This window comes from Pleurodeles waltl, chromosome 4_1 (genome assembly GCF_031143425.1).
Source record: "Pleurodeles waltl isolate 20211129_DDA chromosome 4_1, aPleWal1.hap1.20221129, whole genome shotgun sequence".
In the NCBI taxonomy this organism is placed as follows: domain Eukaryota; kingdom Metazoa; phylum Chordata; class Amphibia; order Caudata; family Salamandridae; genus Pleurodeles; species Pleurodeles waltl.
The window spans coordinates 1,003,592,054-1,003,664,142 of NC_090442.1; the positions used below are offsets into that span (position 1 = coordinate 1,003,592,054).

Consider the following 72,089-nt stretch of genomic DNA (forward strand, 5'->3'; position numbering starts at 1 on the left):
CGTCTCAGGGGATTAGGTCTCCCTGGGCCTAATTCTTCTTGTCCTGTTCCTCGTAACTCTGGTCCTAGCCCTCCCGGTGGTCCACCTTCTGGCACTTATTCTCATACTGCTCATCATCCTTCTATTGGATCTACTACTTCCTTCCCTAGAAACCCTCCACAAAGTCATTAGTCAGGTACAGCCTCCAACTCTGCGACTCAGAATCTTTTTTAGGCTTCCAGATTTCTTTTATTGAGACAACAGTGTCAAGGACAGAAATGAGGGCTGAGTAGAGGCATAACCTTGCCCAATAAATACACTGCATAGCATGTTAAAAATCAAAATTACCATTCCCAAGATACATTATGCAGGTGACTAATATACCAGTGTGGCTGAATGGCCACTCATGCCATGGGACCAATAAACATCTTTGCCGGTAACCAACTGTTGTGGGTGAATAGTATAAAAAAGGTGTGTTTATTCAGCACGCAGCTGAGTGACTCACCCAGATGCATTAGGTATCTGTCTCCTACATCCACTTCCCCATTCCACAGAAGCCTCATTACTGTGACTTACGCACTTTGGCCCTGATTTATACTTTTTTTGCACCGCATTACCGCCATTTATTGACGCAAAAGAGGCGCAAACTTACAAAATACAATTGTATTTTTTAAGTTTGTACCTCTTTTGCGTCAAAAAATGACGGTAATGCGGCACAAAAAAAGTATAAATCAGCGCCTTTACCTCCTGAAAAGTGCCCCAAAGCACTGTGCCCCCAAGCATTTGTTGTCTACTTCAAGCACCCCTCACTGTGCGGTCCAGATACAGTTTATCTGCTGCATTCTCTTTTTGTTGCTGCTTGTCGAATGCTGCTGTGTTGTCAAGTTTGAAATACTAAGCAAGCACAATGTGCCTTAAAATAGACCTAAAGCTAGCACAAGACCTTCTCTTCCAAAAAAGAGCCCAAGCCTAAAAAATCATCAAAAGGAGGATCATGAACATTATAAAAAACAATATATTTTCATACCTGAAGGGAACATTTAAGTAACTTACTTTAAAAACATACTAATTATTATTTGCAGGTTGTCATCTACTCAACAGCACAACATTTCTGTGTGCCATACCCTGAAACTCCTAAAACAGAAGTTTGATTCTGCATTTCTCATTTGAATAATAAAATAAGATAAATGTTTTTTTTAACTTTATTTATGCTTTTAATAGTTCACATGCAAATATGCAACTGCAAACATGTGCTGTACAGATTGACAAATATTACAAATTTATGAGTTATTAGTTTCAGCATTTGTTCCGGAATCCTCCATCTGTGCGTGACACCAAAGGACCAGCCACATGCACACAACTTAAGCTCTCTCGTCGTCTATCACACCATGTCACATGCCTCTGCCACCCCGGTTTCCCCGCCATCCAGATAACGCCTGTAGACATCCCAATGTTTCGCGGGTCTACTTGTTGGGGGGAGCAGTTCACTATATCTGTTTGTGTATTACAGTACACCATGTCTCTGTGAAGTCTTGCACTGCTGGGACCGGCCCTCTGTCCCATCGCATAGAGATACGTCTCTTGGCTAGTAGCAACCCAATTGGCAGCAACTTTCTGAATGTTTTCGGTAGCTGTGTATCCCATCCCAGGAACGCTATTATTGGTTCAAAGTCTAATCATAGTCCAACTATTGCTTCCAGTTCGTCAAACACTGCCCTCCAGAAGCGCTGCACCCCATCACAGGTCCAGGTCGTGTGCAGGAAGTCAGCCCGTTCCTCTCCGCATCTAGGACAACTCGTTGTAGCTCATAGTCCATATCTATAGAGTCTAAGGGGGGTGTAGTATAGCCTATTTAAATACTTAAAATGTAGGAGGCAATGCTTGCCGTTTAGAGAGATCGTGCGCGTTATGGAGCAGCAGTATCGCCACTGGTAATCAGTTATCTGTACCTCTAGTTTCCCTTGCCATTCCAGTGGCGCTTTCGCTAGCTCATGGGCACGTGACTTCTGTATATGCATATATAAACAGGAGACCAGTCTCCGAGGTTTGTTGTTCGATATCACCATAGAGAGAGCCCGTACATCTGGGGGCTCCCGCAGATCCTCACCTAATAGTGCAGCCATAGCATGTTGCACCCTGTGGTACTGATATTGAATTAGCGCTGTGGCCGTGGCGGCCCGGTTCTCTATCGAGTCCCATTATTCCATGTTGTCGTCAACGAATAGTTCTCCTATGGTACTGATGCCCAGGGTGTTCATAGCCTGTATCAGCTTTCAATCCCGCCAAGGTGCGAACCAGGTGCACCACTCCAACGGCACATGCAGAGAATACAGCAGGGCCAACCCTTGTTTATGCAGGAGTGTGTGCCAGGCGCGTGTAACCAAGTTCAAAGACGCAAACTCTCTATAGCGTCTGTTCAGAGTATGGAATATTTTACTGTGTAGCGGGATCTGGGAGGCTAGTTCTCATTCTAATTCTAGATATGGAGTTTCCCCAACTCCACTGAACCAGGCATGGGCCACCGCAGCATGCGCCACCATACTGTAGGTCTCCAAATCTGGAGCCCCTAGACCCCCCAGCTCGCACGGAAGAGTCAGAGTTCGCCAGCTCACTTGTGGTTGCTTACCTGCCCAGGCCAATCTAACAAGCAATACCCTGAGGGCAGTAAAATAGGTCTTTGGTACCATCATCAGGATATTCTGGAAAAGGAACAGAAACCAAGGAAACACAACATTTTTATGAGTGCTATACGGCCTATCAAGGACAACGGTGACCTCATCCATCGTTCTACATCACATGCCAGTTTCTGGAGTGCTGCGTCAAAATTATCGGCCACCACTATCTTAGGGTCTGTATGAATTTTAATACCCAAATATCCTACTGACTCTACTTCCCACATGAGATGCAATCCCATCTCCACCCGTGTCATCACCGCCGTTAAGGGCAACATAACAGATTTACTGCAGTTGATCTTGAGTCCAGAGAGCGCACCATATCTAGTGATCTCCCGGAGTGTTGGATCAATGTTGCACTGCGGGTCCTTAACATATAGTAACGTATCGTCTGCATAAGTCGATATCACAAGCGTATATTCTCTAAAGCAGAGACCACGGTGTCTGTGGTACTCGCTAAGGGTGCACACCAGGCGCTCTGCCACCAGCGCATATAACAAGGGGGAAAGCGGACACCCCTGTCTGGTGCCTCTAGTGATCTGAAAAGCCTACGTCACCGCTCTATTTATGCGGAGCCTAGCTGAAGGTTCCCCGTACAGTGTGGACAACAGGTGCAAAAAGACCACCCTAAGCCCGAACCTCAGCAATACGGCTTTCATGAAACACCACTCTACTGAATCGAACGCCTTCTCGGCGTCTAAAAAAATCACCACTGCTTTAAGCTTTGGGTTGATGTTCTGCATCGTAGCAAACAGCGTGTGGAGATTCATAGTCAGGCTACGGCCTGGAATGAACCCCGCCTGTTCTGGCTGGATCAACCATGGCAGCACCCTGGCCAGACAGTCTGCTAAAATCTTAGCATATATTTTAACATGTACGTTGAGTAGGGACAGCTGACGGTAGGATAAGCACTGCTCTGGGGGCTTCCCTGTCTTAAGCAATGTGATCAGCATTGTTTCCCGCATAGATGGGGGCATGAGCCCACCTTCTGCCATTTGCTCATAGACTTCTTTTAATTGTGGGAGCAACAAGTTTTTGTAGGTTTTGTGAAAACGTACAGTCAGCACATCAGGACCCGGGCCTTGTCCTCAGCCATTGCCCCCCAGCGCACTGTCCATCTCCTCTAGAGTCGCAAGGCTGTGTTGCAGTCTCTGTACTTCAACAGTCTCGCTATAATAGGCCACGGGGCGCTACCAGAGGCAGGTGGGTCGCTATGGATTGATGGGCCCTTTCCATGATGAAGAGATCAGAGAAGGTTGTCGATCTTTGTAGACTCCGCGACTCTCACTATACGCAGGTTGTTTCTCCTAGACCCGGCCTCCAAATCATCTACCTTGAGGCGCAAAAAGTTTAGGGCTACATGTATCAAAGTTCAGATTTCTGACTCGCATATTGCGAGTCAGAGAGACTCACAATTTGCGAGACGCAAATCTGAATGTAGTATAATGTCATTGACACTAATAGCGATTCTCAAGGGGGTCGCAAATGCACATCTCATGATTATTCATGAGGTAGGTTGCAATTTGCGACCCCCTCGTGAATGGCGGCCCTCACAGGGAAGGTGGCCTGCTGGAGACAGCAGACCACTATGTCTGTGACTACTTTTAAATAAAGCAGTTTTTTTTTTTTAAATACAGCCCGTTTTCCTTAAAGGAAAATTAGATGCATTTCAAAAACAAAAAATGAAACGTTTTCTTTTAATTTTTTCAGTGACATTCACAAAGGGGAGGAGTCCCATAGGGACCCCTTCCCGTTTGCGAATGGGCTAGTAACAGTGTGACACTGGTGCTAACTGCGATTGTTTTGCGACCGCATTTGCGGTCATAAAACAATCATACATGGGACTGCGAATCGCAATTAGGAAGGGAACACCCCTTCCTAATTGCGAGTCGCAATCCTGTTTTGTGATTCAGTAAAAAGTTTACCAAATCACAAAACTGGGTTTGTACATAGGGGAAGTGCATTTTGCACGTCGCAAACAGCCCGATTCGCTTTTTGAGACGAGCAAAAACCTTCGTACATGTGGCCCTTAGTTCCTTGTTCAGCTTTACATGATTGGTGGCAAGCTGTGTCTGTCCGTCCTCCACCTCTGACACCCTCCTCCCTGATTGATCAAGACGCTCTGCATGTTTATTTAGAAGTTCAGTCATTCTATCCATGTGATTTGAAAGGGAGTCTATCTTGCCGTCAATCTGGGTTAGGCTATGCTGCATTGCCACCAATATTTGACGCAAATCTTGTTCCTCCCCTGAGGGCACATCTGGTTCCTTCTCTGGCTCAAACTCTGCTCCTGCACCCGGAGGGCCACTCGACTTGCGGCGGTCAAACTGCAACTTTGCCTGGCTCTTGTCTGTTTTACCCATTTTTCGCACCCTGGAGGACATACGTCATGTACCAACCCGAGGTCGCCAGTGCACCTGACGCTCTCCCCTTGACCACCTCTGGATTGACTGCCGGTCGAGAATCGTGCCTCCCCGAGGCGAATAAGCGCACCCCGCGTCTCGTCAGATGGGCAGTGCCAATCGGAACACCTCAAGCCCAGAGCACATCCAAAACTACTGGGGGGTCCAGGAGGGCACCCGCACTCAGTGTCTAGGGCTCCAAGAGCGTCCAGCCCAAGTCCGCCCAGCGCAAGCGATTAGGACAGAGGGGGGCCCCTGTGTCAGTTTCAGACAACCAATGGACCAGTATCGGGGTCCGCAAGAGTGCCTCGCCTGTGCTCCCCAAGTGACACCTGAACAATTTGTGTGGGACACGTCGTCCCGGTCCCACCGTTTCGATCTTGGTCTAGCACCTCCGCAGCACACAGGCAGGATGGCCACGACAGGCCTGAAGGGCACCCACTCCACCACTGTCAGCGTGCCAGGCCCATCGCGTGGCACTGCTCCACTCCAGGGCTGCTCGCGCTCACCTGCACGTCTCCGCGCAGCCAGGCCTCACGGAACACCACGGGCTCCGCCGCGGTTCCTCCGCAACCTGGTTGCGTCCTCCCTTCACTGCGCCGCCTACACAATTTCCAGTGCACCAGGCCCCGCCACTCGGCACTGCACACAACCGGGCCCCTCCAACCGCCAGCCTCCTTTCCAGCAGCGTCTCTTCGCTGCTGGGCCTGCGAATGCCTCTGGGCCACGCAGCAGCCAGGCCGCCCGCCAGGCCCCGCCTCCCCATTTTCTCCACTACAGGGGTCCAGGGGCAGCAGAGTTCTCCGTCTCGTCTCCCAGCTCCCACTCAGGTCCAAGCTCACCCCGCTGCTCCAGAGTGCTATGGGCGGCTATAGCTGCGAGTTTCAAGTTTAAATCTGCAGTTGTTATGGAAGGATTATGGTCAACTTTTCAGGCGGCTGGCGGAGCTCCGCCACAGCGCGGCCATCTTGCGATCGGGCAAGCTCCACCCACCAAATAAGATAAATGTTTTCATTCAAAATTAGTTTTAGTGTTTTTCATCTATAAACAGTTTAACTTATTTCATGTGCTTACCTTTGTACAAACTATGGTAAACTTGCATATTTACTTACTTTCAAATGCTTCATACATGTTGCATCCCATTACAAGATGGCCATCACCAAACCATTGCCTGGAGTCTCTTTTTGTCTACATGGCTATCTAAATAAAGACTTCTTTCACACTATTTATCCGGATGCCTGTCAAACTGTACATCATCTCTAATTTATCCTGTGGGTGTCTGAACAGCAGATATTATGTACTATTTTGCCTACCTCAGATTAGGAACCAAAAGCATTATTACTGTGGAGTCTCCGCACATAAAAACATAGGACTGTCCTCTCTTTTTATGTGCGTAGGGTCTGCAGTTGTGAAGATACTAATAGTAAAATTCCTTTGTGACTAGCAAACAGTTGTTAACTTACACAAACTTGTAAGTGTATCTTTGTGAATCAGACCCCATTCTATTCATACAGAGCATAACTATTGGTGTTTTATACATTGAAAAGCTTCTATTGTTCATCTCTACCTGACTTTGCTAGTCTCTCCTTCCAGTGCACATTGCCCCCTCCAATTGTTCCTCTGTCTACACTATCTTCATAGTTTCATAATCTTCCCTTATCTGTGCCGTTCACTAAGGTTGAGGTGGGGAAATGAGAAGCCGCCCACCCTTCAGTTCTGCTCCTCCCTGCCGCCTACAAACTAGGCTGTCGACCAATCCCTCGCTGACAATTGTCTTCCGGAGCCGGGGTCACGTGACCTACACGAGTCACTGAGCAGCTATATAAGGCGAACTCACCAGAGCAAAAGCATCCTGAGCAGCAGAGGCAAAAGATTCAGTCTGAGCAGCAGAGCAAGGAATAGCAATGGATCCGGTGAGTGTGGGTGGGACAATGCAAGAGGTGAGTGTGAGTGGGACAATGGAAGAGGGGAGTGTGAGTGGGACAGAGGAAGTGGTGAGAAGAAATAGGTCAATAAAATAAAAGTGTTGAATCAGGACAGTAGAAGAGGGGAGCAGCATAATAAGAGTACGTTTTTCTCAGAGTTGTTGAAGTTCCAGAAGCAGGTAGACGTCATCCTGGCACTTTGAGAATTAAAGAAAATTTGAGCAAATATGACACCTATTTTTGGGCTTGTTCCGCCAGAGATGGAGGAGACCCCTGAAGGCAGGACATGGTAAGACTGGCCAGACTGAGCCATTGTTGCCAAAGGCGAGATGGGTGGATAGATGATGGAGAGAATGTATGGATTGGTGGATGGAGAGAAGGATGATGGATTGATACATGAATGGATTGAGAGAAGAATGGATATACTAGGTGAGTGTAGTGAAAGAAGGATGGATGAGACTGAGATGGGTTTAAAAGGATAATTGACCAAAATTAATTTTAGGTGTAAAAGGCACCATTTGACACTATTGTTTTACAATTTCCACAGCTTTCAGGGCGGGTAGCTTAATGGGGGTGGTTCTGGAAAGGATAAGATGGGTGTTAGGGGCAAAAGGAGGAACAATTCGAGAGGTGAGTGTTATGGACCGTGGTAGGACTCTGGTGAAATGACTGAAAGAAGTTTGCACAGGGAGAATGGAAGAAGGGAGTGCAAGAGAAGTGATAAGAGGGAAGTGGAGAGGCTGAATTTAAAGGGGTGTGAGGGACAGTGGAAGAGGTGGCTGAGGAATGGGACAATGAAAGAACGTGGAGACAATGGAAGATGAATTGTTAAAGAACAATGGGATAAGGGGAAACCCAAGAGTTAGAGGGAATGAGAAGGGCTGAAGTGAATATAGTGGAAAGGAGGAGAATAGATAGAAGAGAGAGCAAAGAGGGAGGTGGAGACAAATGAGTGATACTTGGAAAAATAAGTGTGAAGGAGAGAGGACGGGCAATTGAGGGGTGGACTCTGAGGGTATGCAGAAGGGACATCTTTCATAAAGACTGTATCGGTGTGACGCAGAGGGGGCAAACCAGGGTGGAGGTTAGATGACTGAGAAAAATGTGTACATACGTGAAGTGCATTAGAGGGTAATTCGCTGTTAATAACAACACTCGTCCTTCTTCCCTCTAGAGCACGTGCTGCACCAGGGAGAATGAGCTTTACCTGAGCGTGCACGCAGCATGCGTGCACTAATGAGGGGGGTTTTAAATCCTCGACGAGTAACAGGTGGTGTTCTGCAGAGTATGCCATCACTAGTGAGAGTGCTCCGCAGTCCTCCTCGACGCCCTGGTGCTCATAGGTGCACAGCAATGGTGCATCACTAAGGATACCCATAAACCCAGACTGTGAGACTAGTTATGCTCTTATGTGTTGATCATCCCGCTGCAGCTCGTGATTTCCACTAAGGAGGGTGCGCTGCACATCTGCGTGTGTCAGGGTGTGGAGCACGCGTGACAGAAATGATGAGGCTCACTGCTCAGGGTGTAGATCATGTGCTGCACTAGTGAGGGCGCCTTGCCCCTGGGTGTGTCGGGGCTACATGCGTGTCAGTAGTGACCAGGACTTTCAGTCCTCATTGCGGGTGTAGATCGTGTGTTGCACTAGTGAGGCGCTCTTTAATCTTCAGTGCGTGCAGAGCTTTAAGTGGGACGAAACACGGGGGCTCTCAAAGGTGTGCGTCCTATATAATTAAGGCAGTGGCTTAAAACTATGTAAACAAAATCTAATAATCAGTGCTTAACATTTTGTGCCGCCCAACTGGTAGTTTGCTACGTCTTTCTGACATTGCATCCATATATATAGTACAAAAACTGACATTACACCTAAAATAAGCCAGACCTATTGGCTTTGGCTGTTTGTTGCATAAGGTAAACAAGTACAACAATGGCTTTGTTGTATATAATATTGAAGATGCTTCAGTTCTGAAGTGATGGCACTGTGAAACAGCTGTAAGGAGTCTCTGTGAAGATACATCACAGACAGTTAAGGGTGGTACTGCTGCCTAGTTAAGATTTCTGTTCATCCCGAGGGTGAGGAAAATAATGGAGAGCCCGATAGGGATCCTTCTCAGCAGCTGCTTTTTAGAACTGCTGGTGCTGAGCACCGGCAGGACCTGGCCCACTTAAAGCCCTGAGTGTGTGATTGGTGACTTGCATGGTGGTGTGGAGAGCGTGGCTTCCTTCAGGGCAGAGGTATCCATCACCTGCGTGTGTGAAGGGGTGTGGAGCTAGAGGGGCACCAGTGAGGGACTCTTCAATGTTCTGTGTGTCGAGGCATTCCCCAGAGGTGCGGGTCACATCGTGTGACCCTGTCCTCGGTGTGTGACAGGTGCTGCTCGAGGTTGCAGTGCCTGTGCACCAGTAAGTACTTCTTCAGTACTAGGAGTGTGCCAGGGGGTCTCTGCCTGTGTGACTAGTTATCTACAGAGGGGTTCTTCAGCGGTGGGAGTGCAGGTTTTGTCCTGCTCGAGAGCAGCATGCCCTTCTCAGATTGTCACGTGTGAGGCACTGCAGGGGACCATCTCAGCTCTCATTGTGTGACAGCGACACTCAGATATGCCCTGCATTAGTGAGGGTGTTTCACTATCCTCAGCATGTGCATAGTGGTGCTCGGGGTTGCAAAGGATGTGCAGCGGATGCTCTTCAGTTATCAGAGTAAATGGCGGGATTACTGGGTACAGCACATGTGCCACACCTGGACGGTGTTCTTCGGTCATCTCTGGGTCCCCGGGGTCCCGGGAGTGCAGGTAATGTGCAGCATTGGTGAGAGGACTTCGTGTCATGTGGTGTTCAGTGCTGCAGAGTACTTCCTGCTCTAGTGAGGCTGTTTATCGATTCCCAGTGAATGATTGGTCGATCTAGGCAGGGGCGTAAAGCAGGCTCCTGCAGAGCCGCGGGGGCCCAACCCTTTAGGGTGAGCTCCAACCCTTCCGAGGAGCCCCACTGAGCACAAGGCCAATAAATATAAATGAGACATGGGCAGCTCAGGGGCCTCCATTACGGGAGAGGGTGTGCCACGGAGTTCTGAGGGTGCACCAAGGAGCTCTAAGGGTGCACTAAAGAGAGGGTGTACCAGGGAGTTCTAGGGGTGCCCTAAGAAGAGGGTGTGCTAGGGAATTCTAGGGGTGCCTTAAGGAGAGTGCTTTTCCATTGGCAGTACAGACATCCAGAGGAGTGCACAGATTATGCTACACTTTTGATGGTTCTCTGCAAAAGTTTAGGGGCTTATTTACAAGCTCTGTGCGCTACAGGGGCATTACTTTTTATGATGCTACGGCGGCGCATAGTGCAGGCTCATACCTACAAAGCCACCCAAAGCCACTTTGCGTGGCTTTTTATGACCTTGTTGATATGGCGTAAGGCAACGCAGCACAAGTCACTGCGTTGCCTTGCACTGCATCAGGGAGGCGTTGCAGGGGGATTTCCCATACAACACCAATGGGTTTTGGTGCATTCCTACATTTACAGGACATTGTAAACCTGGGAATGAGTCAACATCCTACGCATCTCCGAGGGAGGCACAATAAGGGTAAATATCTTTATTTCTCCTCGTTGTTTCCTCTTTCTATGTGTGCTGCATTCTGTGGCACACATAGAGGAAAAAGCTTCCATGGATTCTTTTTGTGCAGAAAGGTGTCCTTTTCGAAACAGAAACAATCTTGTCTATGACGCAGGCACCCTTGCATCATGAGGCAAGGTTGCCTGCGTTAGCACTAGGCAGCCCATTGTGCGCCAGCGCAGGGGGAGAGGACAGAAATGAGCCAAATCCTGTAGATACAACACATTTCTGCCCTTTCCCTGTGGCACAGGGCAGCGCGGCATGGTCTCTTGCTGCGCTGCCCTGCACCACAGAGCTTGTAAATAAGCCCCTTTGTGTTCTACAGTATGGGCCCGGTAGAACTTAGTGGTTCAAACAAAGTACAGCGCTAGTGAGCGTAAACCTTAGTTGGTGGCACAGGTGTTCAGGGATACAGATTATAGGTAGGGTGGTCTTCATACCGCAGTGTAGGATGGAGAGTGCACAGGGGTGAAGAGGAAGCACTGCACTAGTCTATAGTATTTAGGGGTCATCAGAAGGTGTTGAAGGCGCATGGACTATGCTCTATCAGCGATTATTCCTCAGTACTCACTGGATGACACATGCTCAGGGGTAATAGTCAGGGGTACAAACAATATTTTGCACAAGTGAAGGTGCTCATCAAACCTCAGTGCATGACCGCCGATCTAGGCAGTTTCAAATATTGGCTGCACTAGTGAAAGTGGTATTCAATCCTCAGTGTGTGCCACGTGGTCATGGGAACAAGTATACTGTGCACTACTGGGGGTGCTGTCCAAACCTCAGTGTATGGCAGTCAGTCGAGGCAGTGGTAATAGTGGCTGCACAAATAAAAGTGCTTTTCAGTCCTCAGTTTGACACATAGCTAAGGGGACAAAGTATATATTGCGCCAGCGAGGGTGCTCTCCAAACCTCAGTACAGAACAGTCAATCTGGGCAATGTAAATAATGGCTGCACTAGTGGAGGTGCTGATCCCCCTTCAGCCTGTGCCTGGGGGTGCACAGGGGAGGCGAGCACTTGCAATGCTCTTCATTCACTAGTACATTGTAGCAAGAGCTGAGAATCTGATGTACACATGAGTGGGACCATCAACCCTCTGTGTGTGGCAGTGTGCCGAGTGATGCAAATAATGTGAATCACTAGTGAACATGTGATTCAACCATCAGTGTGTGCAAGGGAGTCCACACGTGTGTACGCACTCTGCTGCTCTAGTAAGAGTGCTCTTCAATTCCTAGTGGGTACCAGAGCTCCCCAAGATGCAGAATGTCCTCCCCTACTGATTGTGACAGTGGTGCAGAGGGGTGAATCTAATATGCTGATTTAGTGAGTTTTAGAATGTGCTGGGAGGGTTCAAGGTTATAGAGAAAGTGCTGCACTAGTGTGCGATCTCTTCAGTCATCAGTGTGTGAAAGGGATGCAGGGAAAGTGCTGCACCAGTATGCTCTAGGGAGGGTTCTCTTCAGTTATCCGTTTGTAGTGGGGACCTCAGTTGTGCACATCATTTTGCTCTAGGGAAGGTCTCTTGAGTCCCCACTTAGGGGATCAGAGAATGTGTCGCCCCAATGACAGGGTGTTTGTTGCTATTATATTCAAGATTGTGGCCAAAATAACGGTTATATGTTGGAACCACGAGTGCTTCAAGCACCCATGGCTCAACAACGAGGTAGGAACAACGACCTCCTTCTTAACACTAATGCCTTTACCACAAATGTGTTTACAACGATTTTTTTGTTGTAAACACATTCCTGGTAAGGGCATTAGTGATCAGCATGCACGGTTCCAGCATGCTTCCCCCCAAACCCCCATCCACAAAAAATTACCACGACCCCCCCATCCCCACAACTACCCCCACACCCAAAATTACCACAACCCCAACCCCCTCCCCTAAAACCTAACCCACCCCTTAAACCTAAACCCCGACCCCCCTCCCCCCTAAACCCTAATCACCCCAGCCCCCCAGCGTTGTTTCGCTTTTGTTTTTCACGACTTCGTGGTTTTGGAATCGTTGTTCCAGGTGTTTCCCCAAAATAACACTTACCTTTGTTTCTTCTCTCACTGTGGTCGATATACTATTGCTTACAATCTACTCATGATCATCATACACCTGTTTAGTAGGTCTGATGTTAGCTGAGACCTTTCGATTTTACTAGCAAATGTGTAGTGTACTTACTAATAGGGGCTTTAATCCACCTCTCTTCCTCCATTGACCTTTTATTGTGTCATTCACATTTTGCTTCCGCCCGCTACATCAAACAGCACGGGACACTGGAGCAGCCAACTTAAGCCCCTAGTTAACTTCACTTTGAGCAATAGCATTTTGCTCTTTCACAACCAGCACATCCACACACAAGGTAGTTCCCTTCAGTGCTAGTGTTTTTATCCTTAGTCTAGGATTACTTTAGTCTTGCCTTGGTGTTAAGACCCTGATGTGATAGTAGGATTGTCCTAATGTAAACACAGAGCACATTCAATCTTTGTCAGATCCTATGTCCTGCCTGTCTCTGTCTGCTGCTATTTCACAGCAAATCAGACTGTGTCCATTTGAAACAGCTCTGTAATGAGTCATTATTTCTTTCTTTCCCTCTCCTTTCTTGTCTACTGTCTTCTGTAATGAGTTATTCCTTCTTTCTATCTTTCTTTCTTTCTTTCTTTCTTTCTTTCTTTCTTTCTTTCTTTCTTTCTTTCTTTCTTTCTTTCTTTCTTTCTTTCTTTCTTTCTTTCTTTAAGGCAAGAGGCTCGCAGCCAATGTCAGACTGATTGACATTTTTAGGTGTGTGGTAGTCAATTCCTTTTGATTTTACTAAAGTATGTGTACACAAAGGTGTCCAGGGGTTTAAGCCAGATTTCATCCATTTGTCTATGGTTGATGTCATTCACATTTTCTTCCACCCACTCCAGCATGCATTAAGGCACCATGCATCAGCCCACTTCAGCCACTGGCTGACTTCAATGTGAGTTACAACATTCTACCCTTTCACAAGGGACACATCCACACACAACGTAGTTCCATTCAGTGCCAGGGAGTACTATGGTAATTTGTGTTTTTTAGACCCAAAAACTTGTTTTGCCTGTAGCAAATATTTCCGTTTAGGTTAATGAGAGCCTGGCATACTCCCATACAATCACGTTTTGCAAAAACCATGATCAAACAAAACAAGAATTGCCAGAAATCTGGTGGCCAACACCAGACCTATTGACTTTGCCAATGCTTGTTTATTGCACAATGAAAAACAATGGTATTTGCTGGTAAAATGATTACTTATTTATATGAGCTTGTTATATAGAGCAACTGCATCCGGTGCATTAGTGTGATGTACAATTTAAGAACTTACGATGAATATGTGAATTAAACATGTAATGATAATAGTATTGAGGAGTTGAGGCTGGGGGTTATATGCAGGTAGTAATGGTAAGTTAAAGGGATAGTTTGAGTGTGGGCGGGATAGTTTGCGAGGATAGATATATGGGTGAATTGTCTTTTAAAATTGTTTCCAGAAGCAGCTTGATGACAAAACCATGTGCGCGACAAACTTCAGCAGTTTCAGTGGTATTTAACAGCATGACATTGGTTAATGTAGCTCGATTTCTGAGTATGCACGTTGTGACTGTTACTGAGCACAGTAAAAAAGAGGAGGTACAGAATCATATAGCAAGCCCTACTCCTTCCTTATGATGTCTCATGTTGTTTTCTCTTCTCTTACAGACCCCGACGACCTACTCACTTGGTCTCAAGCCTGGCACAACTCTAACCATTAAAGGCATTGTACCGCCTTTCACCAAAAAGTAGGAAGTGGGGTATCCCAGGTGGAAGGTGTGTGTAGTGGGCAAGATGCACAGGCCAGGCAGTGAAGGTAGAAGCCATGAGTCTGTTGGTGGGAGAGAGGTTGGAGCAGTGAGCTGAAAGGACATCTGGAGATAGAGGTTATGTATCTGTGTCTGGGATTAAGATAAGGTTTGGACATGTAGGGGATAGGCATGCGAGCGCAGGGGACGGGGCAGTGGGAAAAGGCAGTTGTAGTTAGCAGCAGAAGGCCTGAACTGTGGTTAAAGGATGCTTTGATACTTGAGAAAAAAATTAAAATCTTTTTTGTCCTTTTAGCTTTTCCTTCAATATTGGCATGGACTTTAACAACTTAGCTTTGCACTTCAACCCTCGCCTCAACCATGGCCCCGACGTCAATACCATCGTCTGCAACTCCCGTTACAGGGGCATTTGGGGTGAAGAGTTCCGCCAGCATCGCTTCCCTTTCCATAAAGGACAGAAAGTGGAGGTAAGGAAGTCAGCAGGGTGTGGTGGAGACAGGAGAATACTAGAAACCAAATGAGGCACCCAAATGTTCCCTACCTCCCCACATTCCACATGTGTCCAGTCACAGACCCTTTTGGCTCTTTTATGCTTCTCTTACAGCAGCTGATTTAAGTTAACTATATTTTGGTGATAAAAGGTATGAACCTATCTATTTTATTTTGTCTACTGCATTGCATTTAAAAATTGCCATACTTTCTCACTATTCACAACTCAATAGTTAAGATTGAGGTGCTGCTTCCATAGAAGGGTTTTTTAAGAGTTTAAGGGCAATATGTACGAACACATTTTCCCATAGACACAGAAAGGGCAAAACTGCTTGCTACATCTGGCCCTTAGAGTTTTGATTCCTAGTGGGCAATTTGCACTAAAATTTGTGTGGCCAAATAAACAGTTTTGTAAAATCTTTGGCCAAGGCTACGTTGAGGTTCTTTTTTAAAAGTTTATTTAAGTTTTCAATTAACAATCCACTGGTCCATAGTGGCATTGGCAGTTAGAAAATGTAGAAGCATGTTCACAGGCACATAGTAAAAAAGCAAAATTATAATCAATAATGTGTTATCAGGACAACAAGGGCTGCTGGTCCTCAAACAATATCTTCTTAAGATCACTAGACAGCCTGTGCTCTAGTCACACAGCTTGGGTGGCCCAAGCATTGTATACTTCTTATCCTGGCACTAAAACAGGGACAATCAAATCAGTGCCTAAGAGACATCCAGTACCTTGCTTGTTTCTCATCCCGATGTCCGCCTTGACTTGATTTTCATTTCCGCCTCAGCTCAGGCAGTAGGATACTACATGTCCTCACCACTGGCTACCAAACATGGGTCATTGACCCCAGGGAGAATCTCCTCAGGTTGGAGATACTTCCTCTTAACCATAGTACTTTAAGCCCCTCTGCCTCTCAGGGCAGGAATCTTCTTCTCATTGAAAGTAGCTTCTAATACTGTCGCGTAGGCACTCATTATCCTAATGAGACTACTGGATTTTTGGGCGGCAGGATCGTTCGCAGTGTGGGGGACTAAGGGGATCATTTTGACCTCGGCGGTCTTTTTTAAAGACCGCCGAGGGACCGTCGTGTGGAAGACCGCCAGTGGTGGCGGTTTGCCGCTCTGCCTATTATGACTGTTGGCAGCTCTCCATCCTTTTACGGACAGAGAGCCGCCAACAGCCATACTGGCGGGAGGCGGGGAAGTGGAGGTTGCTCCACCTCCACCGCCACGCCAACAGAACACCGCCCAGTGAATCACGTCCTGTGATTCGCCGTGGCGGTGTTCTGTTGGCGGTGTGGTGTCGGCGGAGCTGCCCCCATGGCTCCCCTCCCCTCCCGGAGGATCGTCAGACCAGGTAAGTCGATCGTCCGTGAGGGGAGGGGGGTGGGGGGGTATTGGGTGTTGTGTGGGTGCATGGGGGTGTGCATGTGTGTATGTAGAGGGGGTGTGTGAGTGCGTGTATGCCTGCGGGGGTGTTGTTGTGTGTATGGGAATGAGTGCGTGTATGTCTGTGGGTATGTCTGTATGGATGTGTGCGTGTATGTTTGAATGTGGGTGTGTGTGTATGACTGTGTGTGTGGATGTAGGCATGTATGTCGCGTGTGTGCGTGTAAGTATGTAGGTGGTGCCTGCGTGCGTGTCGTGTGGGTATGGGTGAAGTGATGTTGGGGGTTGGGGTGGGGAGGGGGGCCCTGCCACCTTTGGGAGGTGGCAGGGGTGGTGGGGGGAAGGGGAGGGAGTTGGGGTGGGGGGTGGGGCAGACCCCTATCAGTGCCAGGGAAGGAATTCCCTGGCACTGATAGTGCTTACTGCCATGGATTTCATGGCGGTTCAAACCGCTGGAAATCCACGGCGGTAAGCCGGGTCCAAATACTGCCGGCGGTATAGTGACGGCCGCCGGGCTGGAGACCCAGGTCTCCAGCCCGGCGGGCGGAACGGAGAACCAGCGGATGACTATGGCGGTAACCGCCATGGTCATAATTCCACAAAGTAAGACCGCCAGCCTGTTGGCGGTCTTACCGCCGGTTCTCCACCTTCCGCCAGGGTCATAATGACCCCCTAAGTCTGACCCATGGTGAAGGACCCTTGTCACCCCAAATCCGGGTAATGCTCCGGCTAACTAGCAGTGCCTCATCTCTCCCAAAGGGAAGAGACAATTGGGCAGCCGAGCGCATGACATCTTAGTGCTTCCCAGGGAAGTCGTGGTCACTCAGGTCACAACCAGTTCTCTCATACAAAGTGCGGTCTCATACATAAATGACAAAGGCAGTTTGAGTTTTAAGGATTGGTTTAATAAAACAACTGCATTTTAGATAACAAGGCGTGAGCCGCAATAACCAGAACCCTACAACACAGTAGGATTGAAATAGTAACGAGGAGAGTAAAACATAAGAATAAGGCTATCATATTGCAACTAAATTATGTTCTCTCTAAGTTATGTTTTGAGCACAGCATGTGAAGCTCTAAGCCTGCCTTTCAGGTTCCCCCGGGAGGACATCAACCCTCATATCAGAGCAAAAGCCTGTGATCTGAATCAGCATCTGCAACAGGCAGTCAGCATCTAGTTGTGGGTTCCTGGTCGGAATCTCCCTCTTACGTGTACCCGGACTAGAAAGTGTTTTTATAACTAACACACCGGTGTTCTAAGAAACGTCCCTACGTAAGGATGTGTACTTTCTACGAACCATAAAGACTAAACTTCTACCACGTCTATCGGCAATGTACCAGACTGTATCCTTGACTGAAGCACAGAGCGAGCAAGAGTGTATTGTTTGAGAACACAGTGCTGAAGTAAGCTAAACAGTGTAATAGAAGGAAATAAAAACAAGACCATGAAACTGGTTATTGTAAAATAACAGTGCGAGGCTAAATAAAATGCATCTAGGGCAAAGTGCACAGAGGCCTAATACGTTAAGCAAACGTGCAGAAAGCTACATTAAAAATGGCTACACTACACCCTCCCCTTGTCGGTAGAAAGTGGTTTAAGCCGAAGCTAAAAATGCCCTAGGCTAAAAGATGATTAAAACCCTACCAAATTTCAACAAGTTAAGAGGACACTAAAGCATATTAATACTCAATTTTAAAAAATGCGCATGCGGCAAAATGCCGAATCCATATGACAATGTCAACTTAGAACAAATTCGATTCAAACAGTGGTCATGGAAAGCAGGAGATTCTCCACTTCGGCAGATGACAAAACCGGAAGATCCACGCCAAAGACTTTTAGGGAGCAGGTGTGTTCCAAAGCCCCAGTGTCAACCAAGGTGGCATCCCGTGTAGAGCCTGTAAATGAGTTAATATCAACTTCCTGCAGGAAGGGTATCTCGTAATCAGCCTCTCGAAGCAAACACAGCCGCATTGCGCATGTCTGGTAATGAGCCCTCATCGGGAACATCAACAGATCAGCATCAACCACTCGGAGGCGCTGCTGTGAGAGACAGACGGCAAGTGCATGCGAAAGAGCACCAATGGCACCGAACACGGGCTGCACACAATCCAAAACTGGTCTGAATGACAAAGACCAGTCACACTCCAAATGTTCCAGGAGTGCTGCTCCAAAGTGCTGCATCATGCGTTCACGACACAGCTGCGCTGATGGGAGTGCCCACATTCGCCCTTGTTGCGGCGGGACAGCCATTGCGGAAAAACAACAGCAACAGCAAAATGCCGGCTAATAAAGCCAAAGTAATCGGAAATCCCCCAAAAGTGCTTCCGAAAATTGAATGAATAGCCGAAGGTATTAAACAGAATATGGAAGAGAAGGTGTGAACGAAACCAACACCAATCGGCTTTGAAAAAATTTGCTAATCCAGCCGTTCTGGACGCATTAAATATAAGTCCCACGAGTTCACCAAAGTGGCTCGGAAAGTTGGTATTTATTTTAACAGGGTCTGTATTTCCGCTGATGACCTTGCCACCTGAATTGCATAGGTCTTGCGTGCAGATGTAAGGGCCACATGCTTCTGAAACAATAAAGCCTTCAGTCTACTTAACTTGTCGAAATTCACCTTGGAAGTAGCAATGTGAGGCCAAATATCCACTACCTCCCTAATTTTAGTGGGGGAAAACAACACATTCCCGCAGCAAGTAACGACCTTAGTGACTGAAACAATGTAAACTATTCCGGCCCGCATGGCACAACAGTCTTCACTATTGAGGAGGACATAGCTGCCGTTTGAAAGCACCTGGAATGTGCATTTAATCAGGGGGACCGGAACTCCCTTCAGATAGCAAGCCAAGTTCCCCACCGAGGCATTACAAGCCCCAGGCAAGGACAGCTGCTTACAAATCATCGACTTGCTGACCGAAGTCTCGCATTCACTACTGCTAAGAAAAACTTATTTCATACCATTGATACATCTGTATAAGAAGGGAAGCTCCCACACCACATAGATGTAACTATCTCCCAACATTTCATATCTGCCGACCGGAACATGTTTCAGACAAGAAGTGAATTGTAATGTAGAAATAGGCAGATTAATAACCCCGTGTATTAACCACTCTGCAGAGGGAATCTCGGCCACGGTAAAAGGCAATCTTTCTAACTTTTCAATATTAAGCATGACATAAGTCGCCTCGTTCTTAGCCATTAGTTGTTGTTGTCACGTTAAATTAAAGGAAATAAATATTTCCCTGGCACTGATGTGCTGCCACGGAACGCGACCCGCCTTCAATGTCTGAAGTGTCCAACCCAACTGCATAATGGACCTGGTCTGACTCTGTCCATGATATAAAGAAGACATATCAGATCGTATAATGTCTATAGCAGAAGAAACAATGTTGTTAATTGTATATATCTGGTCGGACAAGGTGTGAATTCCATTATCCAACAGCTAATGCCTTTTTCAAATTTTCCTGATCTATCTGCCTTAACCGGGCTGCAGCCCCCTGCTGGGAAAGTTTCCATATTTCATTGTATACTTCATACAAGAAACGCTTCCTACGTGGTGTCTTCGGGCCTGACAAAAAATCTTGTAAGTCGGTATTATTAGACAGGAGAGTGCGATGTGTCTTAACTGCATCTAGTGAGGATGATTTTAACCATTGCTGGCACAATTTTCCCACACTATGTAGTAATTATTTCAGCATGTTCTGGTGCTATATAGCGAGGGTCTGGCCTACTCATCCGGAAACCCCCAGAGGAGGTGACAAAACGTTGATGACACCCGTTGGTGTCTATGGGCCACAATAACCACCCGCCTGGACGTGTCAATGAAGTGTTAAATGTACCATTCTGGACCCATTCTGTAAGTTCACTAAAAGTGGCATTTATGTATTTCTACCAGTTATTAATTTTTGCAGGGACAGGTATACTAGGCATGTTCAGTTCTCTGATTGTTGCTAAGCCTAAACAGCTAGTCTGTTGTACTGTTTCATTTTAAAAAATCATTTGGACGGGAATGAGACATGCTCTAAACAATGTTTCTCTACCATTTGTTTGCCAATGCTTTGGTCCCCAAACACTTTTCAAATCAATATTTTTTTACCAATATTCATAACCTTCAGTTGACAGTCAGGAAACAAAGGAATCTGAATATATGAATTTCGTGTTAGTCAACAACATTTTTTTATCCTTAGATGGAGTTAACCTAAAATAATATGACTTAGCATTCGTTTGATGATGCCCAGAAAAATACGTAAATTTATCAAAGTAAGTTTTGGAACTCCCTTGCGGGGGAGTTGGGCAATGTTCCCATTGCGTATAGTCAAATATTGTTTTTGGACTACTTGCTTTGTGTATGAAGTGGTGCCCATAATAAGTATGTCAAAACATGTCACCATAATTGTCTTTAAACTGGTAAACATCTTCATTTTCATAGACAGTATAATATTGTAATTCTGTCATCATTGAATCAACTGTCTTCACATCCGAATCATCAGATACAATGCCTGGTATTACTATATCATTCATAGATAAGTTTAGGACATACGGTATTTGAATTATCTCAGTGGGACCGTATAAATCAAACATTACTTTATCCCACACAATCCCATCCGGAATTGGTACTGCAGAAATGTTCACAAAGGACAAGTCTCTTCGGACCTTATGTGATGAAAAATGTGGTTTCAACACCTCCTCCACCTGTTCAACTCTGATCTCTCAGGAAGAAAATTACCATGTATCAACACAAAAAAGGTAATGACAAACCCAATCCAAAGAAAAAATGCTAGCATAGTCAATAAAAGCAACAGATAGTTCCATGGAAATACAAAATACGTTTCTTTAAGCCAACGCATCAGCTCACGTGGACCTGACAGGTCAGTAGTCGAAGAGGCAAACGAGTCCGATAGACCATCGTTGTTGTCGGCAAAGTAACCAGAGGCAGTTCGTGCAAAAGGCGTTGCCACATTCAATGGAGGAGTTGGTGTTTCTCGTGGTGGTACACTGTAGATAGCACCACCCGTCACGTCAGTAGTCATGGTGACTTGATCAAATGTTTCTAAGTTATTTGTTGTTAGTGGAACTAATGCGAGATCATCATCCACACTCCCCAAGTTTGGAGAGGCAACAGTGTTGGTATAGATAACTTGAAGCGGAACATCTTCCCCAGTAGTGAGAGGGATTCAGGAACTACTGGACGTTCCTCTTGGTCTGCTGTGTAGAATCGGCCACATGTTGTAACTTGACATTGTCAATAGAAACAAAGCGATTTTTTTTTTTGGCACCTGGCAACGGTAGTAAAGTAACAGTTCTCGTTCCGTGTATCCCCAACACAGGGACTGGTGCTCGATAAGAAGGGCCAAATTCTTTTTTCACCGCAACCTTTTCACGCACAAGTTCCCCAACCCTGGGAATCCAGCTGGTAGGTGTTACTGGTACATCCTTAATTCCTGTGGAGGCGGCACTTTTGGAAGAGTTATCTTCACGGAACTGCTGTAATTCCTGTAAAACAGTGACACGATCATTTATGTCAAAAGGCATTTCCGCCACCTCCACACCAGGACCATCAAGATCCGGAACAAACATTCATGTTCCGAACAGGCACTCATATGAAGTACGACCCCCCAGGGACTTTCTAGGCAGGTTATTGAGTGCTCTCTGAACTCCATACAGGTGGGTTAGCCAACTACGACCCGTACCTAAGACCCTGGCTGTTAAGGATTGCTTTAAATAGCGGTTTAATCACTCCGCGACAGAATTTCCCTCGGGATGAAATGGAGACGAGTACTGGAGCTGGACCCCCAACGAAGCCATGGTGTCCCTGAATGCCCTTGAGGCAAAATCAGGGCCCTGGTCCGAATGGAATGGCGCAACTGCATATGTACCGACAAAGACTCACGAATCTTTAATAACAGTCCGAGCGTCAGCCGAGCATTGTGGCCACACCCACACAAATATGGAGCAAGAATCAACAGCGACTAGTATATATTTGTATACACTATCCGGTGTTAGTGGACCGCAATGATCCAAGTACACACATTGTAATGGTCTGTTTGATATTAAGAGGGGTGTCTGTGGCGGGCGTTTAGCTGTTGATACTTTGATTTGTTGACAGATGTCACAACAAAGGACATACTGCTTAGTCTCTTTATAGGGACCAGGCCACCAGTTACGGGCCTGCAATAGCGAAATTGTAGCTGCCACGCCAGCATGTGCAGATACCACTCCCTCATACGCTGCTTTAATCAATTGTGGTCTTACAACTTTATTGGGGATGTCGCGTACGCCTACGCTAGGAATTTTAACTTCAGCGTTAAGCATACTTCCCATGAAGTATTGATATTTATTTGGAAATCCTTTTGGATATGGCGTGCCATCAACCGTAGCTTTTTATGGCGGCCATTATCTCCGTGTCTGGTTTAGAACTCGAACGAGTCACTGCAGCTACAGTGGCAACTACCACTGCCGACTTTGCGGCTTCATCAGCCAAGGTTTTTCCAGCAACGCGAATTCCAACGCACTGGTGTCCAAGTGTATGCACAACATGTACTTTGGGTAGCGTCTCTTTCAAGTCTGCTACCTTCCCCCACAGTAGTCTGTGTTTTATGGTGTTGCCTTTCGAATCTCTGAACCCATTCAAGCGCCAGTAATGTAGATATTCATTAAAAGACTGGACGCAATAATACGAATTACAAACAATCAGTGTGAACTGCGTCGGATCTGTATGTTCTAGTGCCATTAGTAGAGCTTTTAGCTCAGCTAATTGTGCTGTACAATCCCCTAAGGTCTGTGTATCAGTATGTTGGGGGCAGAACTTCTCCCCCTCCATATAGCTGCTCACTACCGCACATGCAGCTGAATATTGGTGTTTTGTCCCAATCGCCGGTTGCGCAGAGCCATCGGTGTACATGACTACTTGATATTGATCAATAGGCAAAGTGTCAGTGGGAACTGGATATTCAACTTCATATTGCAGAAATTCCTGAGTTTGTAACTTTGGGTCAAAAATGTAGTCTACATCAGTGGCTGTTAAAGACGTAGCCCATTGTATCCATCGCGGGTGAAGTGCTTTCGCGTTCGGAACGCCAGCTTTTGTAACAGCCTTGAGGGCCCGAATAGGAGAAACGACAATGCGTTTTCCCTGGGCAAGAGATCTTTCTTTAATAACAGCCATCTGTACAGCAGTAAGAAATTTCTCTGTGGGTGCAAATCGTTGTTCAGCAGCCGAATACAAGTGTGACTTGTATCCAATCGGGACTGTCTCACCTTCATTAAATGTGACATAGGTAAACCCAGTGGCCCCAGCTATCACCCTGATGACCAAATGCGTCTTATTGTCCCGTGTGTTTAAATGTTTTGCGGCTAGTGGATCTGCTTGTAACTCCCGAGGAGTATGTGTATGTTCAATTGTCCAGAACTTGCTTGAAAAATCAGGACGTATCAATTCATATAATGGTTTTATGCGTGTAGCATACTCAGGAATGCATGTTCTGCCAAAATTTAGAAAGCCCAACAGTGATTGCAGTTTCTTAATCGTGTTTGGCGGTTGCAATTGTGCACACTTCTAAAAATTGTGGCGCTAGGCTCTTACCCTCATTCGACAGCTCATATCCCAGGAATTTGACGCTGAGGAAGGCAATTTTCGATTTTTTGAAGTTAAATTTGTAGCCAATATTGGCAAACCCTACAACAATGCGGGCTACCCGTCCTAAATGTTGTAGCAACTCGTCATCCATGAGATATATATCATCCACATATGACAATGCTTCAGGGTCTAACTCGTGTAAAATAGCAGTCACACGAGCCACAAACAGTCCTGGGCTGTTCTTATACCCTTGAGGCAAACAACAGAATTTTTTCTGGGAGCCTAGCGCGCTAAAGCTTGTTAAATCTCTGCTTTCCAGTGCGATATTCTGGCAGAAGAATCCATTAGAGATATCCAAAGTCGTTTTATATTTTTTCCGCACTATGTTGCTCATCAGATGAGAATTCTGTATAGCATATGTACGTGTATGTCCGTTAAAATGTCTGTAGTCTAAGACTATTCTATATGAATGGTCTGGTTTAGCTACAGGGAATAAGGGGTTATTCATCGGTGAGACACAGGGTTCAATTACTCCCTGGTATTCTAATTGTGTAAGTATTTCTCTCACCGGTGCCCTTGCTTCATGTTTTATGGGATATTGCGGTTGTGGCTGAGGTTCACCTTTAATCGGAATTACATGATATGGAGAATCCCTGTCCCACCCTACGTGATTTCTATATAAGGCAGGTGCTTGTGCTAGAGCCCATTTGATGCAATAGGACTCTGCGAGTTCCCCTGGAACAAGGGGCGAGAAGGAAGGTTTAATAACCTCCTCCCCAACTGGGCAGGTGCAGACAAAATCAGGTAGCCAATCTTGTTCAGCCAGCAAGATGTCATATATCTTAACTACACTATCCCAAAAGATTGCGTGTATAGTACGCTCAATGTCTCCTTCCCATTGTAAAGTCACTGTATACACCCTATCGGGTTCGGAGACACGCATATCTGCTGTTTCAACTTGTATGAAGTCATCAATTGCTTTCACCTCCAGATGCTCTAGAAGATTCTGGCGAACTATTGTGACCTCTGCTGCGCTGTCTAGCAGTGCTAGTGCCCATGTCTTGTTCTTCAAGAGAACTCTCTTCCTGAGTGGCATGTCTAACTAAAACTGCTGCCACCTTTTTCTTTTTAAACTGTTGTTTTTGTTGTATCGGTTTCTCTTCCTTCTTGGCAGAAACCTCTGAAGAGCGTTGTGATTCCTGTTTCGGTTTCACGTACTCTGTTCTACGCTCTGACCGCCCACCTCTCTCATTTCTCTTTTCCGATGAGTCCTGAAAGGAACGAGATTGGCGTGTATAAGTATATTGATATCTATCAGGCGTTTTTATATTATCTCTATTTCTGAGAATATACCTATTCCGTGGGGTCTCCGTACGTGGAGATTCTCCCCTTTTGTTTTTTAGGTGTTTGTTGTTTTTTCTCCCAGCGCTTCTTATTACCCTCAGGTTGCTGTTTAGCATTTTCTTTATTAATATTTCCCTGAAATTGAGGTTTTTGTGGTCTAGCCCCCAGGGTATCTCGACCGATACTGGAATATGTTTCCGCTATTATTTTAGGCAGTTCCCGCTCCTGATCTTGTTCCGGGACGTCACAATGACGCATGCGCACTGCAAGTGCAACTGCTTCCCCTTTAAGATTGCTTAGGATTATTGAAGAAACCGTGGCAAAGTTGCCCATCAGTTGCATTCCAAAATCTAAGGCCGGGGCTGCCCCGTATTCACCCTGAATTTGTTTAAGCACTTCCGGTAGGTTGGGCAATGTGGGTGTACCGTGTGCCGTTGTATAGAGCGCAGCAAACACCGTGCCCCATGTATTACAATGTTCCACTGTGGGAACCATCCCAAAGGGTAAACACGTAGTTAGTATTCTATGTTTGTCTTGAGGTCCCGTATGGGGAAATACCGCCTCCAGTGTATTAATTTTCTGTGCCAGCCAAAATGGAGTCTCCTACCGTTTTGCTGGGACTTTACCCATATTAGAGTGTACAGTCACCGGGTTTATACCTGGTGTTACTGCATGTGGTTGTGCTGGAGCAGCACGCACTGGGTTTGTATTTAATGTCTGCATCACAAATTGTACTAAGCATCTATATGTAGCCGTTAAGTCTGTATATAAACGTCGAACTTCAGCCACCGCCATATTTGCAACCGCAGGATGTGGTGTATATGTGGCCAAAAAAGGCCAGGTAGGACCATCATTACTTAGTGGACCTAACCTTACTGGTAATATTGAATGGGGTAGGGCACCAGCAAGCCAATTATTATGTTCTTGATAAGGTATCTCTAGGTATGCGTACGCCCTGTACTGTCCAGGCGCGTTCGCAACTGTATATGTGTGGAATGTATTTGTGTTCCCATCAACTGCTGGAATTGTGACCCAAGAGTAAAAAAGTTCTGTTTTATAGGCTGCGTGTGCGGCCACCACAAACGTGACTGGACCATCCTGGATCGTAAGGCCATTTGCTAGCAAGTGTGCTGTGAGCAGTTTTCTCATGTTAAGAGCTATTTGTATTACTTGGGGATTCGCCATTAGAAAAACAGCGAGAGTTCAGAGAAGGCACACCAAGACGGGGTCTATCCTTTTAAGGTTCAAGCTTGAACAACCATCCGCTGTAAATAGGATTACCTATACCGCGGTTGTGGACATTCTCAGTGCCATGGACGTCTCCGCTAAAGGAACTGAGGGATCATTATATTATATGAGACAGAGATAAACTGGTGGACTCGAAAATTAGAGCCAGACTAAACGTTGGCAGCGCCATGTCGCGTAGGCTCTCATTATCCTAATGAGACTACTGGATTTTTGGGTGGCAAGATTGTTCGCAGTGTGGGGGACTAAGTATGACCCACAGTGAAGGACCCTTGTCACCCCAAATCCGGGTTATGCTCGGGCTAACTAGCAGTGCCTCATCTCTCCCAAAGGGAAGAGACAATTGGGCAGTCAAGCGCATGACATCTTAGTGCTTCCCAGGGAAGTCGTGGTCACTCAGGTCACAGCCAGTTCTCTCGTACAAAGTGCGGTCTCATACATAAATGACAAAGGCAGTTTGAGTTTTAAAGATTGGTTTAATAAAATGGCTGCATTTTAGATAACAAGGCGTGAGCCGCAATAACCAGAACCATACAACACAGTAGGATTGAAATAGTAACGAGGAGAGTGGAACATAAGAATAAGGCTATCATATTGCAACTAAATTATGTTCTCTCTAAGTTATATTTTGAGCACAGCATGTGAAGCTCTAAGCCTGCTTTTCAGGTTCCCCCGGGAGGGCATCAACCCTCATACCTGAGCAAAAGCCTGTGATCTGGATCAGCATCTGCAACAGGGCAGTCAGCATCTAGTTGTGGGTTCCTGGTCGGAATCTCCCTCTTATGTGTACCCGGCTAGAAAGTGTTTTTATAACTAACACGCCGGTGTTCTAAGAAAATTCCCTACGTAAGGATGTGTACTTTCTACAAACCATAAAGAATAAACTTCTACCACGTCTATCAGCAATGTACCAGACTGTATCCTTGACTGAAGCACAGAGCGAGCAAGAATGTATTGCTTGAGAACACAGTGCTGATGTAAGCTAAACAGTGTGATAGAAGGAAATAAAAACAAGACTGTGAAACTGGTTATTGTAAAATAACAGTGCGAGGCTAAATAAAATGCATCTAGGTCAAAGTGCACAGAAGCCTAATACGTTAAGCAAACGCGCAGAAAGCTACATTAAAAATGGCTACACTACAATACAAACCCCATCATTTGGTTGAATGTACTTCAAGGCATCCAAGCTCCCTCCTAAATGGTCATAACCATTAGGTTGAGTTCAACAGGGCCACCTTGGATCTCTTCTCCAACAGTAAACAACAGTGGCAATCAAGTGTACAGCTGGGACAGTATCTTTCACATAACAGTCTCTTTTATAATGCCCTTCCTTGTGACACCTAAGTCAAGTAATCACTTTGGCTTTGAAGAACCTTCCCGTCTTCCCCTCTCCTTGTGGTGTTCTTGACATGTAACCCTGTTCTCTTTCTTCTTGTGTCCTTCCTTGGAACCTTGGTAATTGCTATGGCCATTATCCTGCAGTTAGGAACCAGTCTTTGACAGTTCCTCTCTCCCTCTGGCTTCAGGCCATGCTGCTCCAGTCCTTTGTTAACCAGGTTAGATAACTACTTGCAGGTTTCTCTTGATCTTTCTCTGTCAGATCTGATGGGTATTGCCTGGCGGAGGGTGGACAGAACACACCTTCTTGAGATCGTCAGTCACCATTGACTGGTTAGGAGCATGAAAATCCTTTTCCAGCATCCTTCTCAACCACTTATTACAATAATGCAATAAGCTATGAATCCAGGTTTCAAATGAAACACATATGTTTGCTTAAATTCTCTGAATGTACTGAACTGACTTCAGCTCAAACCACCCAATCAAAGGTTCCTTCATTCTCTCATAATTCATTTGCTCAGTCCCAGGCATCCTTCCAATAGCTGCCATACCTACTATGGGAAAGTGACTAACTAAAATGGCTCCTCAGAGTCTATAGCCTGGAGAACTCACAACAGGTACAGAAAGAGGTGTGAGCTTTCCACACCTGGATGTCCTCAACCACACTGAAGAGTGTTCAGGGGAGAGACAAAATACTAGCCTCACATAAGGAATTGCTTTTTCCTTGAACAGTACAGCCTGTAAGTTGACCCTTTATCTTAACCATTTATTAAATGGTAGTGTTTCAGGAATGCTAATAAGCTGCTCCTCTCAACGAAGCAGTCTCAATGCAACTATGGATTCACACAATGGAATGCTGCCTCCACCACTATGTGTACTAAACCCATGATAGGGACAGTAGTCCAATGTCTGTATAAGGAGGGCATACTTGGTGTGCGATCTAGGTCACAGGACAGGTGCAGGACCTAGGCTCCTGGGCACAAACTAGATCAGGGTGAGACCATTGCCAAAATCAAAAACCAGGATACCAGATACATGCAGGCTGGCACTCTGGGCAGGACAAAAGACTGAACACCAGGCAGGGGACATTCATATACCAGAACAGCAAGATTGCAAGAAGGAGTTGCCACAAAAATGAGGGCCTGTGTCTCTTTCCTCAATTCATAGGCTAATTGCCCTTATTTTGTCTTACTGTCCTATCTAACATCTGCCAGCACAGTTGGTGTAGCTTTTGCAGTCTGTCATGTACACCGTGGCTCCATGCCACCATACAATCTCTCTTCCATATTTCACCCCTTTTATCTGTAAATCCACAGATCTTTTTTAGTAAGTACCCTTGAAGAGGATCCAATATGTCTCTAGGACACAATGCATTTGGTGATAGTGTCACATAGATACACTAAGGGCCTGATTTAGATTTTGGCAGACGTGTTACTCCGTCACAACGTTGACGGAATTCCTGTCCAAGGAAATATAAATCCCATAGGATATAATAGGATTTATATTTTGGCGAACGGGATATCCGTCACCATTGTGACAGAGTAACCTGTCTGCCAAAATGTAAATCAGGCCCTTTGTCTTTCACCCAATCCTTTATAGCTGTCACTGAGCCTCCTCGACAACAAATAGCCACTCACAGCAAGAATCAATGCCACACCTGAAAAAACGGACTGCCATGTTCCTATGAAATCTCAGCAAGGCCAACAGGGGAGAAAGAGCAACAGGCTTATTAATGATGTCTGGGATCATACAAAACTGAGACCATTAGATTACCAACATGAGGCGAGCCCACGCTAGGTGTATGAAGGCATCAATCTATTGTTGATCTGTGTCCACTTCCAAGCCAAAGGATTCTATTCTCCATGGGATACAGTACAACCCAAGCAGATAATTTAAACATAGAAACCCATAGTTGCTATTCAGAGAAATATTCCTAGTCCGAGAGCAATATTGCCATTGTTCATCAGTCAATGTAATCCCCAAGGCTTAGCCATCTCTATCTTGGAGCTAGCTTTAGTATTATGTAGACAGAGATGGCATTTTGGGATGTGACAGGACATAATTAGCAGCAAGAGTGCACCCTCTGTCTGCTGAATGGGGGAGGGGCCAACATCTCTCAAGAAAGTGTTGAAGTATATAGTAGAGGAGATGTCTAATGAATATATATATATTTTTATAACAGTTTTATTAGGTTTTTAAAATGCAAAACAATTGTTACCATAGGATGATTCCAAAACACTGCTATAAACGATGAGGGAGGCCAGGGCACATCAAATAGCAGTACATAGTACAACATTATCATCATTAAAGCATATAATGGGACATCATCTCGTTTGTGGATACAGTTAATCAGAGAGTTTGGGTCATAAGCCTCAACCATGTTGTTCAGGAGTAGCATCTGCTCGTGGGTGAAGATTGGAATATGTTATCCAGCTACCCCATATTTTCCAGAACCTACGTGGACATCCTCTGCTCTTGTATACCACCCTCTCCGCTGCCATATATAAAGCCATCCCTCGACTCCATTCAGCAAGCGTAGGTACCTCGGGGATCCCCTCACCAGATGTCTCTTAGCAATTATCAGAGGTAGGTTACAGAATAGTAATTTCATACAACGGAGATCTGTCACAAGGTATGCCTAGTAGGACATATTTAGGATCTCCTGGTAGTGTTATCTCGCGTATCATTCCTAGTTCGTCCAGCAAGCTTTGGCAGAAAGGACGTAAGGCCGGGCAGTCCCAGAGGGTGTGGAAATAATCTCCCCCTTGACTCCTACATCGTAAACAGTCGCGAGAGGTCGCCTACCCCATTTTATAAAGGTGCACTCTATCATAATAAATTCAGTGTAATATCTTTAGTTGAATGAGTCGCAATCTGGATTTAATCACCACCTCTGTAGGAAACATAAGGGCAGTGTCCCAATCTGCATCTTTCTACTCGCCCCCGTCACCTTCCCAGGAGCGTCTGAGTTTCTGTAAAGTGTCTAGCATATTATTGTTAAGGGTTCTATTGTCCAATGAATATATTTGAGTGCACAAGAGTTGGCTTTAAAACCTGTGTTTCCAATTGAAAGGATGTGATTTAGGAGATATCATATCCTTCCTGTGAAATGTAGCTTTCGTGCAAATGAGAGTCCTAATCTGATTCAGACTTCCTACCCTCCAGCTAATGAGTCTCTATTCATGACACAACCTTTAGACAACAGTCCCAAACCAATCTAAGAAGCATCCTCCCCCTAAAGCTAAGCAAATCCTGAACATTAGAATTGCAATCACGGCCAATAGGAAGCAAATCTTGCAGGTAGCATATTCACAAATCCCTGGTTTAATTTTTAGATAATAAAAACCATGAACTAATGGTGATTGTAGGTGACAATGCGGGGTGATAACTCATAAAGAATTCGGTCATCCAAAATTAATATACACGTTTCACAAGCTCAAAAAATAACATTTGAGAAGAAAATAAAATGGTACAAAATGACTACAGTGCCTCTTCAAACCGGAATAATTTGCGAACCTGTCTTCCTTGTGTGTATTGATCTCCACGTCAATGTATGTTGTTTTCTTGATATTCACTCTTGATATTTATATTTCGGCAGTGCTGAATTTGTAAATAAAAAGGTGCCGTTGCCCAAAGCCTCCCTCTTAAACACGCGGCTGCTTCAGTTAAATGTGTGAGCACGGAATACTGAGGCGGCATAATCCTGAAGCCATCTCGGGCCTCTTCACTTCATATAAAGCCACTCCCTGCCACTTCAGCTCACTCTTGCAGCTTTCTACTTTCTCCCTTTGTGGCGCTTTTCCGTTTTTCCCTTCCTTCCTCTTTCCCATGTGTGTATGTTAATCGCAGCAAATGCTTGAGGCAGAAGAATAAGCCCCGGCCCTCAAAAATGAGTACCCGTGCTCAGCACCGGAAACAACAAACACAAATTAAGCACTGTATTTCGGTAATCCATAACTGGGGAGTACTTCTGAGGTGCGTAGGAAAATGTTAAGCCATAGTATACGTTACTGCTGTGTTTGGATAGTGTTGGTTTCCTTGAATATGACCAGTACAGGTTTGAACACGTGGACCTTTGCCCATATTTTCAGATGACTTGAAATTTAGATTTACACGTAAAGTGCTGGCATTAGTGACTGTGTATTTATGGTTAAGAAAGTTTTTATTAACAAGATTTTGAAGTTTTTATAACTTTTAGCGCTAGTCGAAGAGTTACTGAATGTAATTACACCAGACATAGCATAAAAGTAGTGCTTTGGCAGAAAGGTACATTTTAATTCATTCGGTATAAATCTGCGCAGCGGATTTTGATACTTTTGCATTACAAAATGAAGTGTGTAATGGGTTTTGAATGGTTACTTTTAGAAATATGTTTATTTGCAACTTTCCAAGAATTACTGTTTGTGAAGGGCTTGGATTGCATTGGACGAGGGAGCCTTTTGTCCTATTGCCCAATTTGTGTTCATGGATCCTAAAGCGGGCCGCAGACCCAAATGCCGCGAATGGTGAGCTACTTCATGTCAACAAAAATAATTACTTGCATAAAGGTCAGTGCCAACATCCAATGACCCATTGACTCATGTGGGAGTGAGGAGATCAACGCTCAGGGCCACAAAATAAAAACATTAAATTGTTGGTGTGGGGGTCACAGACACCAGGCGGAGATTGCTGACCCAAGGGCCTGACTGAGTGCAAATGTCCCTGGACCAGGTCTCGAGGTCTGTAAACCAGGAAAACAATGTAAAAAACACACAGACAGCTCCAGGTATCAGGCCCTGTAGTGACTGAAGTAGGGCAGGCCTCGTGGCCAATCACCCAGTACACAGTTGAAACCTGGGAGCCTTCAGAGAATGACAATTTCAGGTAAGGGGCCCAGAACAAAGGAACATGAAGGATGTTGCAGTCATTATGGGCAAAACAAGTCTGTATGGGACCCATGGTTTTGGATATATCACACATGATTGTAAGTCGGACTATAAAGAACTATTGTCTGACATGCCATAAATATTGTTTACAAAATAGCATTCCCTTTGGTATATATTGTCTATCATTAACTTTAGTTGTAAGATATTATGTAGACAATATTTAGGCACACAATTTTGGCCCAAATGATATTCTGAAGACACGCTGACAGTCAAAATCTGGTACCACACCATCACAAACATTATTTTAACATTTATGTGTCAAACACACACCCCATAGACCACATATCCACTGCATAAATGAGTCAAGAACTTTTAGTTATGCATGACTGATCTCACCCTTCCTGGTAAGTGCTTGTAGGTAGTCTTGTTCCCAGGAGAGCAGGTAGGAAAGTCTATAATTCAGGACAGTAATCTACCACCACCACTTTACACACTGCATAACCTGGTAATAAGGGTAGTAGCCTCTCCCATTTCGGTTGGTGGAACAGTTTGGGTGCACTGATTTTCAGCAGAGCTAGGTCAGGACTATATTCACCAGCCTCAACATTTGTTAAATCACTTATAATCCATGCTGATGTTGTTCCTCACTCCCACTTCTAGGTTCCCCACTTTCTATCCTACCAACAGATGTACATGCTAAAAAGGGAAGGAAAAGATTCAATTGGTAGTTATCCTGTCCATACTACTTTCTCCATCGATGAGTTTCTTGGAGGTCCACAAATATGTCTTTAACCATGGTCATACTACTCTCAGTGTCCATTCTAAAGTTTAACTCTCAGCTTATTCTGGTGTTTGTAGAGAGGCACCTTTGAGTGAACTGCAGGCTTCCCTTCCCATGCATCCACAGATACCACCATTACTTCCCTAGGAACACTTGTGTGGTGTGCTTCAGCGTGAAAAGGAAACCTGTTTATTTGGTAGACTGGAGCCAGTGATGTTTCCAGGAAGACTCTTATTAGAAGAGAATGCAGGAGATTTCTCCAATTACTTGTTTGGCCCTGTTCAAAGCACTCATTCCCTGTTGGGCATCTGTTTCCAGTCAGAAGTCACTGCCTTCTGGTTTTGCTGATGGGGACTTTACTCCTCAACTGACTCAGTCAGCTGCTCACATTGCCTCTTGTGATCTACACTTTTGGCTGCCCACTAATCCGGTGTTGCTGCAAGCTCGGGATCATCCAATGAGAGTAACCAGAGTACTATCTTAACTTTACCTAATGAGTTAAATTCAGCTGAGAGCTTGTACAAGATTTTAGTCAGTTCTGTCTCCCCTTTCACATCGTCATCAACATTCTATTTTGCACCACTGTAATCCTTAAAATATGTGTGGTAGTGGACTGTGGTTAGCCCAAACTCACCCTTCATTTATTTGTGTTTGGTTCTATCATTCCCACACAGGTTAGCTCAGGGGTCCTATTGCACACTGGTCTAGCAGGCCAGAGTGTTGGCAATGAACTGATCTATTTTAGTAGCTGCAGTGTTAGACCTTCCAAACACAGAGAGATCACCTTCAGCTCACCCGCTGTTAAGATCTTGAGTGCTGTCTCCTCAAACACCCTTATAACCAAATCTATGAGAAAATAAAGAAACAAATAAACCCATTACCTCAACGCCAGGACCATGATGTTTCCAAAAATCAGATATTGCCGTTCTGCTTCTGATAATCTACTAATCATCAAAATGTATTTTTATTATCATTGTCACCACTATTTGTTTTATGTCACAGGAAGACACACCTGGACCCTTTTATCAATCCATAAGTCTCTGCTGACCAGTGACGTGTTTCCAAGCTTCCACAGGCATCTTCCTACATGAACATGTTTTTAAACTCGCTTACAGTCCTCCTTCATCACGGATGCATATGTATAAGCTTGTCCTGTCTGTAGCCAACAGTCATTGTTAATCAGGGATATGTATTTGCAAGTTTCTCTAGTCCTTCATGCCTTTAAAGTCCTTCTCCACCTGGGAGAGGCATTTACAAGTTTCTTCTGCACTCCTTCACTATGGACAAGTATTTGCAACCATACATGGTTCTTCTCAATGACGGGCATTTATTTGTAGCTTCCCATATCTTCCTTCACCAGTGATATGTGTTTACTATCTTCCAATATTCTCGTCCATGTATTTACCTTCCCGCCCTCTTCCACTAGAAACTTGTATTTAAAACTCCCACTGTCGTTATAAAAGGTTTTGGAAGTAAGATGTGGGCAAATGACAAGATGATTAATGGGAACACTGGCGATGGGTGGAAGGGACAGAGCCCCGGTTGAACATAAGAGTCTAAGAAAGGTAGGTGAGCACTTAGTAGAGGTGTCAGGGTAAAGTGGCAGAGGAGAATGGGTCTGGATAAAGAGATTGATGGAACAGGGCAGATTAGGAGACTGGTATAGTCTTAGTTTTCACATAATGAAGCACATAATGTTACCCTGATATTGAACTCTATTTTTTTATATCCCTTGCAGGTAACTGTACAATATGAGATGGACCAAATGAAGATCACTTTGCAAGATGGTCATACGTTTGTGTTTCCAAACCGGCTGGACATGCGGACGGTCAACTACTTGTCTGTAGAAGGATTTGACTTGCATTCACATGGAGTGACACAAACTCAGTGTTGACAGCCCAGAATGCAGACCACAAAAACCCCGTTCTAGGAGACGTGGAAAGTCAGCTTTACCATCTATAGAGGGTCTGAAGTTTGATCTTATCCCCTGAGGCATCTTTGTTGAATGAGGGCCTATGTATATGGTGATATACTCTAAGTAAAGTTTTCTGTTCTTCGTTAAATGGTTGCCTCTAGTGTTTACTTATTTACCTGTATTTATTTCTGTAACTGTTAAAAGGGCAGCTTGTTCAATTATGTATCTCTGCTCTTACGACTCTCCCTACAAATCTGCTGCTTGGATCAAAGGTGTCAGAACCACCTCTGGTCCCTGGCTCAGTGATTCCATTTCACACTGGACTAGCAAGGGCCCTATGACAGTGGGTACTGTAATTTCAAAGTGGTGTCTCCATGTCAGTAATACTAGTTGCCCTCACTTAGCTTAATCAAGCTGTTCCCCTTCTGCACTTCTCTGTCATTGAGGTGATAGGGATGACAACTGAAGTACAGCACAAAAACACAAAATTGAGACAGTACTATCACTTAAAATGGGATTAAGACTTTACCATCACCTAAGTAAGATACATCCATTAGAAACAGAACAGACAACCAAAATACTCGAAAACAGGAAAAATAGTGACAGAAACTTCACAGGCCTGAATATAACAAAAAAGTATTTATAGCTTTGTTAAAAACAGGGTCTCTAGTTGGCAGTCGGTTTGCACCCTGTCCAAGTAGCGACCCTCACTCTAATCAGGATAAGGGAGATACCTAGCACAGATAACCCCTGCTCAATCCCTTGGTAGCTTGGCACGAGCAGTCAGGCTTATCTCAAAGCAATGTGTAAAGCATTTGCACATAACACACAATAATACAGTGAAAACAGTGCAAAAGGACACCACACCAGTTAAAAAAAAATAGCCATTATTTATCTATGTAAAACAAGACTAAAACGAGAAAAATACAACATACAGTAATAACGATGTGAAGTTTGCAAGAATTACTTAAAAATAAAATTCCATGAAGTCGATAACATAGTCTGGAGCTATCATGGCGTCGTGAATAACAAATCCACCCGTTCAGGCTGGCCCCGGCATCGCAGGCCAGCTCCAGTGTCGGGAAGACCCTCAAACAGTACCTTGGAAATACGGGGCGTGGTGATCTTTGCGATGAGATCCGGAGTGCAGTATCACTGGCGACGCAGGTGTCGGTTCCGGAGGTCGGTGCAGGGGTCTTCGAGCCCTTGAAATCACATGCATTGCAGATTGAACTTCGGGCTGATGACAAAGTCAGGAGCGCTGGCGTAGATGGTGTTGGGTCTGCGGTGCAAAGCGGGATAATGCGACGTGCGGTGCCCACAGGCAGTGGCTCGGTGACGGCATCCTGCGGCGTCGGTGAGACCAGGGCTACGGTGTGAAGTGGGACGGTGCAACATGCGGTGTCTCCAGGACACGGTGCAGGCAGTTTTGTCATTGTTGCTGAAGCTATGTCATCAGTAGGCCCAAGACAGCGGTGTGGTGTGGGCTCTGTGAGGCGCATACGGGTCGCAGTGCAGACTGAGGCCTCTGTTGACGACACTGGAGTCGATATTGCTGGCATCGGTGGACTGGGGCTGCAGTGCGTGATGGGACGGTGTGTCGTACACCTCACGAGTGGAGCCTACTTGCCACGGTGCAGGCAGCGGTGCCAGTGCAAGCGTGGAGCATTGTCGGTGATGCCAAGGCTGCATTGTGAGCAAGGCGATGCCGAGTGCGGGGCCCACAGGTGACAGTGCAAGCAGCAGCTCGATGACGGTGTCAGGTTGCGGTGTCAGTGAGACCAGGGTTGCGGTGCGAAGTGGGGCATGGCTCTGTGTGGCGTCATCAGGTCACGGTGCAGTCAGCAGCGTAGTTTACAGTGTTGCAGTGATTTTTCTTCTGTTGCAGTACAAAACACACAGTTCCCAGTGCTGTAGGCAGACAAAGCTGAAGTATTTGATATCCCTGAGACTTCCAACAGGAGGCAAGCTCTACTCCAAGCCCTTGGAGAAACCTCGCAAGCGGGATACACAGCAAAGTCCAGTCTTTGCCCTCTTTAAGAAAGAAGCAGCAGCTGCAGGCCAACCCAACAAAGCACCCACAGCAAAGGGGCAGTACTCCTCCTCTATCTCTTCTCATTGGCAGAGGTTCTTCTTGATCTAGAACTTTTCTAAAAAGTCTGGGATTTTGGATCTACTACTTATACTCAGTTCTGCCTATGAAGTAGGCAAACTTCAAGGGAAAGTCTCTGTTGCTGACAAGATCTTCCTTGCTCAGACCTGGCCCCAGCAAATACCAGGGGGTCAGAGACTGCATTGTGTGAGGGCAGGCACAGCCCTTTCAGGTGTAAGTGACCACTCCTCCCTCCACTCTAGCCCAGATGGCCCATCAGGATATGCAGGTTACACCCTAGCTCCCTTTGTGTCATTGTCTAGTGGAGATTCACAAACAGCCCAACTGTCAGTCTGACTCAGACGTGGAATACACAAGCAGGCAGAGGCACAGAATGGTTTAAGCAAGAAAATGCCAACTTTCTAAAAGTGGCATTTTCAAACAGATCATTTAAAAACCAACTTTACAAAAATATTTTGTTTAAATTGCGAGTTCAGAGACCCCAAACTCCATATCTCTATCTACCCCCAAAGGGAAACTGCACTTAAAAGTTATTTAAAGGCAATCCCCATGTTAACCTATAAGAGAGATAGGCCTTGCAACAGTGAAAACTAAATTAGCCAGTATTTCACTGTTAGGACATGTAAAACACACCAGTACATGTCCTACCTTCTAAATACACTGCACCCTGCCCATGGGGAAAACTAGGGCCTACCTTAAGGGTGCCTTACATGTAGTAAAAGGGAAGGTTTGGCCTGGCGAGTGGGTACACTTGCCAGGTCGAATTGGCAGTGCAAGACTGCACACATAGACACTGCAGTGGCAGGTCTGAGATATGTTAACAGGGCTACTCATGTGGGTGGCACAATCAGTGCTGCTGGCCCACTAGTAGCATTTGATTTACAGGCCCTGGGCATACATAATGCACTTTACTAGGGACTTGTTAGTAAATCACATATGCCAATCATGGATAAACCTTTCAGCAATACAATTTACATGGGGAGTACTTGCACTTTAGCACTAATGTGCAGTGGTAATGTGCGCAGAGACAATAAACCAGCAAAAACAAATCAGAAAAAATAGGAGGAGGAAGGCAAAAAGTTTGGGGATAACCCTGCAAAAAGGATGTTCCTTTTCAGCACTTTTTAAGAAGAAGGCCTACCAAACAACACAGTTGGATGGTTAGCTAAAGACTTCTGGTGGTCATTCTGAAAGCTTTCCTGGAAATCTATGCCACCCACTGCTAACCATTTGCTTTCTGTTTTGTAACTCATAGTTGCTTGCTTTCTATTTGCTGACTTTATTTGTTTTAGGCTTTCCAGCTTGAGTTAATCCCTCCCGTGGAGAATAGCATATTTACCATATTCTTCTACCAGTGCTCGCCTTCTAAAACAGGCCTTTAAATTTTGTTCTTATTTTGCCACATTTGCTGTGCATTCAAAGACCGATGTCAAATGTCATGCTCTATCTGCTGAGGGAGCTTGGTTTTTATGTTTCTTTCTCTGACTTCAAAATTAGAGGATTTCTGTGATTATCTTGCTGGGAAAATAACTACTTTTTATCAAGCACACAACAAAACTTAAATGTCTGTAAATGAACTGTACAGATATTTCAAGATATATCAGAATTAGGAAAGTGCAAATAAAGGACTTTTTTGTAATTCTTAAGTGTAGTGGAAACATATAATATGATCAAATAAATCAACACACTAGGGGATGACATTTCCACACACTGTTTGTGTGCTGTATATTTTTATCGCTAAAACTGTATGTCTGTGCAAATGTAATGGCCATTTCAATTGAAAATGTATTATATGTAATAGCACTGTGGTACCACACCATTCATGGTCCATATTACGCCACTCCACTCTACACCACTCCACTCTACAGCACACTAGTCCGCTCTATTCCCCTTCACTCTACATCACTCTACTCCACTCCACGACAAGCCACTCCATTCTATGACACTCCATTCTTTGACAGGCCACTCTAATCTACAGCACTCCACTCCACTCGACGGCATTTTACTCCCCTCTATGACACTCCACGGCATGCTACTCTAAGACACTCTATGACACGCACTCTAAGACTCACCACTCCACTCTACTCCGAGACACACTATTGCATTCCACTCCACTCTACTATACTCTATGACACACCACTCCATGCTACACCACTCCCCTCTATTCCACTTCACTCTATGCCATTCCACTCTGTGGCTCTCTATGGCATGCTACTCTACTCTGTGACATGCCACTCTGCTCTAAATCTCTCCACTCTGTGCCACAACACTCTATGACAATCCACTCTGACACCTCACTCCACTCTATGCTATGCCATTCCACTGTACTCCCCTCCACTCTACACCACTCACTTTACTACACCATTCCACTCTATACCATTCAACTCTATGCCATGCTAGAACACACTACTCTACAACAAGCTACTCCACTCTTCTTCTCTCCACTCTACACCCTGACATCCTACGCACAACACTCTACATCACCTTACTCCACTTTATACTATGATGTTCCAGTGTAATTCTCTCCACTCCACTCTGACACTTTACTCCACCCTACGCCACTCCATTCTACACCTCTTCACTCTATGCCGCTCCACTCTACCATATGACACTCTACACCCCTCCACTCTATGACACTTTACTTCACTGTATGTCACTCTACTCTACAACACTCTACTCCACTATATGCCACTCTGCGACACTATAACACTCTACACAACTTCTTCTACACCACTCCATGACACTTTACTCCAGTCTAATGGATTACACACTACTCCACTATGATGCTCTCTACTCCACTACTACTCCACTCTATGCCAGTCCATTCAGTGCCACTCTTTGCCACTCCACCCTATGGCACTCTATCCCACTACACTCTACAACACTCTAATCCACTCTATGCCACGCCACTCTACAACACTCTACTTCTCTCTATGCCGCTTCACTCAACAACACTCTACTCTATGACAATCCATAAGACTTTACTCAATGGCACACCACAACACTTCACTCCACTCTGACACTTTACTCCACTCTACAACATTCCATGTCATGCCACTCCACTCTGTGCCAGTCCTTTTTATGACATGCTACTTCACTCTACGACACTCTACACCTCTTCACTCTGCGACACTCCACTCATTGCCCTTCGCTGTACTGCCCTCTACTCTACAACACTCTGAGCCCTCCATGACACTCTATGGCACTCTATTCTATGACATTCTACTCAACTCTATACCACTCTACTCAATGACAATCGACTCCATTCTACGCCACTCTACTCTAAGGCACTCTACTCCACTGTACGCAACTCCCTCTAGGCCACTCCACACCATTTTGTTCCACTCTATGCCACTCCACTCTACAACACTCTACTCCACTCTACACCATTTCTCTCAACACCATTCGATGACACTTTATGACTCTACTTCATTCAACACAACTCTCTCTATGCCACTCAATGCCACTTTACTCTACTCTACTCTGTGACACACTACTCTACACTACTGTACTCCCCTTTATGCCACTCTTGGACACTCTACAACACTATACTCCACTCTATGCCACTCCACTCTATGCCACTCCACTTTACAACACTCTACTCCACTATATGCCACTCTATGACACTATACAACTTCCTCTACGCCACTCCATGCGACTTTACTCCAGTTTAATGTATGACACACTACTCCACTATACTCCACTAGTACTCCACTCTACGACAGTCCATTCAATGCCACTCTATGCCACTCCACTCTATGACGCTCTACCCCAATACACTCAACGACACTCTACGATACTCTACTCCACTCTGTACCATGCCACTCTACAACACTATGCCTCACTCTCTGCCACTCCACTCAACAACACTCCACTCCACTCTATTCTATGACAATCTATAAGACTTCACTCTATGACACTCCACAACACTTCACTCCACTCTGACACTTTACTCCACTCAACAACATTCCATGTTATGATACTCCACTCTGTGCCAGTCCACTTTATGACATTCTACTTCACTCTACACCTCTCCACTCTGCCACACTCCACTCATTGCCCTCCACTATTACTGCCCTCTACTCTACGACACTCTGAGCCCTCCATGACACTCTATGGCACTGTATTCTATGACATTCTACTCAACTCTGTACCACTCTATGACAATCTACTCTATTCTACGCCACTCTACTCTAAGGCACTCTACTCCACTGTACGCAACTCCCTCTATGCCACTTCCCACCACTTTGTTCTGGTCTCTGCTACTCCATTCCACTCCACTCTACTGTGCTCCACTCTTTCCACCTCCACTCTGGCACTCTATGCTACTCCACTCTACAACACTCTACAACACTCTACAACACTCTACAACACTCTACTCCACTCTATTCCACTCTATTCCACTCTTCTCCCTCCACAACATTCAATGCCACTCCACTCACTCCACTCTATGCCACTCTCGCCACTCCATTCCATGACACTCCACGCCACTCCACAACACTATACGCTGGTGTACAACATGGCTAAAACACATTGGCAAAGTTTATAGCCCTCACATAGGCAAGACCTATTGGTTTTGCCAATGCTTAATTTTCAGAGTCAGTGAAATCGAGCAGTCAAGTCTTAGCACCTGATTTATGGCCTGGCGGATGGCACTCTGTACCTTAGTGTGACGTAGGACATTACATCCCCCACCCTGACATGCTATTGTCCCCCAAATTAAGAGATGACCCAGCAGTCAACTCTGTACAATAAAAGGAACAGTTGTCACAGCGGTTTCTTTCAATGTATAAAAGTTTGGTGGATGGCCACCATCAGTTTTGATGTCTATTTGCCAAACGTTTTCAATGTTTTTGTTGTTCACAAATAAACGCTTGAAGCAGAGGCTTGTTTCTGTAAACAAAATAGCTAATGGCCACCCGGGGACTCATTAGGCTTTCTTTTTTCTGTTCCTCACCACCAGGTTTTTCCTGGCAGTGACAAATAGATAACACATACATTACACTGTCCACCCTAAATAGGGTCGGTGGTGCAATAGCCTTCCTCTGATGGAATCTACTCCATCAAGTCATCAAAAGAAGCTTTTCGTCGATGAAGCTAAAGGAGATTCCATCGACGGAAAGCTGGTGATGCACCAAACTCTTTAATGAAGAAGGCAGACCAAGGGCCTGATTCACAAACGTAAACTTACACTTTTGTGTACGTTTACACTCGTAGTGGTAACTTTACTACTGTTTTGGTATTCACTAATTATGAGTGTAATGTTACTAATAGCAAAGTTTACAAATGTTATTTTACTACAAGTAAAATTACTAGTAGTAAAATGACACTCTTATTTTGAGGATACTAAAACAGTTGTAAAGTTACTGCAGCAAGTGTAAACTTACACAAAAGTGTAAGTACTGTTTTGATATTCACAAACTATAAGTGCAATTTTACTTCTAGTAATTTTCAAGTGCAATTTTACTACCAGTAAAGTTACTGTTATATTCTGTTTTGCAATACTATGTAGAGTACACACAGCATCTCGGAAGAGCGTTCTGAGAATGGCAGTTATTGCTGGACTGCACGGTCGTTTCCTTTCTAACTCCTTTTCCAAGCCGGCACGTTGCCGCACTGCTCATGAGCGCCGTTGCCCTCGCGCTCAGTTTCAATAGGGTTCCTCAAATAGCGGTCACCATTTTCTGCCACTTTTGAGGAATGTCTCCTTTCACTCACCACTCGTCCAAGTTTCTTTGCAAATCTTGTTAGTTGAAGCGGATTTCAATACCGCTTCACTAGAGCCTCGTCTCTAGCTATATTTAGCTACGAGGACTCGAAGTGCCACACCTGGTACACTCCCCTTACCCTCATTTCACCACCCACAGGCGGCGTTTAGCTCTCACAGTCCACTCCTTCGAATTTTAACCCTTTCCTTTCAGGATTTTTTCTGCATTCCTACATATTTGACATTTTCTTCATTTTATTATGGAGTTTGACAGCTCTCCTTTGCTGCAGGATGCTACTGATGAGGAAAATGCAGTAAAACAGGATTTAAATGACTATATTTAAGCCTCTGTGCAACAGGCAGTCTCGGCCTCTATGGAAAAACTGTCCAAAAATCTGGAAAATCCTGTTTTTAATATGATGTCAAATACGATTTTGGCCTAGTCTGCGGGGAAAAGCAGAAAGCAACCATTAACCAATATTCAATCTAAAAAACAACATAATTTGGCGCTATTGGTCAGTGAGGTTCCCTCACACAAGGCAGGGGATGTGGCTCCTCTCAGGCCTCCTTCTAAGGAGGGGAATATTCACAAAAAAAAAAATCATTGACAAAATGTAAATCAAAATCCAAACATATTTCTTCTCCTACTGTAATTTCCTCCATTCCAGATACTGATGATCATTTGGCTGACATGGATTCAGATAATGACAAATTGACAATGATAACAGAGAGTTCTTATCACCCCCCCAAAACCAAAATCTCCTCACAAGATCTTAGAAAGCCTAAACCTGTCACAAATTCGGAGGGAGTTCCTATGTTTGATCCCAGTCACATTCACCACCCGAATTCTACGGAGGGGGTTTCAGCGGATCATGTTGGGGGGGGGGGGGGGGAGGGAGTTGGTATCCAGATTACATTTTCCTCTGGATAAACAGACAAGAGCCAAAGTGAGATTGAAATGCTCCCGTCCTTCTCTCCCTCAAAAAATTACTATTACCTCTACTAGTGATCCAGCACTCCTTACCTTCTTTTCCAAATTTGGCCAGGATCCCTAAAAGGGTGTGTACTAGGCATGGTCTTCATGCCAGGATAATTTTTTTAATGTGGTTGGCCCACTTACACATATTTTTGACTTTGCTGAGGCAGCCAGGTTAGAAGACTTGACAATCAATCCAGAGGAACTGGATCCAATGAGCTTTTTGTTTACTTGGCAATGCCAATTCGGGTCTCACTCATGAACGCAGGAAAGACCTCCTGTTGAAATTAGACCCAAAATTAGTAAATTTGGAGGTAGTGGATCCTGGTATCAAGGTGGAAGGCCTACTCTTTGGAGATTCTTTTGTGAAAGAGTTAAGCAAATACGTCTCCACCTTTGCATCCCTAGACAAAGCCCAGCAATCTTTAAAAAATATATTTTCTCAACAGGTTTTTGCCAGGGCTGGCAGAGGCAGGAACCACTTTGTCGGCCGTGATTACAACAACCAAGGCTCCGGAGGATCCTACAATGCCTCCCGTCAGGAATTTAAACCCCAATTCTACCCCCAAAGAGGCAGAGGGTTTCGAGGCAGAGGATTTAAAGGTTCCAGATACAACAAACAAACAGGTGAGCCTACCTTCTGGCCTTCCTCCCGTAGGGGTCTGTCTTTGCTTTTTTCTTCCAAAATGGTTGTCCATCACTGCAAACCCTTGGGGGTTAAATGCAGTTCAGGGTTATGTTATCGAGCTCTACTCAGAACCTTTTCAGTATTCTGTTGTAATGTGTATATGTCTTTAACGTAGAATGTCGAAATAATGTTCTGTGTTCTAGGATGCTGGTGAGCGCTCTCTACAGTCAATTGACAGTTGACGGTTGGCTGGAGAGGGAGCACTGACGGCGTCAATAAGACTACAACAATAAAGTCTATATCAAATATACCACTATGAGGAAGGCTCTTCATTTGCAACATATTCCCTTCCACATTCTCCCCAATTTTCAACAGAAATGTCCTACCTCATTTCAATAGAAGTACAGTCCCTCCTACAGAAACAAGCAATCCTCCCTTGTCATCCCAACCCTTCAGGTTTCACCAGTTCCATTTTTCTAGTTCAAAAGAAAAACAAAAAGATGCAACCTGTCATCAGCCTTAAACTCTTCAACCATTTTGTAGTCTATCGACATTTTCAAACTGGAAACAATTTTTCATCTCAGAGATTCGTTTCTCCAAAACAATTAGATGGTTTGTTTGGACTTACAAGAGGCATATCCTACTGTTCCTATACATCCAAATTACAGGAAATTTCTACAATGTCAGTGCTTAGATCAATACTTTGATTTTTCCTCCCTTCCTTTCGGTCTTTCTTCAGCACCATTGTGCTTTACCAAGATCATGAAATCGGTGGTAGCTCTTCTCAGAGCTCAAGGGGGCAGACTCATAATTTATCTAGACAACATTCTCATAATGAACCAGAGTCTTCTCTCTCTTCAATCTCAAATCAGTCTAACATGTTCCCTTCTGTCAGACCTAGGCTTTATAATCAACAGAGAAAAATCTCTCCTATCTCCTTCCCAACAAATAGAATTTGTAGGTTTCCTTATAAATTTGGTATCCACCACTCTTCATCTTCCATCAGCAAAGGTAAAATCCATAAAATCAGAAATCCTTCAGATTCTTCGCGGTTCCTTAATTTCTCTCAGGTCTATAGCACAAATAGAAGGCCTTCTTTCCTCCTCTATCCAAGCCATTTTTCCAGCCCTTCTACATTACTGGGCTATTCAAAGTTTAAAAATACAACACTTACGAAAGGCTCTAGCGTATTCAGATGTCATCTCTTTAGATCAAGACTCCCGCATAGAACTTCAAAAGTGAATAGACCATTTAGATGCCTGGAATGGCAGGACCATCTTTGCATCAGCCCCAGATCTTGTATTAGAATCAGATGCAACCCCGCACGGGGTGGGGCGCCTGCTGTAGACTAATATCGACTGGAGGTACATGGTCATTAGAGGAGTACAGATTGCATATCAATTGTTTAGAGATGCTTGCCGGCTCTTTTGCAATCAGAAGCCTTATATAAAACAGAGTTTGTTGTGCCGTTCTTCTCAGAATGGACAACATTTCAACGGTAAGGTACATAGACCATTTAGGGGGAACCAAATCCAAACCTCTTGCGGAATTAACTAAAGGTTTTTGGGAATTGCCTGTCAAACTAAATGTCAGTTCATGCAGAATATCTCCCAGGAACTCTCAACTTCGTGGCAGATTGGGATTCGTGACATCTTTGAGACACCAGTGTTTGGAAACTTTATCCCTCTTTATTCCAGTCAATTCAGAACAAATGGGGTCCCTTTAATGATAGAACTTTTCGCCTCTCGTCTCAACTTCCTCAATTTCACAGTTGGCGCCTAGATGCATTGGCCTCAGATGCCTTTTCGTAGGATTGGTCAACTTCTCTGAATTACGCCTTTCCTCCCTTTCTCGAGATCAGCAGGTTGCTTGCGCAGGTAAGATGACAACAAGCTGTCCTGGTGCTCATAGTGCCCTTCTGGCAATTCCAGGTGTAGTTCCCAACCCTTCTGGAATTGTCCATGGATTTTCCTATTCTTCTCCCTTCTTTTCCGAACCTGTTGTTGGATCCCCTAAATCGTCCTCACAACCTAGTAATAGACAATCTTCTTATCCTTTCGGCTAGGGTAATTTCTGGAATTCTCAGTCTTTCCTACTCATTTTGTCAGAAGCTTCAGATTACATCAAGAAACCCTGGGCTCCAGGAACTACGAAGCTTACAAGTCATCTTTGTATTTATGGCACGGCTGGTGTATGGGCAAAGACATCGATCCCTTTTCAGCAAATATAACTTTCATTATTAATTTTCAAGCAGCAGAGGTTAGCAAAGGAAAAACTTTGTGCAATCAATTTATACAGGTCAGCGATTTCTTCTAATCATCCTTACATCAATGGAAAACCAGTGGGAGAACATCCTCTCATTTGCCAACTACTAAAGGGAGTAAACATTTTTAATCCCCCTCTTCCTAAATACAGTACATTATGGGATGTAAATGTTGTTTGAAATCTGTTTCTGTCATGGCTGGATAATACTCTTCTTTCTCTAACAATGTTGTTATGCCTAACTTCCATTAAAAGAGTTTCTGATGATAGAGCATTAGACATTCCTTCTCGTCAATTTACTCCAACAGGTGTTTTGTTCACAGTTGTCCGACGTACCAAAAATAATCTCACATCTGTGTTTTATCCTTATTTTGCTGACCATCCCAAACTTTGTGTTGGACAATGTCTAAAGGTTTACGAACAGAGAACTGTTCACAGCTCCTTAATTCTGTCAGAAAACCTTATAAACCAATGTCTTCTCCCACACTTGCCTGTCGGGTTCAATGGATCATGTCCTTAGCAGGTATTGATACTTCCATCTTTGGTGCCCATTCTTCCAGGGGAGCTATGGCTTCAAAGGCATTTTAGGCTGGTTCCCGTTAGAGGACATTCTCAGATCAGCTGATTGGTCAAATGACAATGGGTTTAGAGTATTTTATTGCAAACTTGTTGACGATGTTTCTACAACTGTGATTAATTTGCTTTAAGCAAGCAGAATAGGAGCCTCCGGTCTTGATATAAAATGTAGATTTTTTCCTAGTAATTTATGAAGGAAAGTCTTAATTTTATTAAAGACATGGAGGCGTGTATTATCCCACCACAATGTTTTTAACTTCTTGTTTTTTTCCCACCCTGAAAGCGGCTTTGGCTCCTTCACAACCTTCTTCATAATCCTGCTGTCAGGTTCAGACATGTTGACGTTCCTCCTCCAAACTTTCTTTGCACTCTAGGCGCCTCTGTTCCTACCGACAAGTTACTGTTTCCTGGAATTATGAATTTTTGTCATGAACTTCTTTCTTTTATTATGGCCCTGATTATTATGTTGTCTATGTTGCCTTTATTTCATACTTATTAGCTTCTTGAGCAAGAAAAGAGGGTTGTTCGCAGTCAAGTGAAGCCATTATACTACATATGTTATTCGGATTGGTTGTTAAATAGGTACTACAATTTGTTTCCCATTGGCTTGTAACCTTCACCACATGGGATTTGTATTTTATTTATTTATTCTTGACTGCTGCTATTAAATTTTAGCAAGAAAAGGAAAGCATAATACTCGCCTCTGTGACTTTAATAAAATTAAGACTTTCCTTCATAAATTACTAGGAAAATCTACATTATATCCGGCGAGTAATTTTAGGAGGGAAGGTGGCGGGCGGGAAGCACACTCACACTCATTCATTCACACACGCACGCACACGCACAACCATTCACAACACTCATCAAATATTCAAACATACAAGCACACACCAAACATTCATAAAAAAAAAAAAAAACACACACACTTACCTTCAGCTCGGCCTCGGAGGTCCCAGGAGTGTAGGGACTGCTGCCTTCCCTCATTGGTTGATCTTTGGTCAACCAATGAGGGAAGGCAGCAGTCCCAACTTCGTCACAGAGTGGGATGGGATCAGTGAGACTGCTGCACTAAAGGATGTGCCGCGGCTGCATTATACGCAACAGCTGTTCACCTTGCATTGGCCTCGTGCGATCCTCTCATGCATTGCCCTCGTCGCTTCTCAGTCTTCACTCGCACATTTCTCCGCATGCTCTTTCACTAGCTGAACGGGCAGCATTAAATCAAGCCCAAATCCCTCTGAAGAACACATCATTGACATTGTGGTGGGTATATTTTGGGAAGAATCGATTTTATTGACTGTTTTTGGTGACAGGCACGCCTTCTGCAATTTACTTATATTCGGTCAAACTTCTTCACGAGCTGTGGGTGCGGCGCTACAGCAAGCCCAAATTAATTTGAAGCACACGTCATTGAAGTCACGGCAGCCATATCTTGGGCAAAGTCGATTTTATAGCCTGTCTTCGTCGACAGGCACACCTTCTGCAAATGACTTATATTCAGCCACACATCAATTGACTGTCTTTTATGTACAGTAAAAAATATGTCTAGCTTATATAACAAGAATTTTCAATTCTATTAAGGACACAGAGGCGAGGATTATGCTTCAATGTCTATGTTTCATTTCATCCAGCAGCCAATAAGAGAAAGTTTAAAAAACAAAACATATTCCATACACCCCTTAACATCACATGACCAAACATAGAGATGTCCTCTATAGAAGGTGACAATTATCATGACATGAAAAGGACAGTTAACACAGCAAAAAATTCTAAGAATCGAAATGTTCAGAGCAGGAAAAAATTAGACCCAATAAGGACCACAAAGTTCTTGAACAGTTCTATATCCAAAAGGGAAACTTGACGCCATCCGTCCAAGGGAACTTAACCATCAGTTCCAACCAAACTCGAAAGTTCTAGTGAATGAAGACAGAACATCGCCAGAAGAACGATCCAACAAACTCTGCAGACCTCAGTTCTTTTTCTGATCGTAACCTAGAAAAATCAGACACATAGAAAACCCATAATATCCACTAAGACAGAAACATTACATATACAGAAGATACTTCCATTCGATAATACACGTCATAACAGGGTGGGATAATAATGCTTCATCTAATTCAAAATATGTAGTACTTGTATGAAGGATCGCTGTGTTCCATAGGGTGGGATAGTCCTCCGTGTCCTTAATAGAATTGAAAATTCTTGTCACGTAAGCCAGAATTTTTTTTTTGTTCTATGTCAGAACTGGAGGCTCTGATTACGCTTGTTCAAAGCTGACTTACCACGACCAAAGCAATATCCACAATGGGCTTATAGTAAAAAGCCTTGAACGTCGACTCTGTCGACCAATGAACCACCTTCATAATGTCCTCCAATCTGACTCTGACCCAAAGTAAAGGATTTAGAAGCCATGGCTCCTCTAACTGAATGTGCTCCAAAAATTGAAGTATCAATTCCTGCTTCAGAGAGCAGCCATCGAATTCATCTAGCCATGGTGGCGACAGTGATTGTTTTAAACGGTTTCTGAAGAGCAATCAGCACCTGTCCTCCAGGATCCCTCCTGAATTTACTAGTGGCTGCTTCATAGGCTTTCAAACATTGGGCCAAACACAGCTTGGAATTATGGGGAAATGCTGGATAGGGCACCGTCCTAATATTAGTTTTTGTTCATCTGAAAATAGAAAAGGAAAGCTTTTCCAGGGAAAACATTCTCCCTGCCAAATCGAGAGCCCTGACATCTGCCACTCTTTTGCAGGATATAAGTCACAAAAGTAATGTCAACTTGGCCGATATCTGTTTACGAAAAAGGCACCTTTTCTCTGGCCACCTTTGAAGAAACAATACTACCACATTAACTTCCCAAAGGGGTCGAGTAATGAGGCTGCGGAGGATTAGAGAAGCAAATGCCCCTCATGGTCTGCCAAAAACAGGCAGATGGCCCACCGAAATAGCTAAGCGATAGTGGTTAATAAACTTATAGGCTAGTCCGGAAGCTGCCAAAGAAGCAACAAAGTTGATTACCAAATCGACATTGGCCTTAAAGGGATCGGAATCCCATTCTGAACGCCAATGCACCCATCGTCTCCAAGTGGAGGCATATCGTTTATGGGTGACTGATGACCAAGCCTGATTAATGTAGAAAGAATCATGTGAAGAAATGCCTGGCATGTTCCAGCGTCTCCTGAAATTCTCCATGGTACCAGACGTAACTTGTCCATTGATATCAACGGGTGCAGGTTCCGCAACGGGTCCAGCAACAAGTTGCCCCAAACCGGGATTAGGCATGGGATATCGCAGGAGTGTTCTGGAGGTACAGGGAACCAGGACTGTGCTCCCCAAAGAGGAGTCACCAGGGTTATCTCTTCGTGTTGCTGATGAACCTGCGCCAGAACTTGCGGGATCAAACTGAAAGGCAGCAACATATAACCCAGATGGCTGGACCAATCCTGCAGAAATGCATCCGTGACTGTCATCTGCGGTTCTGGTCTCCAACTGAAATACCTAGGTAGCTGAGACGAGAGGCAAAGAAGTCCTTTGAGAATGTGCCCCATCACTGACTGGTCCAATGAAACACTCTCTTGTGCAGTTTCCAATCGCTGCCATCCAGGAGGAATCTGGAATTCCAGTCCGCCACTGAATTGTTTGCCCCCGGAAGATACTCTGCAACCACCAAAATCCTGTGCTGAAGACAAAAATGCCCAAAACCCTTGGTAATCTCCGCCAGAAGGCTTGATTTCATACCACCCAGTTTGTTGACATATCTGACTACTGAGATGTTGTCCATCCACAGCAGAATGCAACAATCTGATCAAAGAGGGGAAAGGCTCCTGATCGCAAATGAGCCCGCCTGCAGTTTCAGACCACTGTCGTATGTAGAGATGGAGTTCTTCCTCCGACCAACGACCCCCCGTTCGTCAGGGACCCACAACGGGCTCCCCAGCCCCATCTGCTGGCATCCAACTCTAGGATGACATCTGTAGAGCTGCCAAAAATTGCCTCGCCATTCTAGGCATCCATGTGTTCGAGCCACCAAGACATCTGTGTCTTGGCCTCCTCTGACAGGGGAACCTTCTCCGAATAAGATAACCCCTTCCAGAGATAAGAAATCTTGAGCCTCTGAAGAGCCCTGTAATGGAGAGGGCCTGGGAATATAGCTTGGATAGACGACACCCGAAGTCCCACTATTTGCGTTAAATTCCTCAGAGATACAGATTTCTTGTCCAGCAGGAGACGTAACTCCTTCTTTATGCTGCACACCTTCTGTGCAGGTAGGATCAACTGAGACCTCACTGACTCTATCTGGAAGCCCAGAAACTCAATCTGCTGAGATGTGAGAATGCATGATTTGGTCTGGTTGATCAGAAACCCCAGGTTCTGCAGAAGCTGAATTGTCCAAGACAAATGCATGATTAGTATCATTGAATCTTGTGAAAGAAGAATCAAATTGTCGAGGTAGACAATTAACCTCACCCTCGAGTGTGAAGAGACTCCGTTATTGGTCTCATCCAGTTTGGTGAAGCACTATGGGGCTGATGACAGTCCAAAAGGGAGAACCTGAAAATTGAAACATTGGTCGAACCAAAGGAATTGGAGGAAACGCCGATGAGGAGGAAAGATCAGAATAGTTAGGTACGCATCTTTCAGATCCAAATGGACCATCCAATCTCCCTCCTCAGGAATATCTCTTAAGCGATAGATACCCTCCATCTTGAAATGCCTGTAAATTACCAAGGCATTGAATTCTCTTAGATTTAACACAAGGTGAGAGCCTCTTCCTTTCTTGTCCACCAAGAAAATTGGACTGATAAACCACCTTGGATGAGAGAAAGAATGGCAAATTGCCCCTTTGGTTAGAAGGGATTGAAATTCGAGGGATATACCCTCTTAATCTCAATGGGAAAAATGGTGTTGAAGGTGAGAAGTTACCTGAAAGGGGGATTGATAGAATTGGAGTTTGTAACCCTGCACTGTCTCTAGGGCCCAAGGATCTTTGGTCAAGTCCTGCCAATTGGAAAGAAACAAACGCACTCTGCCCCCCAGAGCTACCTCTGAATAAGGAATAATTCTCACCTGATGTTGAATCTTGAGAGGTGCCTTGCTGATCTCTGCTGTAGTTCTTACAGAAGCGTTGGCGTTCACCCCGGTAGCAGGTGGGATAGAAGGTAGCGTCGGCAGACTGTCCTCTGTCATGCCCTCATCCACGGCCTGATGAATCACACTGGGGGCCCTGGTAGTAGAAGCGGCCTGACGATCGGCCCTGCATTTGCCCGGCCGGTCGAAAAAGAGTGCTATGAAACACCTTTTTGAGGGACAATTAAGCCTTATCCATGGAATTGAAAGTGGCTTCAATCTTGGAAAGGACCTTGATAAAAGGAGCTCCGAAAAGAAGTCCCTGTGCAATAGGGCCTGCCTCAGAGGAAGCAAGTTCATTTTACTGAGGATCTATTCTCAACAAGATTGAACGACGCAGTTCTGTAGAGATCGCCACATTGGCATTACCCAATTGGCAAATTGCTCTTTGAGCCCATCCAACTAAGATGTCAAGGTTAATAGGAGCATTTATCTCCTTAGCCAGAAATGCTAACTCCAAGATCTTTGCCAACAGGCCTGAAAGATCTAACAATTTATCCTGACAGGATGTCCTGGCTCGATCAAGTCCCTTCTTTGGGTCCTTATACCACTTCTTCATAAAAGGGACCATCGTAGGGTCAACCACAGGAGTATCAGTGACTTTCCCATCTAGGTCGGGTCTGGGACACTCTAAACAGAGTCTGGCTCTTACTTCCTTATCAAAACCCAACCTGATATGCTCCTGGATATACTCCGCCACCTCAGGAGGAAGCATACAACTGGAGGAACAAGGGTGTACAATTTTTTTGGAGGTAAAATGGAGGACTCTGGGCGTCTTAGTTGACTGTTCCTGGGACCTGTCTGCCCACTCACGTTTACTCAGGCCTGGACGGTCCTCCTGATCTGAGTCCGATTTGGAGTCGGGTGAGGCATCAGAGTCTAATTTGTCGGAGGGAGTCCCTGCCTCCTGCCATTCCTGGGCTTCAGAGGTACTGTATCCATGGTCACCCTGGACTGATGCTGACAAGCATTCAAATACCTCAGAATGGGCCATTTCTTAGCTTTAGATTTACCCTTAGAAGGGTTAGACTGCTCTAAGTGAGGCCCATCCGATGGTGCGAGAGGAAGTAACCAGCCTTTTTGGCAAGCAAAACTCTCAAAATGGTGGGTAAGGGGACACAATGCTTTTGCCAAGGCTTTGTTGACTGATAACTGGACACTATTGTCCAGAGCCCCCATTAGACTCTCTTCCAATGAAGGAGTTTTGTCACCAAAATAGTCATCCTCCTCATAGGCGTCTAATAATAATATAGAGAGTGTGGAGGGAGCCGCCTGCAGCATACTAGACAGTGCCTATGCTAATTTGTACAATCCTGTGCAATGTTAAAGCAATAGTGCGTGAGGGAGCAAAAAGAGCACCCTTTAGGCACACCTGGACCACTTTTTCCTATTTAAATTGGTTCGACATTCAATTTTTTCACTTGTTGGCCCTTTAAGAGGTGAGAACCTATTCATCAGTCGGAACACGTCCGATTCCAATAACTGCCATGATCAAATGATGCGCGTGATGATCGGGAGCGGGAGCTAGCGCATGTGCGTGCTCTCTGTCCCGAACAAGACTAGAAATATGACAGCGGTCGCGAGGTGCCGCAGTCCGCTCCCACTCCACCAAGTAAGCGAGCGTTCTGGAGCGCTGAATATCAGCAAAAAACAGCAATACATTACAATACAGTGCTAACGCGACAATAACGCAGATCGCTAAGCACGTAAGCTATAGATAATAATCTTAAGGAAATAAAATGGCACTTAACTGGCTGCAGGAGCAGCAAAGAAAGAGAAAGTGTAATGATAGTTGTCACCTTATATAGAGGCCGTCTTTATGGTTGGTCATGTGATATTAAGGGGTGTATGAGATATGTTTTGTTTTGTGAACTTTCTCTTATTGGCTTCCGGATAATATACAGCATAGAAAGAGAAGCATAATCAGAGCCTCCAGTCCTGAGATAGAATTCAGCGACAGGTATACTTATTTTCAAAAGTTCTTGCCTGTTTGCGGCGACAAGCACGCCCTCTTTAGAAGCTGTGATGAGCTTTAATTTATAGTAACAGCCACTCTACAATTTAAAAATGATTGCCTATTGTTGTTGAAATAGGTGATAAATTCCTGCTTTTCGCTTTTTAAATTTCTTATTAAATTCACTGAAACATGCGAAATGCTAATTTTCCCCCACCATTTATAGCAGAAGCAGGAACTAGACAATTTAAGTGGAACCAATGGTTTAAGAATTTCGATAGTTATCTAGTTGTGATCGATGGTGACAAATTCAATGCTAAAAGGAAACTAGCTCTTCTCTACAATTGCTTAGGTGTGGAAAGTCAACGTGTATCCAATCATTTGCCTACTGCTCTACAACCTCCTGGTACAGAATGGAATATATATATATTGAAGCAGTCAATAGGCTCAAGGATCATTTCAGGGATGATACCAGTATCATAGTTGAAAGACACAGATTGTTCCCCAGAACAGCTATAACATGAGTCTATAAACACATTTTTGGCAGAATTAAGGGTACTAGCAGCTACTTGCAGATTTGATGGTAACCTTGACAACTTCTTTAGAGATCAAAGTGTGGTAAACTGCTATGACAAACGAATCTAAGAAAAGTTATGCTGTTGTGATCCTAATCTTCAAGAAACATTGGGGATAGCTAAAGGTATTGAAAGATCCATTCAAGCTTCCAAGGAACTCAACAAAGATAAGGAACATATAACCACAGAACAGGTCAATGCTATATTTTCCATAGCAAAATCACACAGGGGGTCATTACAACATTGGCGGTAAAAGCCGCTTACCGCCGTGCAGAAGACCGCCAATACACCGCGGCGGCGGCGGGAGACCGCCACAGCTATTATGACACACATCACGGATTCTGCCGAAATTCAGACACCCACACAAGTCCGCCACACCAAAGGTCAGCGATAAATATGTGGAAACAAATCCTCCACCTCCACGCCAACAGAAACACGCCCATGCTATTACGACCCACGAATCCACGCGGCGGTCTTTCAACCGCGGGATTCCATTGGAGGTACACACCGCTGCGCTCAAAATACACACACACCTCCAAAACACCGCCACATTGGACAATTACAAATACACACACCTGATACACATACACACACCAAACACAATATAAAACACACACCCACATCACCCACAAACCCCTACGACCACAAATTAGAGACGAAGGCCAGAGAGAGACAGCACAGAATAGATAACACCATCACACAGAGGCACACTACACCATCACCCACACAACATCCACGCACAAAACACCACATACCACTACACTCACCACACTCATCAACACATACACCACCCCACACATCACACACACCACCCCATGTCACGCCAAAGACACCCCCGTTTCTCCGAGGAGGAGCTCAGGGTCATGGTCGAGGAAATCATCAGGGTAGAGCCACAGCTATTTGGCTCACAGGTACAGTACACATCCATTGCCAGGAAGATGGAGCCATCACAAAGAATAGTCGACAGGGTCAACGCTGTGGGACAGCACCCAAGAAATAGGGAGGACATCAGGAAGAGGTGGAACGACCTACGGGGGAAGGTGCATTCCACGGTATCCAGGCACAACATCGCAGTACAGCGGACTGGCGGCGGACCCCCACCTCCTCCCCCACAACTAACAACATGGGAGGAGCAAGTCTTGTCCATCCTGCATCCTGAGGGCCTCGCAGGAGTCAGTGGAGGAATGGACACTGGTAAGTCAAATCTTCACTATCATATCCCCCACCCTACCTGCATGCTATCACACACCCCCACCCTCACACCCTCCCCTATCACCCTAACTCCTCACTAATCTACCCATAACACCAATCACCCATCCCAACCCCAAGACCTGCATGACACAACTAAGCATGGACACCCATCACTAAAGCATGCCCACTGCACAGACCCACACCACCCCCCAAACATCACCACACAAGCCCCCACACAGGAATGCCTGCACTGGGGTTCACGCACACCCAACCATTGCACATCATGAAACACACACATGCAATAATCATGTACCTATACCCCTGCAGGAACCCGAAGGAACGTCACCACACCAGAGGGTCCAGACAACACCACTCCACCCCCAGAAGAGGCACACAGTGACGATAGCAGCTCTGCCCTATTGGATCTTGATGGCCAGCCCGGACCATTGTGGGCCTCAGGACAGTCGGTTCCCCTTGCCCAGCCACAGCCCAACACCGAGCTTACACCCTCTGGTAACCCCAGCACAGCACCCACCCAGCGGGCCCATACCTCCCTACCCAGGACAGGTCAATCAGCGGTGTGACCACCACTACAGGGCACCCAGGGTAACCCACCACCCCAACAACAACAGGGACCTGGGGGCAGTGGTAGTGGGCACACGGTCCAGGGGACGAAGGCACAGGAACACCGGGGAACTGGGAGGGCTGCTGTGCGACAGAGGGAGGACAGGCCAAGGGAACCTACTCTCAACGAGGCCCTATCCTCCATCATGGGAGCATACCACCACTCCCAGGAGACAATGGCAACGGTCCTGGACAAGTTGCAGGAGACCCTGCGTCTGCAGGAGGAGCAGTATTTGGGGTTCAGGGAGGAGCTCAGGACCATCGGCTCCGCCCTGGGAACCATCGTAGGGGTGCTGACGGACATTCAAAAGACCTTGAGGGACACCGTGGCACTCCAAGGGGCCCCTGACACTAGCCAGGACGATGAAATGCCCACCACCTCCGCCGGCGCTAGTGGACAGGACGCCCCGCCACAGGACCAACACACCAGCACCCCACCCCCTGCAGACGGACAACCACCACGAAAGCGGGCCCTGAGATCCAGGAACAGGACAGAGCAAGATGGCAAGACCCCCACCAGGAAATAAGACCACCCTGATTGTCCCCCCACTGTCCCACTTTGTTACCCTGTCCAGCTTGGAACTGCCCCAGCTCCACTTCCAATGGCCAGATGTGCAATGTACCTGTGAGACTAATAGACTGGACTCTGCCATGGACATTCTTCCACCATGACCTCTCCCCATTTCACAACCCCCCTACATTTTTATGCACTTCAATAAACACCCTTGAAACCTCAATAATATTGGAGTCAGTCAATGATTGTGAACTTTGTATTGTCAATTACAGTGTTAAAAAAGGTTACCCATTGGAAGGTCAACATACCAATGTCACACATCACAAGCCTTTCATGGGTGCAAGCTGTTAACACGTAGGTTACCACATTACTGAAACTGAAATGGAAGGGGACAACTCAGTTACCAAATAGGGAGTGAAATGTAGGTACAGGATAGAGGTAGACGTGTGAAATGTAATATAATGTGAAACATGAAATTATACTCACCTGTGTCTCATTGAAAATATTGCTGTATGACTGACTCCCTGTTGTCGTTTTCATCTTCATCAGCTTCATCCTTATCACTGTCCACAGGCTCAACCGCTGCAACAACACCATCATCTGGATCATCCTCCTGCAGAAAAGGCACTTGGCGTCGCAATGCCAAGTTATGGAGCATGGAGCAGGCGATGATGATGTCGCACACCTTCTTCGGTGAGTAGAATAGGGACCCACCTGTCATATGGAGGCACCTGAACCTGGCCTTCAGGAAGCCGAAGGTCCGCTCGATCACCCTCCTAGTCCGCCCATGGGCCTCATTGTACCGTTCCTCTGCCCTGGTCCTGGGATTCCTCACTGGGGTCAGTAGCCAGGGCAGGTTGGGGTAACCAGAGTCCCCCAATAGCCATACACGGTGCCTCTGGAGTTCACCCATCATATCAGGGATGCTGCTATTCCGCAGGATGTAGGCGTCATGCACTGAGCCAGGGAACATTGCATTTACCTGCGAGATGTACTGGTCTGCCAAACAGACCATCTGGACATTCATGGAATGATAACTCTTCCTGTACACCTGTTCATTCCTGCGGGGGGGACCAGAGCTACATGGGTCCCATCAATGGCACCTGTGACGTTGGGGATATGTCCAAGGGCATAGAAGTCACCTTTCACTGTAGGCAAATCCGCCACCTCAGGGAAAATGATGTATCTCCTTACGTGTTTCAGCAGGGCAGACAACACTCTGGACAAGACGTTGGAAAACATAGGCTGGGACATCCCTGATGCCATGGCCACTGTTGTCTGAAAAGACCCACTTGCAAGGAAATGGAGCACTGACAGCACCTGCACGTCAGTAGGGATTCCAGTCGGATGGCGGATTGGTGACATCAGGTCTGGCTCCAACTGGCTACATAGTTCCTGGATTGTGGCACGGTCAAACCGGTAGGTCACGATGACATGTCGCTCTTCCATTGTCAAAAGGTCCACCAGCGGTCGGTACACCGGAGGATTCCACCATCTTCCAATATGTCCCAACTGACGGTGCCTAAGAAGGACAACAGCGAAGAAACTGTCAGCATTCCTCCAGGTATGTACCCACAGTCACACACAAGACTACAACAGACAATTAACCCATCCGGGAAATGTTTTGAGTGTAGGCCTCGGTATGTGTGACGCAGTAGTAATTGAAGCCATATGGGCCCCTGAAATGGCGGCTGCCTGACCTCTAAACTGGGACATTGGAATTGTGGGGTAACTGCGCTGGTGTTGGACAACGTCGCGGTAGGCGGTCATAGACCGCGGCGCACTGCTGCATTGGTTAACATTGGACCCTATGGGTCCCAGGAGCCAATGAACAGGTGCGCTGGCGGTGATGATGCGCACCGCCGCGGACGTCTCCGCCGCGGACGTCACCACCATTTTCTATCTGTTCAATCATTAGATACCTGACCTTCAACAGGAGAGGACCTACACTGCTAGTGCTGCTGTGACCTCGGTCTGGAAGCGACGATGGCTGCTGCGTCTGGGGAAAGGGCCCCTGCCTTCACTGCACAGGAGTTGGAGAAACTTGTGGATGGGGTCCTCCCCCAGTATACGCTACTCTACGGTCCTCCAGACCAACAGGTTAGTACACAGGGAGCACGTTGTATGGGCTAGGCCTGGGTGGAGAGGGCTGGGTGCATGAGGGAAGGGGGCAGAGTACATAGAACAGTCATGCATGGGGATGAATGGGCCACAGGGATAGAGTTGGGAGGGGGCCAATTACAACGACAGTGCTGTAGGTAATGACTGTTCCTCTTTCCTTGTGCATGTCATGTAGGTCAGCGCCCACCAGAAGAGGGACATTTGGCGTGCCATCGCCAAGGAAGTCCGGACCCTGGGGGCCCACCAGAGACGGGGCACCCACTGCCGGAAGAGATGGGAGGACATTCGCCGCTGCAGCAAGAAGACGGCGGAGGCTCAGCTGGGGATGGCCTCCCAACGTGGGAGGGGTGCCCGTCGCACCATGACCCCCCTGATGTTCCGGATCCTGGCGGTGGCCTACCCGGAGTTGGATGGGCGCTTAAGGACATCACAGCAGACACAAGGGGGTGAGTACAACCTCATCCTATGGACTTTGCGTGCAGTGGAGCTGTCTGGGTGGGGGTGGTGGGCTGTGGGTGTCCCTAGGCCAGGGCGAGTTAGGTAGGCAAGGCCCCTCCATTATGTAGGCCATGTGGCACTCTACCCCAGCTCAAAAAAATTGCAAATTGATGTATAGTTGCCCCTTTGCCATCCATGTGGGCAGATTTCTACCATTGCCATGTAGGCCATATCCCAGAAATTGCATGTGCAGAGGGCAGGAGCACGGCGTAATGCAGGGGGCTGCTGCGTTTGTCTTGTCCGCCAACGGTAGCGGTATGCCATGCACTAAAACTCTCTTTCTTCTGTCTCCACCCTTTTTCTGCTCTCCCTGTCCTTCTGTACATCAGCATCAACAGGCGGAGGTACAGTGGCACCAGAGCACGAGGGAGCTGCATCCCACATGGCCATGGAGGGCCACACCAGACTCTGAATTCACCAGTGGGACGGAGGGTGAGGGGAGCTTCACGTCGGCCACAGGATCACCAAACAGCGACACGGACTCGTCCGCCGATGGGAGCTCCCCTGTGGTGGCGGCACCATCTGTGCGCCCCACTTCTACAGGGACAGCCGCCATCTCCCCTACCAGCACCGCCCTCCCAGCAGCCACTCAGCATTCGCCCCGTGCCCGCTCACCCAGGAGGGTGGGCATCACCTTCGCCCCAGGCACCTCAGGCCCTGCCCCAGTCACCCCAGCTGCCCTCAGTGAGGAGGCCATTGACCTCCTCAGGTCACTCACTGTTGGGCAGTCTACCATTGTGAATGCCATCCAGGGTGTAGAACGAGAGTTGAAACACAGTAATGCGTTCCTGGAAGGCATTCATTCTGGTCAGGCTGTCCTTCAGCGAACCCTGCAATCTCTGGCCTCAGCACTGATGGCAGCCATTGTCCCTGTGTCCAGCCTCCCCCCTCCAAATTCCTCCACCCAGACCCAATCCCCTGTACCCCAGCCCATCCCAAGCACACCTACAGACCAGCATGCACACAAGTCAACACACACAAGTAGCTCAAGCAAACATAGGCACCACACACACCACAGGCACTCACACAAGCATCAGACCCATACAGACACAGCAACATCCACTGTCTCCACTGTGTCCCCCTCCTCCTCTTCTCCCTCCTCCCTCCCAGTCTCGTCTACACACACACCTGCATGCACCACATCTACAGGCACTAGGACTCGCAGCAGGACACCCAGCACCACATGCCGCTCACCTGCACTCACCACCTCCACTGCCATATACACGTCCCCTGTGTCCTCTCCCAGTGTGTCTGTGACACCCCCTCCCAAAGTACACAAACGCCGGCAATCACTCACCCAACATCCATCCACCTCACGACAGCCTCCAGTACCTGCACCTGCACCTGCACCCAAAACAGCTAAAGTGACACCTCCTACAACCACCTCCTCTTCCTCCACTCCCAGAGCCCCTCCAGCTACCCATCCCAGTGTACGTCAGAAACTGTCCCTCTGTCAAATTGACCTTTTTGCCCCCCCCCCCCCCTCCAATTCATCAGTCCCGTCGTAGCTCCTCAGCCAAAAAGCCTCCACTACCAGTGGTGCGTGTACCAGGTTTTTGGAGTGCCCCGTCCACCAGGGCAGGCAGTAGGACCCGGAGCCAAGGCACTGTCAGCCCACCCCCTGTAAAGACTCCGAAATTGGAGAGTGGACGACGGGACCGTGTCAAGACTCCTGGTGGGACAAACAGTGAAATGGGATCCAAGGCGATTGGTGAGTCATCTGTAACTCAAAAGAAGGTGGGGAAGGTCCCGAGGAAGTCTCCCCAACCTGTTGTGAGTGTCACGGCGGAGAAGTGCGCCATCATTTCCGGCGGTCCAGACACAACCGCCAGCACCATCGTTACTCGTCCAGAGACCACCGCCAGAGTCACAGCCCAGGAGGGCTCAAGTATCGTAACTGGTTAGGAGACCACCGCCAGAGTCATAGCCCAGGAGGGCCCAAGTATCATTACTGGTCAGGAGACCACCGCCAGAGTCATAGCCCAGGAGGGCCCAAGTATCGTTACTGGTCAGGAGACCACCGCCAGAGTCATAGCCCAGGAGGGCCCAAGTATCGTTACTGGTCAGGAGACCACCGCCACCGCCGGAGTCACAGCCCAGGAGGGCTCAAGTATCGTAACTGGTCAGGAGACCACCGCCAGAGTCATAGCCCAGGAGGGCCCAAGTATCGTTACTGGTCAGGAGACCACCGCCACCACTGGAGTCACAGCCCAGGAGGGCTCAAGTATCGTAACTGGTCAGGAGACCACCGCCAGAGTCATAGCCCAGGAGGGCTCAAGTATCGTAACTGGTCAGGAGACCACCGCCAGCGTCATAGCCCAGGAGGGCCCAAGTATCGTTACTGGTCAGGAGACCACCGCCACCGCCGGAGTCACAGCCCAGGAGGGCTCAAGTATCGTAACTGGTCAGGAGACCACCGCCAGAGTCATAGCCCAGGAGGGCTCAAGTATCGTAACTGGTCAGGAGACCACCGCCAGAGTCATAGCCCAGGAGGGCCCAAGTATTGTTACTGGTCAGGAGACCACCGCCACCGCCGGAGTCACAGCCCATGAGGGTCCAGAATCCCACAGCCCCGCTGGGCAATGATGGAACGTCAAGCCACACACCAACGTCCAGTGTGGAGTTCGTCATGCGGAGTTCGTCATGCCACACACCAATGTCCAGTATGGAGTTCGTCATGCCACACACCAATGTCCAGTGTGGAGATCGTCATGCCACACACCAATGTCCAGTGTGGAGTTCGTCATGCCACACACCAATGTCCAGTGTGGAGATCGTCATGCCACACCCCAATGTCCAGTGTGTAGTTCATCATGCCACACACCAATGTCCAGTGTGGAGATCGTCATGCCACACCCCAATGTCCAGTGTGGAGTTCGTCATGCCACACACCAATGTCCAGTGTGGAGATCGTAATGCCACACACCAATATCCGTACCAGAACCGCCAAGGCAAAGCACAGCTGAACAGGGCAAAGACCGCCATGGCTAAGCACCGCTGAACAAGGCCAAGACTGCCATGGTGAAGACCGCTGAACAGGGCAAAGACTGCCATGGTGAAGACCGCTGAACAAGGCCAAGACTGCCATGGTGAAGACCGCTGAACAGGGCAAAGACCGCCATGGAGAGGACCGCTGAACAAGGCCAAGACTGCCATGGTGAAGACCGCTAAACAGGGCAAAGACCGCCATGGTGAAGACCGCTGAACAGGGCAAAGACCGCCATGGTGAAGACTGCTGAACAAGGCCCAGACTGCCATGGTGAAGACTGCTGAACAGGGCAAAGACCGCCATGGTGAAGACCGCTGAACAAGGCCAAGACCGCCATGGTGAAGACCGCTGAACAGGGCAAAGACCGCCATGGCTAAGCACCGCTGAACAAGGCCAAGACTGCCATGGTGAAGACCGCTGAACAGGGCAAAGACCGCCATGGTGAAGACCGCTGAACAGGGCAAAGACCGCCATGGCTAAGCACCGCTGAACAGGGCAAAGACCGCCATGGTGAAGACCGCTGAACAAGGCCAAGACCGCCATGGTGAAGACCGCTGAACAGGGCAAAGACCGCCATGGCTAAGCACCGCTGAACAAGGCCAAGACTGCCATGGTGAAGACCGCTGAACAGGGCAAAGACCGCCATGGTGAAGACCGCTGAACAGGGCAAAGACCGCCATGGCTAAGCACCGCTGAACAGGGCAAAGACCGCCATGGTGAAGACCGCTGAACAGGGCAAAGACCGTGTGGGTATGAATAGTCCGGCACATCAGGCATCGTTCTCCCATGTGCAGCTGGGACTGTGACAGGACATGTACTTTCACGGGGAGACTCATCCAGTCTGGGCACCAGTCCCACCCAGTACCAGTAGAGAACTGCATCTACTTGCGAAGATGTGTCTTTGCACTCTCCAGGATGTAACAGTGGGCAAGCCACCCACTGTAGAGACTTGAGAGACTGTGGCTTTGCACTCCCCAGGATGGCACAGTGGGCAACCCACCCACTGAAGTGACTTGAGAGACTGTGGCTTTGCACTCCCCAGGATAAAGCAGTGGGCAAACAACCCACTGGAGAGTCTTGAGAGACTGTGGCTTTGCACTCCCCAGGATTAGGCAGTGGGCAAGCCACCCACTGTAGAGACTTGAGAGACTGTGGCTTTGCACTCCCCAGGATTGAACAGTGGGCAAGCCACCCACTGTAGAGACTTGAGAGACTGTGGCTTTGCACTCCCCAGGATGGTACAGTGGGCAAGCCACCCACTGTAGAGACTTGAGAGACTGTGGCTTTGCACTCCCCAGGATACATCAATGGGCATGGAGCCCCGTCGTGGATCTGGCTTCACATTCATCTGGCTGAGGTGCCCCCCCTTCCCTTCCCCCAGAGGTGCCTGTACTGTTTCTATCTGATGCCCCGGCAGTGTTCTCTCGGATTTTGGTCAGGTATCTATTGTGGGCGTCGCCCATGCATTTTTGGACTGTTGGTGCACGGACATTGTTGTGTACATCTCTGCACTACTTCTTGTATTGTACATTTATTTTTGACAGATTTCGTGATATATATATATCCGTATATTTTTTAATGAGTAGTATATTGGCACAATACAAAGTTTGACCGCTATTCGCTTTGTCTTTGCATTCTTCCGGGGGGATGTGGGTTGTTAGTGTGATTTTTGTGAATGCATTGGTGTGTATGTTGTAATATGCGAGGGTGGGGGTGTTTGGTGGGTGTCCCCGTAACTTTTGCCTTCCCCCTCCCCCGTGTCGTGGGTGCTGTACTCACTGGTATGTTCTGCGCCTACGTCGCTGTTGGTCGTAGATGAGCAGGAATGCAAGGGCAGGTAAGATTTGTAGTTTGGGCTCCATGGTGTCCTCGTTCCTCGTGGGATGTGTTGAGGTGAGCGTTTTCCCGTAGCAAAAGCTGTTTCCGCCGTGTTTTTATCCACGGTGAATCCGCCCCGGAAAATGTGGCGGATTGGTGTGTTGTGATAGTGTGGGCGGTACATTGTCTTCCGCCTGTCTGTTGGCGGTGACCGCTGCGCTGTTTGTCTGTACCGCCGTGGCGGGGGATGTGTTAAAGTGGCTGTCTTAGTTGGCGGTTTCCGCCAGGGTCGTAATTCACTTTTTTGGTCCGCCGGCCTGTTTGCGGTATTACCGCAGCTTTAACACCATCCACCAGGGTTGTAATGACCACCACAGTGTACCTGACAAAGATCATAAGAAAGGTGAGAAAACACTGGTTCAAAATGTTTTGTTTCAGATGCGGATCTTACAACCACATGGCCAATGCGGAGAACTGTCAAGCTATTAATAAATCGTGTCTAAAGTGTTAAAAATTGGGACACTTTGAGAAAGTCTGCAGAAATGTGCAAAAACCAGGGCTTGTCAAAGAAGAAAATACGGTCAACACTGTAGAACTTGCTAATGACTTTGACAGTAAAGTTGTTTTATCTGTTAATATGCTGGAGGCAAATGAGGATCATAATAAGACAGGTGACCCAATTTGTGATGTATTTGTTGGAAAGGTTAAATTAAGGGGCACGGTTGACTCAGGGTCACCTATCACCATCATCACTGACACATTATTCGAATCTGAATGGGGTTCTTCCCAATTGTTACCTCAAAATGTTTGCACTGTTGCTTTTGGGGCTCAAAACATTGACTTGTTAGGATTTTTTGAGAACTCGCTACAATTTTAGGATAGCTCTTTAGTGACAAAATATATGTGGCTAAGAAGGGTTATAACATTTTAGGGTGGAAAGACGTGCTAGCACAAGTGTGTTTTACACCATTGACTTACGAGCGGTGTACTACCAAATTGATCTCTGTTTATAATCTAGACACTTAACCATGTTTAATACACCATTTGGTGCGTACAGGTTTTTACGTATTCCTTTCGGCCTGGTATCAGCCACATCTGTTTTCCAGAAATTAATGTTTAAACTTTTTAGTGAAAACAAACAAGTTCTAGACTATCAGGATGATATATTAATTTTCATAAACAATGAAGAAGATAATTTGGTGGTCTTGGACGAAGTTCTAGGTACGTTAGAAAATATGGCACAACAGTGAAAAAGGAAAAATTTTGTTTCATGACTTCTGAAGTACAATATCTTGGGCATGTAATATCCAAGACTGGCATCAAACCCAAATCACAGCTAGTAGATACAATCAAGTTTAGCCCAGAACCAGTGGACAGATCTTTCCTTGGCTTATGTGAATATTATTCTAGGTTTATAGAGAACTTTGCTTTGCAAACAGAACCACTTAGAAAACTTTTGCGAAAGGGAGCTGAGTTTGTTTGGGGTTCTGAGGAGAAAGAAGTATTTATTGAATTAAAACACCACATTATGGATGCCCCTGCGTTGTGCCCCTTCAGAGACAGTATAAAAACTATTATAAAGGTTGATGCCAGTAGAATTAGTTTGGGGGCTGTATTCTCACAGAAGATAGATGGTAAAGAATGTACAATAGCTTTTGCTTCCAGGTCTTTATGAAGAGCAGAGTGCAATTACAGAACTATTGAGCGTGAAGTGCTAGCACGTGTGTGGGTTACAAGACATTTTTCAACATACTTGTGGGGATGGAAATGTTCACTCATCACGGACCATAAACATTTAGGGGGTCATTCTGACCCTGGCGGTAAAATCCGCCAGGGCCAACGACCGCGGGAGCACCGCCAACAGGCTGGCGGTGCTCCCTTGGGCATTCTGACCGCGGCGGTACAGCCGTGGTCAGAAACGGAAAACCGGCGGTGTACCGCCGGTTCTCCGCTGCCCTGGGGAATCCTCCATGGCGGCGCAGCTTGCTGCGCCGCCATGGGGATTCCGACCCCCCATACCGCCATCCTGTTCCTGGCGGTTTTGGCCGCCAGGCAGAGGATGGCGGTATGGGGTGTCGTGGGGCCCCCGTAACAGGGCCCCACCAAGATTTTCAGTGTCTGCCATGCAGACACTGAAAATCGCGACGGGTGCTACTGCACCCGTCTCACCCCGTCCACTCCGCATCCTCATGGAAGGGTGTTTCCCGCTGGGCTGGCGGGCGGCCTTCTGGCAGTCGCCCGCCAGCCCAGCGGGAAACCCAGAATAACCGCGGCGGTCTTTTGACCGTGCAGCAGTATTCTGCCGGCGGGACTTTGGCGGGCAATGACCCCCTTAGTTTCTTTATTTTCTGAAAAGAATGACCCCCTTAGTTTCTTTATTTTCTGAAAAGAATTGAGGGAAAGCAAGCCCCAGGTTTATCAGACTGTTAGCAAGGATGTATGAGCTTAACTTTGACGTTAAACACATTCCAGGATCTATGAATATTAGAGCTGACTTCTTATCTAGATGCCCTGTTAAAAGTGACGTAGAGAAGAAGAGGGTGGAAGAGATTGAATGTGTAGTAGGTATGGTCGATGGCATTGCAGTGACAAGCAAAACCATTTCTCGTCATGAATGGGTAGATTGTGTGAGGAAGGACAATTGTCTAACTAAACTAAAGGAGAATATTATGAAAGGGTGGCCTCAAGAAAGGTATATTGGTGATACTATTAAGCCCTTCTTTAAAGTTTAAGATGAATTGTCAGTAGAGGATGATTTAGTATTACGAGGCAATAAGCTCATTCCTCCGAGCATTCTCAAGAACCGTTTAACAAACTTTGCACACCAAGGCCATGTCGGCGTGACTTGGACAAAGAAAAGGATTCACAATTTTTACTGGTGGCCTGGCATGGATAATGAAATTGATCTGTGGGTAGTTGAATGTCTGGATTGCAGTCAGGCTGAAAAATCCTTGCAGGTTTACAACACACCTTTATTTCCAGTTGAGTTCCCCAAAGGTCCATGGGAAAAAATAGGTTTGGGTTTTGTGGGTTCCATGTTTGACTTACCAACATATAAGAGGTATGACTTGGCAGTAGTAGAATACCACTCAAAGTGGGTTGAGTGTAAATTTTTGAAAGAACCTAACACAGAAACAGCTATTGATTTTCTCACAGCCTTGTTTAATAGAAAGGGTTATCCTCAAGCGATTGTTACGGACAATTGGGTGCAATTCAAGTCAGGTAACATGCAGGTATTTCTCATCATCCATGGCATTAGGCACCTTCCGGTAGCTTTGTACAGCCCACAAGGTAATGGAATGGTTGAAAGGGTGAATAGGATGTTGAAAGAGTGTATCCAAGTGGCAATTGTGTCATAAAATGATGCTTTAAACCCCTTCGCTGCCAGGCCTTTCCCCCCTCAGGTGGCAGGCCTTTTTTTAGCTATTTGGGGCAGTTCGCGCTTAGGCCCTCATAACTATTTGTCCACATAAGCTACCCATGCCAAATTTGTGTCCTTTTTTCCCAACATCCTAGGGATTCTAGTCATACCCAGAGTTTGTGGGTTTCCCTGTAGGAGACCAAGAAATTAGCCAAAATACAGCAAATATTTCATTTTTTTTTAAATTGGAAAAAAGGGCTGCAGAAGAAGGCTTGTGTTTTTTTTCCCTGCAAATGGCATCAACAAAGAGTTTGCAGTGCTAAAATCACCAGCTTCCCAGCTTTCATGAACAGGCATACTTGAATCAGAAAACCAAATTTTTCAACACAATTTTTGCATTTTACCTAGACATACCCCATTTTTTATATTTGTTGTGCTTTTAGCCTCATTCTAGTTAGTAACAGAAATGGGTGTGAAACCAATGCTGAATTCCAGAAAGCTAAACATTTCTGAAAAGTAGACACAATTCTGAATTCACCAAGGGGTCATTTGTGTACATCCAACAAGGTTTTCCTACAGAAAACAAACAGCTGAAATAAAAAAAATATTGAAATTGAGATGAAAAAAACAGCCACTTTTCTCCAAGTTTTACTCTGTAACTTTTTCCCGCAATGTCAGATTTTTTAAAGCAATATAGTGTTACGTCTCCTGGACTCTTCTGGTTGCGGGGATATATAGGGCTTGTAGGTTCATCAAGAACCCTAGGTACCCAGAGCCAGTAAATGAGCTGCACCTTGCAATGGGTTTTCATTGTATACCGGGTATACAGCAATTCATTTGGTGAAATACAAAGACTGAAAAATAGGTATCAAGGAAACCTTTGTATTTCCAAAATGGGCACAAGATAAGGTGTTGAGAAGCAGTGGTTATTTGCACATCTCTGAATTCCCCATACTAGCATGTGAATTACAGGGCATTTCTCAAATAGATGTCTTTTTTACACACTTACATTTGGAAGGAAATAATGCAGAGAAAGACAAGGGGCAATTTCACTTGTTCTGCTATTCTGTGTTTCCCCAAGTCTCCCGGTAAAAATGGTACCTCACTTGCGTGGGTAGGCCTAATGCCTGCGACAGGAAACGCAACTTGGACATATCACTTTTTTACATTGAAAACTGATGTGTTTTTTGGAAAGTACCTAGCTGTGGATTTTGATCTCTAGCTCAGCCAGCACCTATAAAAAAAAATTCCTAAGCTTGTGCATTTTTGTAAACTAGACACCTAGGGGAATCCAAGATGGGGTGACTTGTGGGGCACTCACCAGGTTCTGTTACCCCAAATCCTGTGCAAACCTCAAAATTGGGCAAACAAACACTTTTTCCTCACATTTCGGTGACAGAAAGTTCAGGATCCTGAGAGGAGCCACAAATTTCCTTCCACCCAGCGTTCCCCCAAGTCTCCCAATAAAAATGGTACCTCACTTGATTGGGTAGGCCTAGTGCCCATGACAGGAAATGCCCCAAAACACAACGGGGGCACATCACATTTTCCCAAAGGAAATAGAGCTGTTTTTTGCAAAGTGCCTAGCTGTGGATTTTGGCCTCTATCTCAACCGGCAACCAAGAAACTCTACCAAACCTGTGCTTTTTTTTAAACTAGACACCTAGGGGAATTCAAGATGGGGTGACTTGTGGGGCTCTGACCAGGTCCTGTTACCCAGAATCCTTTGCAAACCTCACAATTTGGCAAAAAAACACTTTTTCCTCACATTTCGGTGACAGAAAATTCTGGAATCTGAGAGGAGCCACAAATTTCATTTCACCCAGAGTTCCCCTAAGGTTCCCGATAAAAATTGTACCTCACTTCTGTCGGTAGGCCTAGTGCCTGAGAAAGGAAATGCCCCAAAACACTATGGGGGATATTACAACTTTGGAGGAGGTGTTAATCTGTCCCAAATGTGACGGATATACCACCAGCCGTATTACAAGTTCCATAGGATATAATGGACTTGTAATACGGCTGGTGGTATATCCATCACTTTACCGTCACTTTTGGGACGGATTAACACCTCCTCCAAAGTTGTAATTTCCCCCTATGTGGACACATCCAAATTATCAATGTTTTTGCGGGGGGCACCTGTGTTTTTGGTCCTGGGCTCAGCAGCTATATAAGGAAACCTACCAAACCCAAACATTTCTGAAAACTAGACACCTGAGGGAGTCCTGGGAGGTGTGACTTGCGTGGATACCCCAGAGTTTTCTTACCCAGAATCCTTTGCAAACCTCAAAATTTGGCTAAAAAACACTTTTTCTTCATATTTCGGTGACAGAAAGTTCTGGAACCTGAGAGGAGCCACAAATTTCCTTCCAACCAGCGTTCCCCCAAGTGTCCAGGTAAAAATGATACCTCACTTGTGGGGGTGGCCCAGGTGCCTGCAACAGAGAAAGGCCACAAACCTGTAGAGATTGAGGGGATTGCACAGCGAGTTGATAAGCACATATTTGTCTTTTATACCTCTTTAGGCTGACTCTGCTTTAGGGACCCACACAAGTGAGGTATCATTTTACTTGGTAGACTGAGGGGAACACTGGGTGGTAGGAAATTTGTGGCATGCTTCATCATCAGGTTCCCACCTGAGACACTTAGGGGGTCATTCTGACCCTGGCGGTCGGTGACCGCCAGGGTCACCGACCACGGGAGCACCGCCAACAGGCTGGCGGTGCCCCGTCGAGCATTCTGACCGCGGCGGTTCAGCGGTGGTTCAGCCGCGGTCAGAAACGGAAAGTCGGCGGTCTCCCGCCGACTTTCCGCTGCTCGGGAGAATCCTCCATGGCGGCGGAGCGCGCTCCGCCGCCATGGGGATTCTGACACCCCCTACCGCCATCCTGTTCCTGGCGGGTCTCCCGCCAGGAACAGGATGGCGGTAGGAGTGCCGCGGGGCTCCTGGGGCCCCTGCAGTGCCCATGCCAATGGCATGGGCACTGCAGGGGCCCCCGTAAGAGGGCCCCACTGTGTATTTCAGTGTCTGCAATGCAGACACTGAAATACGCGACGGGTGCAAACTGCACCCGTCGCACATACCCACTCCGCCGGCTCCATTCGGAGCCGGCTTCCTCGTGGGGAGGGGTTTCCCGCTGGGCTGGCGGGAGGCCTCCTGGCGGTCGCCCGCCAGCCCAGCGGGAAAGCCTGAATGGCCTCTGCGGTCTTTCGACCGCGGAGCGGCCATATGGCGGTTCCCGCCAGGCGGGCGGCGACCGCCGCCCGCCGGCCTCGGAATCAGGCCCTTAGCCTGTCACGGGTGTGCTGCGACACCTGATTACAGCAGAGCAGGTTTTGTCATTTTTACCACACATACTGGTTGGATATGGCACGAGGGTGAGTGATGGTTCAGTAGATCAAATTTTATTAACAAGAGATTTCACAAAAATGAAATGCACTGTTAATAACTGAAAGGCCAAAAAACTAAACCAATGACTCACAACTTGTGAGCTGTAAAGCCAGGCCAAGGCACCAACCGCTTTACAGTCTATTCGCACACCTTTCATACATGACATGAACAAGACCATCCATGCCGTTAGCCACGTGCCCAGCACATTACAAGACTTGCATCGGCAGACAGCGCCACTCAAGGGCCCATCACTTAAATACACCCACAGGCCTGATACGGCAATCACACCAGCTGATGGGAGTGTGTGGACTGGCGTTTGGCTGGCACCGCCAGC

The 72,089-nt window shown here is 46.3% G+C and overlaps 1 protein-coding gene across 1 annotated transcript; it reads left to right on the plus strand.

Annotated features, from left to right (window-relative positions):
- The first annotated feature begins 6,879 nt into the window (after positions 1–6,879).
- Positions 6,880–35,435, plus strand: LOC138288611 (galectin-1-like). Its single transcript, XM_069230105.1, has 4 exons — positions 6,880–6,966; positions 14,281–14,360; positions 14,677–14,848; positions 35,154–35,435. The coding sequence occupies exons 1-4, from the start codon at positions 6,958–6,960 to the stop codon at positions 35,307–35,309; spliced, it is 417 nt and encodes a 138-aa protein (XP_069086206.1). The 5' UTR covers positions 6,880–6,957; the 3' UTR covers positions 35,310–35,435.
- Positions 35,436–72,089: the final 36,654 nt, after the last annotated feature.

What these genes read in the sequence shown, in the direction of transcription:
- LOC138288611 (XM_069230105.1), top strand. An exon ending in GTACCGCCTTTCACCAAAAA is followed by an intron (nt 14,361 to 14,676) that starts GTAGGAAGTGGG and finishes TTGTCCTTTTAG; the next exon opens with CTTTTCCTTCAATATTGGCA. An exon ending in ATAAAGGACAGAAAGTGGAG is followed by an intron (nt 14,849 to 35,153) that starts GTAAGGAAGTCA and finishes TATCCCTTGCAG; the next exon opens with GTAACTGTACAATATGAGAT.